The 69,534-nt window shown below is 50.9% G+C and overlaps 3 protein-coding genes across 3 annotated transcripts; 2 read left to right on the forward strand and 1 right to left on the reverse strand.

Annotated features, from left to right (window-relative positions):
* The first annotated feature begins 1,270 nt into the window (after positions 1-1,270).
* LOC128848157 (C-type lectin domain family 2 member D-like) lies at positions 1,271-7,109 on the forward strand. Its single transcript, XM_054047963.1, has 5 exons — positions 1,271-1,361; positions 2,476-2,568; positions 5,273-5,460; positions 6,258-6,367; positions 6,953-7,109. Exons 1-5 carry the CDS (start codon positions 1,271-1,273, stop codon positions 7,107-7,109), a joined length of 639 nt encoding a protein of 212 aa, XP_053903938.1.
* A 12,161-nt stretch (positions 7,110-19,270) lies between these two features.
* Positions 19,271-33,644, reverse strand: LOC128847720 (C-type lectin domain family 2 member D-like). Its single transcript, XM_054047378.1, has 6 exons — positions 33,355-33,644; positions 30,836-31,090; positions 30,055-30,150; positions 26,030-26,217; positions 23,005-23,108; positions 19,271-21,339 (listed from the first exon to the last, which is right to left on the reverse strand). The coding sequence occupies exons 2-6, from the start codon at positions 30,924-30,926 to the stop codon at positions 21,186-21,188; spliced, it is 633 nt and encodes a 210-aa protein (XP_053903353.1). The 5' UTR covers positions 30,927-31,090; positions 33,355-33,644; the 3' UTR covers positions 19,271-21,185.
* Positions 33,645-52,067: 18,423 nt separating this feature from the next.
* Positions 52,068-66,244, forward strand: LOC128847398 (C-type lectin domain family 2 member D-like). The gene is made up of 5 exons (XM_054046789.1): positions 52,068-52,158; positions 56,628-56,750; positions 57,654-57,862; positions 58,608-58,717; positions 60,566-66,244. Exons 1-5 carry the CDS (start codon positions 52,068-52,070, stop codon positions 60,708-60,710), a joined length of 678 nt encoding a protein of 225 aa, XP_053902764.1. The 3' UTR covers positions 60,711-66,244.
* The last annotated feature ends 3,290 nt before the right edge of the window (positions 66,245-69,534 follow it).

A 69,534-nucleotide genomic window follows, 5' to 3' on the forward strand; every position in this document is an offset into this window, starting at 1 on the left:
TGTTGGTATCCTACACAGAGAGAAATAAACAAACCCCACCCAACAATGACGTCAGAGTGTATGGGGGTGGGGCCTGGGGCACTGAGCCTCTTCCCCCCAGCCTCTGAGTGCACATACCCTCCTCTCTCTGCCAACCCACAGCCTCTGGAGTCCTAGGGAGTGTGTTGCTGGGTACCAAAACTATCTTCCAGGCAGACAGCTGTGTGTCTCAGGGAGACTGAGGACTGAGCCCCTCCTCTCAGCCTGTGTGGAAAGCTCTTTGTGAGTTCACGCCAGGCCTTGCAAACACACAGCTACAGCTACCTGGTGCAGGGAGGGTTGGGAGCTATGTGTGCCCCGCCCCATGCTCCTAGCGTCACAAAGCCATCAGTGCCAGGGGAGGAGGAGGAGCGTGGGTACCAAAGCTCTATATGTATGTCTGTGTGCCTACTCCACATCCTGTGGGGGGGGGGAAGAGGTGTCAGTATGGGGGGAGGGCACTGGGCACTAGATCCATTTCCCCTCCATACAGAGAGCGCTATGTGCACTTGCCCCAAGCACAAATCTTGCCACATGGACCCTCATCCTCATTATACTAACACCCCCCCCCCCCCCGATTCCTCCAAACACTTTTCTGGAGAAGAGAAGACTCAGGTCGGGGGGCATTATAACAGTCTTCTAGTACGTAGAAGGTTGTTTTAAAGAGGCGGGTGATAAATTGTTCTCCGTAACCTCTGAGGATAGGACAAGAAGCAATGGACTTAAATTGCAGCAAGGGAGGTTTAGGCTGGACATTAGGAAAAACTTCCTGTCAGGGTGGTTAAGCACTGGAATAAATTGCCTAGGGGGGTTGTGGAGTCTCCAGCATTGGAGGTGTTTAAGAGCAGGTTAGACAAACACCTGTCAGGGATGTTCTAGATAATACTTAGTCCTACCCTGAGTGCAGGGGACTGGACTAGATGACCTATCAAGGTCCCTTCCAGTCCTACATTTCTATGATGGCACACCCAGGTGAGAGGCAGCAATCCTGGGGTGAGAGAGAAGGATGGGGATTTGTTGCACAGAGTTGATGACATGTGAGGGTGTTCATTGCATTGCTTGTATCTCTGTGTTTGTGGCAATGAACAGGGGGCTGCCAAACCACAGACAAGCCGCTGACTCTTCGTATGGTGGTCTTGGATTCCAGGTCAATCAGGAGAGAAGCCACTCCACTGCTGCTGAGTAAAACACTGCCACATCCAGGCAGGGAGAGGGAGTAGATGCTCCCTGGTGTCTCCCTGAGAGAGGAGAGATGGGTCAGGTAGAGAGTCCCACTGAGGACTTCCAGCAGTCAGAGCAGCCCCTTAACCGCAACGGAGACCTCAACAAAGGAAGGAAGCCAGGTAAACAGTCTCATTGGTGGGGAAGCAGCTCGGGGAGAGACACTGGGCCTACCCAGATGGGGCCACATCTCAGTTGTGGCCCCAACTGCCCATCCCTCCTAAGCGTGGGGAGCAGAGACCTGCTCATCTCAGTGGGTTCCTATGATCCAGTTTCCTGATTTGCTGTTTCCTATGTAGAAACGTGGCCACATCAGCATACGGTTGGCACGCGTAAATATTTGCGGGTGCATGTATTATGCCCCCATTTGCTTGAAAAGTTGATCCATGTCTCCCTTGCACTCTCTCTCCCTTTCCTTACTCCACTTTCTCTTTCCTTCAGTTTGTTTTGAGGGCCAGATTTTCAAATGTGTGAGCCACAGCCACAAAATGTGTGCACGGGGACAGTGATATGGGGATAGTGTATTAACTGTGCAGGGAGTTCTGGATCTCTATGGCCTACCATAACACGCATGAAAATGCATTTGCCAGGGCATCTGTTGTATCTTCTGAAGCGTGGGTCAAAGCACTGGGGGTAGGGTATTTGCAAAGGGTGTTATGCAGAGTGGAATGGAAGACCACCAACAATTCTCCCAACTCAGGGCTACCCGGATTTACCCTTCTGGAGAAATGCTCATGCTATTTCTCATTTAAATCTGATCTGATCACCAAAGAATTGTGTTTCTTGAAACACGGAAAGCAGGAAATCTAGAGGGAGGACGTTGTTTCTAGTCCCAATCCAAGTCCAGGAAGGTTAAGCCTTAGCCTGGAGGGCCTGATTGGCAGCTCAGATTCTTGGCTCCAGTGTGGGGAAAGAGGATCTTCCCGCTGTACCTCTAATACCTTCACGGCTTTGCTCTCCTCTAACTAAATCTAGAAGTGGCCTGAGAAAGAACCGTTAGGAAAACAAATGGGTTTGTTCCAGAATCGTTTGCTCTGGGAGTGGGATATCCTGGTGTCTCTTCCGGTGACTTATACAAACCCAGCTGTATTGAAGCTGCAAATAAAAATCCTTTGTTTCTCAGACTGGGAAGGGGCTGTGAACTAAATGTGTAGGCAAGCCCTTAGAAATCCAACATTGCTAATAACTCTGGTCCCTCTGGCAGCCTCAGGACATTCATGGCTTTCTCTCTTTCAGGGAATGGATTTGGCTGCACCTTAAGATGCTCTGTTATCTGCTTAGTCCTAGTCGTCGCTGTTTTAATCATTGTTTTAGCAACAGCTCTGGCAGGTGAGTTCTCAGCCTTCACTCACACCCTGTCTGTGTCTGCGTCTGCCATTCAACCCTGCTGGTGCTGAACAGTGCCGACTCTGGCTTTTTTGCCACCCAAAGCAAAAAACGCCCAGCCGGCTGGAGCAGCAAAGGGGGGGGGGGGAAACAAACCTGCCCCCAGCTGGAGCGGCGGGCGGGGGGGGGGAAGCGAAGGGGGGCAGCCAGGGCTTCCTTAAGCGGGGAGCTTGCCACGTGGCCCCTCCCCCTGCGCCGCCTGCTGGGAGGGCTCCGCGCCGCTCCGTTCGGCAGGCAGGGAAGGATGCGGGCTGCCCTACCAGGCTGGATGCAGGGCGCTCCCCTCCTCCACCCACTACAGGGCGGCGGGAGCAATAAACCAAAAAAGAAAAAACCTGCAGGGGCGGCCAAAGCGGTGAAGCGCAAAACAAAACCAAAAAAAAAAAAAAAAAAGGATTAGATGGGATGCCGCCCTTTGAAATCTGCCGCCCCAAGCACGAGCTTGCTCGGCTGGTGTCTGGAGCCGGCCCTGGTGCTGAAGTCACATGATCTCTACTTCCTCTGTGGCTTCAGCAGTCAGGTAAAAACAGGTTCTGTCTATTTAGGTTCTCCTGTGGCCCTCATCACCGTAGTTATTAGAGTGCCGCACATGCATTAATGGTGTTTTCCTCACTCCCTTCCCCCATGTTACAGGTGGGGAGCTGAGGCCCAGAGAAATGAGCTGCCCAAGGTCTCACAGGGAGTTTCAGTCAGATCCTTAATCACAAAATTATTGCTCCCAGATTTATAGAAAGGCCAGACTTTGGGCGCCTAACTTACTGGTTTCAGTGGGAGTTAGATGCTTCAGTACCTTTAAAAATCTGTCCTGACATTTCTTCTAAACCCGAACCAGGTTTTTTTAAATTAGTTTAGGTCCCACCCCTGAGTCTCTTTGCCAATATTTGTGGGTCTGAACTAATATTTTCTTGTCATTGCTGTTGCTGCATGAAAAGACCCATACAAACAGGCAAAACTATGACATCAACGATGCACAAAAGAGTGGGATTTTCAAAAGTGCCTTAAGGAGCAGAAATCCCATTGACGCTATAAAAAGAGCCTCAGTGTTGTCAGGTGCACACTCAAGAAGTTGAAAAACTAAAGAGAAATATTTGTTGTTCCCCTCTCTGATACAGTCGCTTTGGGAGTTACTTGTAACAATAGTAGGTCCAAAATTTTCAGAGAGAAGGGTGATTATTTTAAGTTTGAGGGTGTCTCACTAACCCCTGACAGTTTGTCACTCAATACAAGCCACCTGTTCAAAGATCAGCTGTTTTAAATTGGGGCAGAACAAAGCGCACAAGAATGTGTTAGAATGTAACACTCTGCAACGTCATGTCAAAGAATTTGAATCAAACTCCTTCCTCTCCCCTCCCCTCTCCAAAATATAAAAAGCTAAAATATCCGTGGTGGTGGTGATGGGCGCCCCCATTGCTGCTTTTACACAGCACTGAAATAGATACGATACATTGCAGTGAGAGGAAAATTGAGTTGAAACTGTTCACAGAGCCAGCGGTTACACCAGGCTACACCATTTTTGAGATTCTGGTGCCACCCTGTGGCCACTTCCTGTCCCTGATTTAGAGTGGCCTCTTTTCAGTTTAGCTCATGATGCTTGGGAGAGCAGGAGAATCTCAGAATTACAAACACCGGAGCTACGAACTGACTAGTCAATCACACATCTCATTGGGAACTGGAAGTACGCAATCAGCCATCAGCAGGGACAAAAAAACAAAACCCAAAAACCAAATACATTGCAGTGCTGTGTTAAAGGAAAACTACTAACAAAATAAAGGGAAAGCAGCATTTTTCTTCTGTATAGTGAAGTTTCAAAGCTATATTAAGTCAATGCTTAGTTGTAAACTTTGGCAAGGATTACCATAACGTTTCAGAGTTACGAACAGCCTCTGTTCCCGAGGTGTTCGCAACTCTGAGGTTCTGCTGTATAGGTCAAACTGAAAAAAGCCACTTTTAAAAGGGAATAAGTGTCTCCAGGTGAGGGTTATACCTATATAGGTACAGTGGTTTAAACTCACACCTTAGCTTCCAAAAAACCTTTCCTGTGTAGACAAGATTTCATTCACCTGCTCCAACAGACCAACTCATCGTAAAATTGACTGTGACTGCATCACTAGTGCAGCAGTGAGATTCTATGGGGAAAACGCCCCCCGCCCAGTTCAGTGGGTCCGTGTTTGTCCCTAGAGGGGAATCTCATCCCGCCTCCATCTCAGTGCATTTCCTGGAAGAATAAAGCAAAGAGCAAAACTAGCAGACCTACTGTCCCAGCTGATCATTCCAAAATTGAACTTCTATCAAGTTTCAATATTCTCCGTCTGCAGGCAGTTTGGTCCTGTCCCCTTGCAGCTACCTTAATGCTGCCTCTGGGTCTAGAGCTGTCTTTGCTGAACACTAGTTGTGGGCTGCCTCTTGTCTGCATCCTTACTGCATTCAGCCCCCAGATTAGTCACTGAAATCAGAGGCACTTAAACCTCTCAGTGGCTTGATTTCTAATGTCCTGTTTCTTCCCTGGTACTCACTAGGCAACTAGCAGAGACTTAAGGAGCCTCTGAAGCCTGGACCTGAGGGAATTAGTCCCCTCCATTCCCATCAGATATTGATGTGGGGTTGGGAAGGAAACAGTCTCAGACTTGTATCTTTTTCTTACTTTCAGTATGTGGCTGTAACCCACCAGTGGCAGATCCTGGACCGCTTGGTGCCCGCTGTTGCTCAGACGGCTGGGTCGGGTACGGAGGGAAATGTTACTATTTCTCAGAGGCCGAAGGGAACTGGACCTACAGCCGGAGCAACTGCTCCTCCCTCGGCGCCTCCCTGGCTGGGATCGACAGTGAGCCGGAAATGGTGAGAGAGACACAGATGCTTTATAGCAGCAATAGATTGGCCCTGACAGGACAGACAGGCTCAGCTTCTCCTGTGTGGAGAGGAGCCCTGCTCTGTCACGGGCTGTGTCTACACTACGAGCTGGGGGTGTGATTCCCCTCCTCACGGACACACTGGTGCTAGTATAAGCCAGGCCTGGTGGCTGTGGCGCTCTGTCCCCCTCTAGTGGCACCTAGCCCAAATTGCGGAGTCTGCTGCAGCCTTAGCCAAGAGCCATGTGGCTTTTAGCTCGGGCAGTAGAGACTCATACACTAAGGTTCAGAGTCCCAGATTCAGTCCCTCCTGCTGACGGCAGCATGAGTGCAAATAGCAGTGTAGCTGGGGCAGCACAGGAAGCGGAAGCATGGCTTAGCCATGCCAAGTACATCCCACTGGTTTCAGGTGGTGCATTGTTGAATCCGTTTAGAAATCACGTATATCAGTATAGTTTAAGTCCGTAAGAGTATCCCCATGTGGGCTGGCACCTAAGTCTTGTTTAGGCCTCAGGGAAAACGGGGCAGAGCGAACTGGAAGATGAGAGAGAGGGGAAACTGTATGGACGGGGACCATCTGAATTCCGTCCCATGTAAACGTGAGGGGAAGATTTCCCCTTCCCTCTGCCCCTGTCTAAAATCTCTCTCTCACACACGTACGCTGGCGCACACAACAAGAGCTTCGACTCCCTTGTTGCGCAGAGTGCGCCGAGGCAGATGAGATTCATCTCCTATGAATCGGGAATCTAATATGTGCTGTTCCTGTTGTATGTGCCTCTATTCAAGGCTTTCATGCTGCGCTATAAAGGCAACCCTGAGCACTGGATCGGCCTCCGGAGGGAGCAGGAGCTGGGCCAGCCCTGGAAATGGGCCAACGGCAGCGAATTCAACCACTGGTGAGTTTCTCTCTCTGTATATTTGAAAAAGAAACCTGGGCAGCAGCGTCCTAATTCGGGGCTCGTCGGGTGCTTTGGATACTCAGGTGCTAGAGACAAATCTTGGCTTGTGAATAATCCAGCCTGTGCTGTCAGGTCTCGGCGTTTGTTACAGGCTCTCTCAGCTCCTTAGAAAGCCTCCTCCTTGGGTGACTTGCACCCGGCTGTTTCCCGCTTGGTGTCAGCGCTGCTCACAGGTGGGTGGGAGGATGAGCAGCAACTGGGGGTGAGGGAGGAAACCAGCTACCCAGAAGAGAGGATTAAACGGGAACGGGATGATTGTCTTCTTTCATTCCCACCCCCCTTCTCCTGCTGCTGTCCTGATGCTCCACGCTGGTTACTTTCTGTGGCCCTCTTGGTATTCCCACCTGCCAGGGAGGAGGCAGTTGTGGATTCTGTTGCAGGGAGAGGAAAGCAGGAGGGTCTGTTCCAGTCTGCACAGACAAGGTCTGTGTGTGCAGTAGCTCCCCTAAGAGACACAGTCAGGAGTGTCTCTGATAATGACAGACACATGTAACCTCTAGCGCCCTGGTTCTTGTGTTGCAGGTTTCCGATAAGAGGAGGCGGCGACTGCGCGTATCTGAATGACGAGAAAGGCGTCAGCAGCTCACGGTGCATTATGACGAGATACTGGATCTGCAGCAAACCAGACGCCTATACAAGGGGAAAGGGCCGTGCAATGGGAGAGAAATTGCAAATTTAAGTGAATCCCATAAATTAGACTTGGAAAAGCCATATTGGGCCACATCTGGTGGTTCACTCTTACTACCAGCAGATGGTGCAGAATGGGTTTTTTATTCTCCTAGGTTTTGTCTAATCTTGGCTGTAAATGACCCCAGTGATTGAGCTCCCATCCCTTCCCTTGGGAGACAGTTCACAGCCTAATAGACTCGTCCCAGCGAGGCAGTATTTCCTGTGATCCAGCCTGAAATTGACCCTTTGCTCAGTTTAATCAAAGCAAGCAGCATTGGCTGAAGATGAGCATGAGGGTGGTTTTTTTTTGGGGGGGTAGCCTCAGTTTTAGGGGGCAGTTCCTCCCCCCTGATCATCCCCTATCCCCCTGCCCCCATTAGTAAAACAGATGTTACAAGTTCAGGGTTTATCGTGACCTCTGTGTATCAACCCCCTTCTCACTACTGTCAAATTTGAAGTGAGATGAGGGAAGGCACTACAAAACTGTAACGTGCCGTGAAACTGCTGGTTGGCATGTTTCTTTTCCCTTCCCCTGCTCCTCCTTTCTACCCCATTCTCCCGTCTCTCTACAGTTCAGCCAGGCTCATCTCTTTGGCCATGTCTACACTACAAATTTATGTCAACTTAATGTATGTCAACGTACAGCCACCGCAATTAGTAAATTGCTGGGGTGTGCGCTTGCTTGGCTCCTTGTGTCAGCAGTCCACATCCTCACCCCAGGTTCGCTTGTATTGTCGGGGGGGCATTGTGGGACGGCTCCTGGAGGCCAGTAACAGTCAGCGTAAGCAATGCAGTGTCTACACTGCCGCTGCGTTGATCTGATTACATCGACTGTGACTTTACGCGACTCGGGGAGGTGTAGAGAGGCACTTATGTTGGCAGGAGCCAAATTTAAGTGAAGACATTTCCCAGCTAGGTAGCTTATGTTGACCTCGCCCTGTAGTGTAGACCAGGCCTTGGAATAACTGGATGGTGACTAACCCAAACCAAGTGCAGGGAACTGGGGAGGGAGGAAAAGACTGTTATGAGTTGAAAATGGTACAGCCTCACTGTCCTCTGATTGGCTAAGATCATTCCCTTTCAGCATCATATTGGTGTAACATACTGGGGGGATGTTTTCTTCATGATCAAGCCCGTCTAATCAATGATGTAAAGCATTGGGGCATTGACACTACCAGCACGGCATAGCCAATTAAGAAAGCTAGTGTGTGTGGGTGGGTGGGGGGAGGGTTTAAAATGTTTTTATTTATTATTATAGTCTTTAAATATGTATCGGTTGCCTTGGCAAGTATCATTGCTTCAGTCTTCCTAGGTTATATTATAACACACGCTAGTGTCATTTCACCGTGGGGCCCTGCTCCATGACTGGGGTCCTTGGTGCTACTGCCTCTGGATGACTAGGTAAGCTTCAGAGGCTCTCCATGGTATTATATCTCAGCTTTTAAAGCTGGTTGTAGAAACCTGATTGCACTTACATGTTTTGTTTGTTTTTTGTTGATCCACCTATGTGGTCATGTTGGGACTAGAGTTCTTTTTATTCTATGCAGTGTTGTAGCCATGTTGGTCCCAGGATCTTAGAGAGACAAGATGGGGGAGGAGATATCTGTTACTGGACCAACTTCTGTTGATGAGACAGTGTATGTTTACACTTAAACGCTACAGCGGCACAGTTGCACCACTGTAGCTCTTCAGTATAGACACTACTTAGGCTCATGGGAGGGATTCGCCTGTCGGTGTGGGTACTCCACCTCCCTGAGAGGCAGTAGCTAGTGTAATGTTGCACTCCATATGCTTTATAAAAATATCTTTGTAAGTGTGAATATGATGTACCGGGAATATGCCTTATCCAAAAGGTCTCCTGTAAGGCATCATTACAAAGCTTATGATCTACTGAGTGTGTTCATCCTATTTGTTTGCATGTATTATTTCTATGTCTGGAGTTAGGAGAATAAGATATAAACTTGTATTACTGATGTAAATGTATTAAGTGGAAGCCATTCAGGGTGCTTCAGAATCAATGAACTGTGAATGGATTTGTTTACCTGCAAGCCTTCCTATGTAATGAAGGTAATGAAGAAGGTGGTCTCACAGGACATGTGACCATGTCACCTACTACTGGAATCCATCTTAAATCTGGTACTTTTCCATTTGGAAGGCGGGGTGAGAACCCAGAGAGAGAGAGAAAGGATTCCTGCCTTGGGCCAAAGCTATAAAAGGGGGTGGAACAGAACAAAGGTGCTCAGTCATGTGAAATCCCCGGCTTTTCACCTAAGATGCCTGCTGAAACTAAACAAGGACTGTACCAGGGGAAAGTGTTGGGCCCAGACTAAGAAGGAGTCTAGTCTGTGAAGGAAGCTTACTGGAACATTTCTGAGGGTGAGATATTACCTAAGATCAGTTTTTTAATGTATTAGGCTTAAACTTATGTATTTTGTTTTATTTTGCTTGGTAATTTACTTTGTTCTTCGTAAATTACTTTGTAATTTTACTACTTGAAAAAACTTAAATCCTACTTTTTATAGTTAATAAAATCACTTTTGTTTATTAACTAACCCAAAATAAGTGATTAATACCTGGGGGAGCAAACAGCTGTGCATATCTATCAGTGTTCTAGAGGACGGACATTTTATGAGTTTACCCTGTATAAGCTTTATACAGAGTAAAACGGATTTATTTGGGGTTTGGATCCCATTGGGAGCTGGGTGTCTGGGTGCTGGAGACAGGAGTACTTGCTGAGCTGTTTTCAGTTAAGTCTGCAGCTTTGGGGGCACCGGGCCCACGCTCCAAAGGGACCCCGGCATGGCCTCTCTTCTCCGGGAAGCTTGGTGTTGCTGTGCCCGGGGCTCTGTCCTGCTGTTGCACGGCAGCAAAGCTCTCCCTCCCCCGCCTCTTACTCACCCCTCCTCCTCTCTCTCTCCCTACTCCCGATCAGCTGTTTATGGGGGGGGGGGAGGGCAGCAGCCACCGCTGCCTGGACTCCGGGCAGGGTGAGTCTGCTTCTCCGGAAGGAAATTATTTTTTTTACAGCCTGCCCCTTTTTCCCAGACCTTCCTCCCCGTCCTCCTCCCGCTGCGGCCCCTGCCCGGCCTGGGGCCCCATCTCCTCCTCAGCTCCCCCTCCCACTTCCCCACTCCTTGCCCCTGGTGCCCTGTCCTTGCTCCAACTCCTAATGGGGGCGAGGGACCTTGCACAGGAGAACCCGTGGCCTTCCTCCCAGCTCCAGCCTGGGCTAGAGTAGCAGCCACGCTGTCCCTCTAAAGTCCTGGGAGCATGGGGCAGCTTAACGCTAGTGAGGGAAATGCCCCTTCCAACAGGAGCTGCTGTCCCCTGAAGTGTGCAGGCATTGGGGGTCACGGGGGCCTTAACACTGCACCCCCACCTTTACTCATCCCCCACTGCTATAATGGGGAGAAAGATAAAGAGCTATTGCATCACCAGCACTCACAAGTTTTCTTTAGCTGAAAGAGATCACAGGACTTTGCAAAAAGAGAGAAATGCCCGGTTTTCCCCTCAAAAGGATAATTACTAAAGGCAAAGCGGTGATATATTTTGTGAGGGAGGCCGTGGAAAATTCACTCCTCTACCCCATCTGTTCCTTGGCGTTGAACATTTAATAACTTTCAGGAGAGAGAGGAGGAAGTGGAGAAGAGGCGGGGGTAGGGCCTTGGGAAAGGGGGTGGAATCGGGGCATACCCCCTCCAGCCCCTTGCTGTGAACTGCATATTTCCATAAAGCCTTATGGGTGGCACCGTCATACTCCCCTACCCGACAGTGCTGAAATCACTGACTAGCTCCCAGTTTGGTCACCATTTGCGCCCTTTCTATCCAGCATGGGCATCCATCACTATGGTCAAATGAGCCCTAGAAATTATATGCCTGGGCTACTCCATCCCTCCCACCCACCCTCCCCTCACCATCCCTCTTCAGGGACCCGTCTCAGAGCACCTTCTACGACAAGAAGTTAACCATCTTCTACACCTAGGCACCATGGAACAAGTTCCTCCACAACACAGGGGGAAGGGTTTCTACTCCCATTATTTCTTATCCCAAAAGAAAAATGGAGGAAGGAGACCCATTCTAGATCTCAGAAAGCTCAGCAAATTCATGACGGTCCAATGGTTCAGGATGGTAACACTGCCAACAATAATACCAGCACTGGAAAGGGGGCACTGGTTCTCAGCCTATTTCCATATCACAATACATCCTGCTCACAGGAGGTTCCTCAGGTTTACCCTGGGAACAGACCACAACCAATACAAAGTCCTACCTTTCGGACTGACTACAGCACCTTGAGTCTTCTCCAAAATTCTTGCAGTCGTAGTGGCACACCTGCGCAAGCAAGGGGTAATAATATTCCCCTACGTGAATGATTGATTGTCTATTAAAAGCTCCCACTCTGTGAGATGCCTTTGATGTTACTCACAAGATGATCAACCTTTTCCAGAGTCGGGGGTTACAGATAAATGCACAAAAGTCAACCTTAAACCCTGTTCAACAGTTGGACTTCATCGGGGCCTATCTCAACTTCATAGAAGCCAAAGCATCATTACCAAGGGACACGTTTGTTACTATGACCAACCTAATCTCTTCAGTTATGAACAGTCCACACATATCATACCTTCAGCTCTTAGGCCACATGGCCGCAACCACATTTGTGGTATAACATGCGTGTCTCCACATGTACTGCCTCCAGGGTTGGCTCGGGACCATCTACAAACCACACAAACATGGCCTAAACGGGCACCTCAGAATACTGACCAAGGTCAAAGTTTCTCTACTTCGGTGGATGCAACCCAAAAACATGTGCTTGGGAATTCCTTTCATGCAGGATCCGCCCTCGATGATGCTCACAAACAACGCCTCCTTAATAGGCTGGGGAGCCCGTCTCACATGGTTCACAGCCAATTGTCACCCGCCAAAACAATGTTGCACGTAAACCGGCTAGAAAAAATGGTTACTCACCTTCTTGTAACTGTTGTTCTTCGAGATGTGTTGTTCATGTCCATTCCAACCAGGTGTGTGCGCACGCACGTGAACGGTGGCCAGAAGATTTTTCCCATAGCAGCATCTGTCGGGTCGGTTCAGGCACCCCCTGGAGTCGTGGCTTCATGGCGCTCAATATGGAGCCCTGCCAACCCACCACCCCCTCAGTTCCTTCTTACTGCCAGTGACGGTAGGCTGGAACTTCTCATAGCCCTTGCTTAGCAAGTGCATTCAACAGTTCTTTGTATAATGTTTATCTTAGTTGTTATTGATTAGAGTTGTTGGGGTCCTCCCCATTTTGACTCCCAGGAGCTGTAGTATGCTGTGGTCTCTGGGGTTTAAAAACTGTGTGGTCTGCGCAAAGTGCATGCCGAAGAGTGATCCACACTCCTCGTGTTTACGGTGCCTAGGGGAGGGTCACCAAAAGGATCGCTATAAGATCTGCTGTGAGTTCTGTGCTAGAATTCTTAAAGAAAGGGAGCAGCGGCTTAAAGTGAACAAGCACTCGAAGAACTCCATGCAATTCACAACGCGTGCTTCCACTTCCTCCCGCTGCTAAGGAATGAGACATCGTGTGCATGTTTTATATAAATTGACAGAGAGGAGCCCAATCTCACTCCCTGAGTACTGAAGCCATGCAACTGTGGAATTGGTGCATCGGCCAAAATATTAACATCTCAGCCTCCTACCGTCTGGGCTGCCAAAACACTACAGCAAACACATTGAGCAGAGAATTCTGCCACGATCACGAATGGGAACTGAATGACGTGGTCCTACAAACATTTCAATAATGGGGCCATCCATCCATCAACATCCTCGCAACATCACAAAACCACAAATGTCCACAATTTTGCTTGAGAACAGGTCTGGGACCCTGATTACTGGGGGATGCCTTCCTCCTCAAATGGCAGGCACCACTTCTATATGCGTTTCCACCAATGCTATCGCAGGTAATACGTAAAATACTACCAACAAAGCAAAAGTGATGCTGATAGTCCCGACATGATTACTCCTGAATTCATTTGTCTCCATAATTTTGTATTTTCCCGCATAAAAAACATTTTGCCTAAGAAGTGCTGCAGTTCTGCCTTATGCCCACCAGAGGCCGCTGTGGAGCCAGAACAGCCCGCTGCGTTCATGCCGGCTGTTCTAGCGCCACAGCGGCCTCTGGTGGGCGAAAGAGGACGTGCAGCACTTCATAGTGAAAATGTATTTTATGCTGGAAAATACAAAATTCTATGCCTTGTGCTGCAGAACTCCCCCAGGCCCAGGAGTAGAAGTTCATCACAGCACCCTGCTTGTGGAGCCAGGTTAGGACAGAGTGGGGCACAGGGGGCTGCTGGAGGGTCACAGACTGGGGTTCAGAATGGCTAGTGGAGGGGACAGCCTGGGGCATCGGCCCAGGAGCTAGTGGGGTGACAGCGTTGAGCCTGGGGATGGGGGAGGGGGACTGCAGAGACCCATGTGGATGAGGGGAGTGGGGACAGGGGTAGACATGCCTGATTGAATGGGAGAGGCTTGGGGTCAGCCAGGGTCTGCATGGGGGAGGTTTCCCAACACCCTAAAAATCCCCCCCACCCCCAAAGAAAAACCTCCCACCCACAGCCAACACCCTCCAGGTTCACTCCAGGCTCCTTCCCTCTCCCTCAGCTCCTCCGTTACTCCTGACTCCCCCAAGCCTTTGCACTGCTTCTGACAGGTGCAGGAAATACAGTTCTGTATTGTCATTTAAATGAATTACAGAAAGTTCTGTATTAATATGCCTAGTAAGGAATCTGTTAAAAAAAATTACCAGAATATATTTTGTTAAGACCTACTTGCTGACAGATATTTAGAAATAAATTACCAAAATAATTTTAACTGGCATGATTACATTGTGTTATTTTGACAAATAAAATATGCAGAATTTTGAAATGTTGTGTGCAGAATTTTTAATTTTTTGGTGCAGAATTCCCCCAGGAGTAGACATGGCCCAGACAGACTTGGTTCTCCTACCTGATGCGGATGGCGATATGCGCACCACGCATTCTCCCACTCTGTATGGACCTGGAGAAACTTCACTTGAACTTGTGGCTCCTCCATGGTTCCATTGTGGAGAATTAGTCTGCTCGGAACAGGTTAAACACATATTAATGGACAGTAGGAGGTCAATCACGTGCAGGACTTACACCATATGGAGAATCTCTTCCATTTTTGAAGGTAAGGACAAACATGATACCACAGTTTCCGCATCTTTACCCTTCCTATTGGACTACATCTTACGGCTAAAGGGCTTGGGACCATCTATGAGCTCGATCAAAGTCCATCTTTTCGCAATTACCATCTATCATCATAAGATTGACAGGGGCATCAATATTTGTGCATCCAATCACCAAACACTTCCTTTCGGGCATTCAGAACATTTACCCCGAAATACGCGCACTCCAGCATGGAACCGGACTTCTGTTTGAACAATTAGTGACGTGTTCCCTGACACACCTATCAATGAAGGTAGCATTCTTAGTGGCTTAGTGCATTGGGTGCATTCACCTCTGTTACCGACAAAAGAACTTGCAACCCCCATCAGGGATCAGAACTCATTCTACCAGATCAATGGCAACTTTAGTAGCCTTTTTAAGCAATGTACCCCTCATAGACATATGTAAAGTTGCCACCTGGGCCTCTGAACATCCTTTCATAAAACACTAAGCAGTGCATGAGACCCTGAACACTGGGCTACTGCAAGGTCTAGCAGTGTTATCCTCAATTCCTCAGACAACTCTGAAGACCCTTCCATCCACAGTGGGGCGCTGTTCTACAGTCACCTGAAGTGGAGCACCCATAGAGACATCACTCAGAGAAGAAGAGGAGGTTACTCACCCTGTGCAGTAACTGAGGTTCTTTGAAATGTGTCCCTGTGAGTGCTCCACTACCCTCCCTCCTCCCGTCTACTTCAGAGTTCAATTTACAGACTCTACAGTAAGGATGTGAAGGGGTCAGGTTGCGCGTGCTGGATGAGGCACCAATGGCGCCGCGAGATGGGAACGGTGCATGGGTGACCCAGACGGGCATTGCTGCTGAAATTCTCTGATCAAGGGGCATCAACACCTGAAGTGGAGCACCCACAGGGGGACACATCTCGAAGAACCTCAGTTACTGCACAGGGTGAATAACCTTCTCTTTTCAGCCTGCCACAGTTTGAATGTTCAGTATTAATGACACCTCTGCTCCCATTTCCCCCTCCCAGAGGGCTCCAGGTGCAAACTCTGCCCCAGGGACTGGCTGCTGCGTGGGAACAAGTGCTACTGGCTGTTTAAGGAGCGTAAAGACTGGAGTCGGAGCCGTGATGACTGCTTGTGGAAGAGCGCTCAAATGCTCGTGATCCAGAACCAGAAGGAAATGGTAACATAAAATACAGGCTCATCAAACTCCAGCTGGAGAGAGACGTGTGTCACTAGTTACAGTCCCAGAGCAGCAGGTTTATCCAGCCTGGCTCTACCCCTCTGCCTCATTTCTCCTTTCCCCCCAGTTAATCAAACCCCACACTGGGGTGTTTTCTCCCCTTCGGGGAGTCTGGCTGATTAACATACAGTTCAGAACAACACAGATCTTCTTCCACCCCAGACTTCCCAGCTAGTCCTGTCTGAGAGCTAAGCAGAGCCTCTGTGTAGGGCTTCTCACACAACTCTCGTACTCCATCAAATCTCTCCCTGCCCTGACTGACCTCAGGCTGCCCTCGTAGCCCCACCAGGCCTGGTTCCTGGCCACCTGCTTGTCTCACCTGAACCTCCCAGTCCAGGGGCACCTGGTCACAGGTGAGGCTGAACCCAGGACTCCCTGAAGGGCCAGCTCACGCTGTGACACCAAGGACTGGTGCTGGCATTACCACGCCTGCAGAGAGAGAGAGCCACATTTCCCACCCCTGCGCTGGGACTCTGCCCGCCCAGGAGCGAGGGTGAATTAGCTCAGGGGCTGATGGGTTCTCCTCCTGTGTTATGGGCAGAGCCACCAAAGCAAAGAGTGGGTATTAAACAGGAGCACTAAGGGAGCTCTAGCCTGTTACGGCACATTCACCCCCCTCCCCTCTGCTTTGCACTTCACGGGATTCTATACAGGATGTTGTACAAGGTGCAAATCAGGTCTGGATTGGACTTAAGAATGACACCCCCAGAGGGGAAATGGACCTGGCTGGACGGTTCTCGCTTAGATCAAACACTGTGAGTGTTACCTGGTGTTTGCTATACGCTTGGGAAAGCTCCCCTTGTAGAACCTGCTCATTTTAAATGTACGTCTATCTGTGTAAGGTACTTACCTGCCTCCGGCACTGCAGTCCCTGAGCGCCTCACAATCATCAGTGAATTTATCCTCACAACACCCCTGTGAGGCAGGCCAGGGCTGTTATCCCCACTGGACAGATGGGGAAATGGAGGCCTGGGGAGACTAAGTGACTTACTCCACATCACACAGGGGGTCTGTGGCAGAGCAGGAATTGAACCCAGGTCTCGCAGGCTAGTGCCCAAAGCCCTGGAACCTGCTTCCTCTGAGAGCGTGGGGAGTTGAAGGACATGACATGTAAGAATGCTGCTGCTGCTCCCACAACTGCTAGGCTACCAGGTGGGGGCCAGCAGTACAGTGGTTGCTGGTAGCGTGGTCACGGGGGACCCCCCATGGGAGGTTCTCCCTATGGCCCTGCATTGCTTTAATCCAGCCCCTGTGGGCTGAGCTGAGCGCCTGGGTTTAACACCTTTTGACTCCCAGGGTCAGACTGCTGGGGGAAAAGGTGGTGGTAGCTCTCAGGCACTGGCCATTTGTGGGGCCAAAATCAGTCGCTGCTCCCAGTAAATGGGGTAGATCCCTCTCCTTTCTCCCATACAAACAGTGTTGACATTTCATTTCTCTGTAATGGGGAGCTGAGTTAACATCCCACTGCGACGCCTGTGGCAGTTTGCTCTCCCAGAGCGATTGTTTCAGGCTCTCTGCAGACTCAGGCAGACTTGCCGCACTGGTTACAGTTGGGTCACATTGGGCAGGTTTTCTTCAAATCCAGACTTTGTTTCTAAAGGAAAGCTGAAATGCTGGCACAGGAGATGGCAGCTTCCAAAGAAAAAGCACTAGGGGGCTGACCCATTGTGATTCAGCCCAGTTTGTTCCTTGCGAGAGACAACCAAACTCACCTCCCATCCTGCAGTGTCTTTGGTCAGCTGGGGCTCTATTGGAAAATTATGGATGATGCTGGAGCCAAGTTTCCCAGTAGAGTGAAGGTTGAGGAGCAGTGGCTGCTGGTGGGGCCTTCTCTGGTTAAAGGGAAGCACAATGACAGGGGCTGTTTCTCATTCCTGCAGCTTTCAGGTCTTGGGCTCTACTGCAGGGAACAGCTGTGGATGCTGAGAGGCAGCCGGATTCAGTCTGAGACGTGTGATGCTGAACTCAAATGGATCTGCCAAAAAGCAGCTGTTGCGATATAACAGGACTAAGGATCCGGATTTGTAATGTGAAGTACCCGGCTTTAATCTCCTATGGGGCTAGACTGCGGCTTTAGGCAGAGCTGGGAGGCAGTGGCAGAGTATAATCCGCATTACCCCAGGAGGCCGGGGGACTCAGATACGCTCCACTCACAGTCCTCATCTGCTTCCTTCGGATTCCTAGGTGGATAAGGGGAGTTGCACTTTCCCTAAACCAGCTGTAACTTTCTACCCAGTCTCCCCTTTTATGTCTCATGATATTTGGTGTTTTTCTTAAAGCCCCAGCTCCTAGAGTCCTGTGCGTAGGCCAGAATCTCAGTCCTCATGGTTTTCTTAGGGAGGGAGGACAAAAAGAAGTCGTTAACCCGTGCAGAGAACGCTAGAAACTATGACCGCCAAAGGCTCACAAACCAGCAGATAAATAAAAAGGACTCGGCCTTTAGTATTTTTAAGTCTCGTGATGTTTAAGTGGGTCTCACGGTTTTGAGGCCTGACTCATTTTTAACTCTTGTGTTTATCAATAGAGCAATTATCTAACTTCTCTCTCTCTTTCTCTGTCTCACACACACACACACACACACACACGTCACTTACTCTTACGCACCTGCCATAGGTGCTGACTCCCTGGGTGCTCCAGGGCTGGAGCATCCCCAGAAAAACACTAGTGGGTGCTCAGCACCCACCAGCCAATCAGCTGTTCAACAGTGGGTGGGAGGAGCTGGGGCGAAGGTCGGAGCGGGGGCAGAAAAAGGTGGAGCGAGGATGAGGCCTTGGGGGACAGGGCCATGGGGCAAATCAAACTTCTCCAGAGCCTGTCTGTGCCCAATATAGTTTTAAGGGGCTCCTACCTCCCCTCTCCTGCCATGGCTCTTAAAACCAACTGAGTAACTGAACCTCCTGCTGCCCAGTGCCCTGTGGTGAGCGGTGCTAACGCCGACCGCAGTATGGCTTGATGGGGCCTGCACCCTCTTTGTGAGACTACGGGTGAGACTTTTCACCTGGAGTGGGCTCAAGTCACTGCTGGGTTGCAGGCCCAGTACAGCCAACCAGAAATCCCCCTATTATCACTGGGGTTGGGTCCAGCCGAGCAAGGTAAATAGAGACGTCTTGTGCACCCCCATCCTTGCAGCGCAGGCTGACACACGTGGGGGAACGTGAGGCAGTGTAGGGTGGTAGTTCACATACTTTATTTGCTACGGCTTTCATGTGACTATGGAGGTTGATGATTTCCTAAAACCCTCTGGATACAACTTTCTGACTCCCTTTTCCCTTCCCCCTCCCATCCACTTGCACACCAAACTCACTTAAAGTAGCAAACACTGAAAACCATTGCAGGAGCCTAGCTCCGTGCAAGCAGCAGGAATGGAACAGAAGGGCAGCGACGCACTTGTTCTCCTCGCCCCAGTAAAATGCCTGGTGCGGGTTGTACCTGGGGGCGCAGGGATGGAATGAGCATGGTACGGGTGCCCATTTGAGCGATTCATAGCAGGCATATGAGGCACCTTTGGGGGACCCTTGTCCATGCCTGCCATGGGTCAGCTCTCTGCAACCACCTACCCCTGGCAGCGCAAGCCCGACCTTCCAGCCCCCTGTAGGCCTCACTCGCTCTGTACAGGTTAGCGACAGGCACCCACCAGCCCCCCGAGGCCTGAGCGTCCCCTTGGAGTGCTCAGCCCCTGTTCCACTGAGCACATGCAGAACTGTGACTCCCTATTCCCACAGGCGCAGTCCACAGCAGCGCGTAAGATTCAGTTCAAACCAACCACTCTATTTAGAACACAGCACTTAGATATAAATCTATATATACAGAAAACAAGAATGAGCTTATCATCAAAGAACAGAAATGCAAGCGAGAGTGAATAAATACTGTGAAGTAATGGTTACATAGAAAACAAAACCATAACACTTTCTCGAGCCGGCGTTCTCCCAAATTTCTAGCATCCTCAGAATGCGGCTCGGACAATACTTAATTAACTGTAGGAAAAACAAATAAATACATTACATGTGCATATTTACATAGGGTTTTTTCCCCAAACTCAATAATAAATACAAGGTACAGTTGTGTCTATTCTTTACTGGATCTCAACACAAAAACAAACAAGTGTTTTGCACGTTCTTGTCTTTTGTGTTGTTCTTTTGCTTTTTTAGTAAAAGGTGCATGGCTGTACAACAATTCTGAACTACATTTTAAAATGCTTTACATAATAGTCCAAATCATAATTAAAGAACATATCTGCCAATATGTCCAAAATTTCTTTCACAGACAACTACAAAAATGAATCCAACCCAGTAATAATAATGATAATAGTAACAACAAAATCTCTGAGCCGTTGCTGTTGTCTTTTGAGCTTGGTTTTTGCATCATTTAACAGCTTGCGCCTCTGAAACTCACCGTGGTAATTTTGTTCAACTTCCCCGGCATGAGTGCTATAGGGACGTTGCACTACATACATTTCAATGTGATGAATTTCTCTCTTACAAACAGCGCACACTGCAACTTGCTCAGGAATGGAATCGGATGCTTCAGAAACAAGAAACTGCTCTTCCCCCAGTGCTGAAATGTTCATTTTTCTCTCTGTCACATTCAGGGTCATTTGCTGGCACTAGATTATTCGAAATACTTTCTGATCCCCATTCGCATTTTTAACTCTTTCACCTCCCCCCTGAACAATCGCAACCTACCCAAACACCACGCAGTCAGATGGCTAATAGCCGCTTACGGAGCTACAGTAACATGAGATGTAAGCACAGTGATTAGCCAATGAATACGCTTGGTGACTTGAAAGAGAGCAACACCTATGTAGTTCAGCTCTACCTGGACCATACTATTTAGAAGGGAGGGTGCATTATGATTTATGGCATTTACAAGGCAACTTTAATACTTAACATCTCAGTGATTGTCGAGGCGCTTTGGAGGCTCTATCGGCTGGTGGCCACGTTTGAGAAATGCTGTTCTGGAGTCTAAACTAACAAGGCCTCCCCTTCCCTCATTTCCCCAGCGTGTGGCTGAGACTCCTTCTCATAAGATCACTCCCTCTCAGCTGCAGAGAAAAGCTTGACATTGTGACCCTCAGTTTAAAGCAGAAGCACATATAGGGTGACCAGACAGCAAATGTGAAAAATCGGGACAGGGGGTGGGGGTAATAGGAGCCTATACAAGAAAAAGACCCAAAAATCAGGACTGTCCCAATAAAATCAGGACATTTGGTCACCCTAAGCACATACAAAGAATCCACGGTTTAAACTACACACACTTGTTGCTTGAGGGCCCCACTGCCTGATTTTGAGATCTTGAGGTTGGCCAGGCTGACGAATGGGGACATGGTTCATTTAAGTGTGAGTTGTATCGGTGTAATTTCTAGGGCCTGGTCTACACTGGAGGGCGGATCGATCTAAGTTACACAACTTCAGCTATGTGAATAGCGTAGCTGAAGTCGACGTACGTAGATCTAGTCACCGCGGTGTCTTCACTGCAGTGGGTCAACAGCTGACGCTCTCCCTTCAACTCCACCTGCGCCTCTCGCTCAGGTGGAGTACCAAGTCGACGGCAGAGCGCTCGGAAGTCGATTTATTGCGTCTAGACTAGATGTGATAAATCGACCCCCGCTGGATCGATTGCTGCCTGTCAATCCTGCAGGTAATGTAGACAAGCCCTCAGAGACTTATTTTGAGCTCCCTTCCAGTGCAGTCCCTTTTCCCATCACATACACCTCCGGTTTGCTACAGATCCACAGTCTTTCCATGTAGCACTGTGAGCTGCTGACTTCATTCCCGCCATTCAGATACGCGCAGTCATCTCCTCCTCTGATCACAAACCTGCAACACAGAAGCCAGGGAGCTGGGGTCAGGCAGAGCCCGGGCATTTCACACCAGTCACAGCCAGGGGGCGCCGTTCTCCACAGTGCAGGCCTGAGTGCGGAGCAGCTACTCACAGCCCCTCAGGAGCAGAGCGGAGCAAATCATTCATTCTTCAGCTCGGGGGCCAAACTGAAATAGAGTTTGGTTCAAACCAGAACTGATTTTTGTTTCCCCCTCCTCACTAAAATGAAAACCATTCATTTCAGGTCAAGAAAACAAAATGAAACACAGAAAAAAAAATTGTGTTGCATCAAACAAAACATTTCATTTAACCCAAACCCAAGTTTTTCATTTCAATTTTGAGTGTTTTTCACCTTCTGGGGTTTTTTAAGAGAAATAGCTACATTTCAAAAACAAAACATCAGTTCAAAACAAAAAGTCAAAAGGTTTAGATTGGAAATGGCCGAAACAAACTACTTTATCATTTTTTTAAATGAATGTTTTCCCACAGCTAAGCTATTTGCTGAATTCGCAAATAGTTACCGTGTCCCCAAAATGCATTTTTCAGCAAAGTTACCATTTGCTGGAAAATAAATATTGGCCTGACTCTATTCAGGATTCCCAAACAGCACAAGTGACAGGCTCCACGCCCATCACGACTCTAGCAGACAGGGACAATAGAACAGGGGTGGGGGTCCTAAGAAGTCTGACTGGTCGCCATGAAGCCTTTAAGATGGGTAGACAATTTAATCCCACTCTCAGCTCACTCCCACCCAGCCTGGGTTAGGACAGGCCCCTGCAGGTCCAGACTCCCCAGAACAACCCAGCCGAGCTGCCCCGGGGCAGAGACTCCAGAGGCGTCTGCACGGCAGGGAGCAGCTGTAACCCACCAGGTGGAAGAGCTAGATGGGGGCTCCCTGGACAGTTTCCATCGTCCCGTCAGGGCAGAGGCCGGTCAGGACAGATGCACCGGGGAGGCTGGAGCGAAATGGCAGCAGCACAGGGACTGCAGCACAAACCCAGCGACGTTGTGAGATGACATCAGCTCTTGCAGTGCCTCATGTTAGCGCTGGAGGCAGCACTTCAGACCGAGGTGAAGGGCGGGATCAAGGCAAACCCCCACATGGGGCTCCCCACGTTCCCATCCCGGCTAGTGACAGGGTCACATACGCCACAGTCGTCTGCGAGGGGGGCCAGCACCACTCTTTGGGCAGGCTGGGGTCTCCCCCTCCCCCAGTCCGTCTCCAGGTAGGTTGGGGGTCCATCCCAGGAACGGGAGCAGGACCCGCACCTGCAATGCAGTGCTGGGCACAGCAAGGGTGCCCTCTCTAGCAGCCATGTTAACCTGAGCTCCCTGCTGCCTGCGTCCCCCCACCCCCGGGACCTTGCAGACGAGGGCTGAGGAAGGATACAGAGTGTCCCAGCTGAAATCCCAGCGCGCTGCGAGGGCACCTCTGGCTATGGCAGGCTCTGTCTCCGGCCCAGCACCGCGCTGCGGGGAGGAGCCGAGAGTTCCGGGACACGCCGGCTCCCATCGCTCTCTGGTACACGCAGGGCGCGAACGGACCAGGGTCATGGCTGGTCGTTTCACTATCACTGAATGGTGGATCCACCTGAACTCAAACAGCTCAGACACCAGAAACCCCAAGCCCAGGGAATTAGTACAGAGGGTGACACACTCACAGGTGGTTGAATTCGGTGCCGTTGGCCCATTTCCAGGGCTGTCCCTGCTCCCTCCGGAGGCCGATCCAGTGCTCATGGACACCCTTATGGCGCAGCAGGAACGCCTTAAAGAAAGCCGAGGGACGGCAGGTATCAGGCCCAGCACTGGTGCTTCCCCCGCCCCAACCCCCCAGGGCTCCGTGCTGCAGAGAATCCCAGTCACACATTGAAGGCGCTCAGTTTATTTTCAGAAGGACGCTGGATTTCCCCCTCCCTCTTGCAAAGCACAAGGTCTCCAGGCAGAATTAACCCTCCCACCGCACACGGCAGCCCCGCCCCTGTGCTCCCAGTCACCTGCACCCCAAGTTCCCCTGGCTGGGGGTAGGGTGACCAGATGTCCCGATTTTATAGGGACAGTCCCAGTTTTTGCGTTTTTTTCTCAGGTAGGCGCCTATTATCCCGCAACTCCTGTCCCGATTTTTGACACTTGCTATCTGGTCACCCTAGCTGGGGACAGCTGCTGGGTCTAAGCTCTCTGCAGAGACGTCTCTTCTCACAGAGCAGCCGCCGCTCACCACAGCAAGGTATGAGGGAGGGAGTGAGTCAAGGGAGGGGAGGGGTCAATCTGAAGTGGGAGGGGTCAATGTTGAGAGGAGCCTGCCTAATCCCCATCCTCCGCCAAGAAGGGGGAAGTGTGAGAAGACCCTCTACATCAGTGGTTCTCAACCAGGGATACGTGTATCCCTCGGGGTACACAGGGTGAAGGGTTAAAATCCATGTGCATTTGATATAACAACCTGGTATATGGATTGTGCCAGCTCTTTTCCAGACCCAAAGTCCAGAGTATGGTCAAGGCACTAGAGGCCTAGCAAATAGTGATCAGCTAAGAGAAAGCTGGGGTAAACAAGATAACATTGCCTTTGCTAAGATAGGCTTGGTCAGTAGAAATTCCAGATGTTGAAGCAATAACTGAATAATTATGTTTCATCCAATGTTTCAAATTGAACAAAGGATCCTTGTGTCACGGAGTCCCCGGGCGATGCTCTGGAACTGCTCCCCACAAAGCCAGTCAGGACTCTGGGGAGCCTCTTCTCCCTTGGAGCAGACTGTCTTCAGGGCAAGAAGCTCACATGGCTTCACCTCCTGGGTCTCTCCTGAGAGCATTCAGGATATGCCCCTCCGTGCGCTCCCACAGCGAGTCCGCCCAGGCGAGGTCCTGGGGAAGCCAGAAGACCTGCACGCGCCCCCACTTCCCAGTCAGATGTGCCTCTCAGCCAGCCAGTAAAACAGAGGTTTATTAGATGACAGGAACACGGTCTAAAACAGAGCTTGTAGGTACAGCAGCGAACGGGACCCCTCGGCCGGGTCCATTCTGGGGTTCAGAGAGCCAGACACCCACGTCTGCCCTCACTCCTCGTCCCCAGCTAGCTCCAACTCTGAAACCCCCTCCAGCCCCTCCTTCTCTGGGCTTTGTCTCTTTCCTGGGCCAGGAGGTCACCTGATCTCTTTGTTCACCTTTAGCTATTTCCTTGCAGGGGGGGAAGGGCCCTGGCTATTTGTTGCCAGGGAGACAGAGTGTCAGTGATTTATGCACACTGGCCTTTCCCCACCACCTAGAGACTTAAGAAATGCATAGGGGAAACTGAGGCACACAGTATTCAGAGGAAACATTAAGAACAGTCCCACTTCGTCACACCCTGTTCCTATTGTGTTAGTCTCTTCTGTAGGCAAATGTTCTTCCCACAGATCCAACCCTGAGTTTATGAAAAGTTGGCACGTCAGTATAAAATATGGCATCCTTCCACCTCCCTTCCCAGGGACCAATGCCCTGCCTTAAGGCATAAAGGAGACAATCTTTATTGTCATATACTTCCACTGTTTCTTTGCTTTAACCCCTAGGAATGTACCTATTGGACAATCAAAGGAGTTGCTCCATTCCTATGGACCCCAAATTAGAATTCAACATATATATTTTATACTAATAACATTTTTTCAAAGTATTAACTAAATGTTAACTTGCTAACTTGAGACCACGGGCGGAGACATTATGTAACCTGTTAACCATTGGCTAATGTGCTATCTTGTCTTGCTGCAAAACCTATCTCGGGGTGTGGGACTGCCTACCCCGTCACTTTCCACCGCCCATGGAAAATCTATATATTTCATTGTAATCAATTGATTGACAGGGTCTCTGAGCCTAATAAGCCAGGTGACACTCCGCCAGCGCTGTGCATAATAAACTCCTATGCTTGACCTCTACACGGTGTGGATTTATGTCCTTCACAGGGGTCTTCCAGGGGGCACATCAACTCATCTAGAGATTTGCCTAGTTTTACACAAGGCTACATGAAAAGCACTAGTGAAGTCAGCACAAACTAACATTTCATACCAACACTGACTAGTTTATACTGCTCTATGTACTGTGCACTGACATGTATTTTCAATATTTCTATTCCAGTTGATTTATTTGATAATTATATGGTAACAATGAAAAAGGCAGCGATTTTTCAGTGATCGTGGTTGTGACACTTTTGTATTTTTATGTCTGATTTTGTAAGCAAGTCGTTTTTAAGTGAGGTGAAATTGGGGGGACACAAGACACATCAGTCTCCTGAAAGGGGTACAGTGCTCTGGAAAGGTTGAGTCACGGCTCTACATTCTCAACCAGTGTGAGAGGAACCCCCTCATTCTCAGCTGGCCGCTCCTTTCCCACCCCCAAAACAGGAGCACTGGCCGTGTTCTCCGTCCCACTCCAGGCAGCCACAGGCCAGGAGATGCCCGAGCCAGCCCAGCCCTAGAGAGGGGCTGTCTCCTATGGAAGGGTGGGGACTGCTGAGCGTGGGTGAGCTCTAGAGTTTGGGGGTGACCGTAGGGGAGCCCTGGGTCTGGCCAGGGCTGGGATTCAGCTGCTGGAAGTTCATTCGCTCCGTCCTCCCACCACGAGAGGGCTCAGAGCTGCTCCTCGCCCTGCCGGGGGCAGAGCCCAGGTCCTACTGCAGCAACGGCTGTGCCAAGGGCAGTGTATCTCAATCACAGAGTCACTCACCTTTTCCTGCTCACTGTCGATCCCAGCCAGGGAGGCGCCGAGGGAAGAGCAGTGGCTCTGGCTGTAGGTCCAGTTCCCTTCAGTCTCGGAGAAATAGTAGCATTTCTTTCGGTACCCGACCCAGCCCTCCGGGCATGCAGGGCCAGCAGGGGGGCCCGGATCATCTGACAGAAGCTTAGGTCTCAGCACTGAAAATGAGACAATAACACGTGGTGTGAGAGGGACCTGCCGTCCGGCCATGAGGAGAACACAGGGAGATGAGCCCCTGGGAATGGTTTTCCAACAACTTACGCACCCATCTTATAGTAGTTCCATCTAGATTGTATTTCCCTAGTTTGTTTGTGAGGTCATGCAAGACAATATCAAAAGCTTTACTAAAGTCAAGATATACCACACCTACCACTTCCACCCCCATCCACATGGCCTGTTACCTGTCAAAGAAAGCTATCAGGTTGGTTTGACATGATTTGTTCTTGACAAATCCATGGTGACTGTTACTTATCACATTATTAACTTCTACGTGTTTGCAAACCGATTACAGAATTATTTGCTCCATTATCTTTCTGGGTACTGACTGATCTGTAATTCCCTAGGTGGTCCTTATTTCCCTTTTTATAGATGGGCACTGTATTTCCCCTTTTCCAGTTTTCTGGAATCTCCCATCTTCCATGAATTTTCAAAGATAATCGCTAATGGTTCACGTATTTCCTCAGTCAGCTCCTTGAGTATTCTAGGATGCATTTCATCAGGCCCTGGTGACTTGAAGACATCTAACTTGTCTAAGTAGTTTTTAAAGCTTGTTCTTTCCCTATTTTAGCCTTTGCACCTACCTCATTTTCACTGGCATTCACTATGTTAGACGTCCAATCGCTACTAACCTTTTTGGTGAAAACTGAAACAAAAAGGTCATTTATCACTTCTGCCATTTAGACATTTTCTGTTTATTGCTCCCCTCACCCCAACTCATTGAATTATGGACCTACACTGTCCTTGGTCTTCCTCTTGCTTCTAATGCGTTTGTAGAATGTTTTTTGTTATCCTTTGTGTCGCTAACTAGTTTAATCTCATTTTGTGCCTTTTCCTTTCTAATTTTGTCCCTACATACTTGTGTTAGTTGTTTATATTCATTCTTTATAATTTGACCTTGTTTCCACTTTTTGTAGGACTCTTTTTGGAGTTTCAGATCATTGAAGATCTGCTGGTTAAGTCAGGGTGGTCGCTTGCCATATTTCCTATCTTTCCTACGCAGTGGGATAGTTTGCTCTTGTGCCCTTAATAATGTGTCTCTGAAAAACTGTCAACTCTCTTGAACCGGTTTTCCCCTTAGGAAAGATCCCATGGGAAGCAAGTCTGGGTTTGCTAAAGTCTGCCTTCTTGAAATCCATTATCTTTATCCTGCTGTTTTCCCTCCTACCAATCCTGAGAATCATGAACTCTATCGTTTCATGATTGTTCACCAAAGCTACCTTCCACTTTCAAATTCTCAAACAGTTCCTCCCTATCTGTCAAAATCAAATCTAGAACAGTCTCTTCCCTACTATCTTCACCTTCTGAATTAAAAAATTGTCTCCAATACATTCCAAGAACTTGGATAATCTGTGCCCTGCTGTGTGATTTTATTTTTGCCGCAGGAAGGAGTCTGACTCAAATCCCTCCAGTCACTTTTTTTTTGTTTCTCATTCTGCACCGCAGTAGCTCTGCAGCTGGTTTTTAAGCCTTCCCCTGTGGCTGGGATTTGGAAGAACATTAGCAGCTGAGGCAGCGGTGATCAAAGAATGAGCAAGTCACGCGCCAGGCATGTATCTCCCTGGAGCTGTAATGGGTGCAGTGTGCCGTACACACTAGTGCTCACGCACGGAACGGAGCAGGGCAGTCAGTGCATGTAATGCTATATAGTCCTGCTCAGTGTGTGATTTGTGTCACTCATTTCAGGGAGCAACTCAGTTGTGTGCGGCACAATTTCACATTTCACACCCTGTACAGGAAATACACAGGCCCCCCGAGGAGAAAGGCTGCCAGGCCTGTGAGATCCTTCCAATACTGCCTAGGAGGGACAGGGCACAGCAAGGAGCCTTTCACTTCTGGGAGCCTCTGATTGGTGCCATAGCCACCATCTGACCCCACTGTGTTCTGGGGGCTCCCTGGGGAACCCCAACATCACAGATCTCACCTTACGCTGGGTGAGCCAATGCTGCCCATTCCAATAGCCAGCCAGTCCAGCAGGGAGCTGGGACTCATGGCCCGCCTGTAGCGGGGCAGTTGGCACCAGTGTAAGGATGGTGAGGCAGATACATCTGTGCAAACCCCTCGCACAGATGCTCTGGAGCAGCGTGTCCTGCTCTGGTAACTTACTGCCATGAACAGCACCAGGGAAAGCCCCTTTCTGCACCACTGCAGTGCATCTGTGTTAGCAGTTGCATCAATTACATTAATGTCATTACATTGCACAGAGGATTCCCAATGCAAACAGACCTGGATTCACCCCCCTCTGCCAGCTACTAAACTAGGGTTACCATATCTCATAAATAAAAAAAGAGGACCCTCCACGGGCCCTGGCCCCGCCCATTTCCCCACTCCTAGCCCCACCCCAACTCAGCCCCTTCCCCACCCCAACTCCGCCCCCTCCTCCCTCCCACTCCCAGCCAGGGGGAAAGGGCTGCCCCAGTGCTACCGGCTTCAGGGTTTGCCAGGCAGCCCCCAGACCCTGCGCCCCCGGCCAGCGCTTCCCCAGCGCAGCTGGAGACCAGGAGGGGAAGCGCCCAGCGGGGGGCGCAGGGTCTGGAGGCTGCCCAGCAAACCGTGAAGCCGGTAGCGCTCGGGCTTTGGGCAGCCCCTATGCCTCCGGACCCTGCGCCCCCGGCCGGGCACTTCCCCTCCCGGGCTCCGGCGGCGCAGGGTCCGGAGGCACGGGGGCTGCCCGAAGCCGGTAGCGCTCGGGCAGCCAAGCTCTTAAACAGAGCCGAAGAGTCGGGGAGGAGCAGAGCCGCCGCGGCTGGAGGCTCTGCTCCTCTTTGGCTCTGTTTAAGAGCCGGGCTGCCCGAGTGCTACTGGCTTCGGGCAGCCCCCGTGCTCCAGACCCTGCGCCCCCAGCCGGGCACTTCCCCTCCCGGGCTCCGGCGGCGCAGGGTCTGGAGGCACGGGGCTGCCTGAAGCCGGTTGCGCTCGGGCAGCCCGGCTCTTAAACAGAGCCGAGGAGTCAGGGGAGGAGCAGAGCCGCCATTTTCCCGGACATGTTCGGCTTTTTGGCAATTCCCCCCGGACGGGGGTTTGACTGCCGAAAAGCCGGACATGTCCGGGAAAAAGAGGACGTATGGTAACCCTATGCTAAACCCTCCTGAGGCGCAGTGATCAGATCCCAGAGCAATAGATAAATCCCACCCCTGACAGTCTCACAGCCCCCCCCCCCCCCGCCCCAGACTATTGGGGATACAGCCGGGCTCACGTTCACCACAAACAGCCGCCCTCTGCGCTAACACACGCTGTCTGTGCAGGTGGGGGAGTCAATAGCGCTACGGGACCCTGCACTGCCGAGGTCACTAACTGGTGGGTTTCACACGGCGTTAATGGCAGTGTCTGTGCTGCATTCTACAGCTCATGTCAGTGACATGCCAGCACTTGCCAGCCCGGCCCTGGGCACGACCCGGGGCTGCAGGAAGGCCAGGCTGGTACCTCAGGGCGACACGCTGCAGGCAGAGGGCCCAGCTCATCGCTGCCCTGCACCTTCTCCTGTCAATCACCCCCACTCTGCACGGGGGTACCAGTGACTGTGCTTGGGGCCCGGCAGTAGTGACTTAGACCCCAAGTGCTCAGAGATTTGCTGGGGGAACGAATTTCAGTCCTGACAAAGAGCGTGCCCAGGTGCACGAGTCTGGGAGGGAGCAAGAGGAGGGTCATGGAGGAACATCCCCCAGGAATCCTCTGTCCCAGGGCAGAAGCCAGACAGGCCGGGAGGAAAGACTGTGTCTGTGGTGGCTCCAAGGGGAATGGGATGTGCAGAGAGGGGGGAGGGAGGGCTGAGAACTCACCTGCTTGGACAATAACCGCGCTGATGAGACCCAAGGACACAACTGTGAGGGCGACTGCGAGGGCGATTACATTTTTCTTGCGGTTACGACGAGGTTCTGAAACACAAAGACCCGTCAGGCCGGGCCGCGAGGACACGTCTCACTGACAGCACCAGGGCTGGAGCTGCCCTAGAACATGCACCGTTCTTTTGATTGCTCCTCCCGTCAGACGCTCTGGGAGAGGAGGCCGGAGGGTCAGGCAGGCTGGGGCTGGCAGAACAGTCCCTCTTTCCCCTCAGTCCAGTGCCCTCCCTAGGCACCCCCAGCCAGGCTGTCACGGGGCCTGGTGAGCTCAGGGGCACAGAGACAAGGACTCACATGTTCGGGGGACAGGAGCTCAAGCTGCCCCCCTCATCCCCACCCCCGCTCTGCCCCCCGCAGAGCGCTGGTTGGGCCCACACTGCCGAGTACGCCTGTCCCTGCACACTGGGGTCTCACACTGGCCATACACAGCAGAAGGGGGGAGAAGGAACCAGGCAGAGCTGGGCCAGGGCTGTCACAGGGGGTCTGACACACCCAGCCCAGGAGGGCCCTGCACAGCCCCACGGCCACTGCCAAGCGCACCAGACAGCAGCTGTGAGCCAGGGATCGGTGCCCTGAGAGCCCCTGGGGGAGATCCAGCCCCTGCCGCCCACAGACGGGGGTTGCTGGGCACTGGCTGCTGCCACTGAAAACATGGCCCCATGTGGGGCAGCCTCAGTGTCTCTCTCCAGCCTGTTCCCAGGCAGCGACGCCCCATTACCTGGCTTCCCGCCACTCTTCTGGTGTCCACCGCTATTAATGCTCCCCCGCAGTGCCTGTTGGCTCTCACTGTCCTGAGCTGCTGACTCCATTGTCTCTCAGCGACACTCAGGCTACAGACGCTGCTGCAGGCGCTGGGCTGGGGTCGGCTCCTCTCTGTGTGACTGGGTCCAATTCAGCAGCAACGAAGCCGAGCCGGGGCGGAGGTCCTGGTCCTGGACCCGGCTCCCTCCCTGCTCCGGACTCTCCAAACGATCTGAAAGTCGAGATGGACCCAGCAGGAGAGGACAGGGTTGGGGGGCGATTTGTGGTTTCTCGTTCCCTGCCCAGCAGCCCAAACCCCTGTCAGAGACGGTGCCATGAAGTTTAAACCCCCTTAAGCCCCATTGGCTCCTCCACGAGCTTCAGAGAAATGATCTGCTATGGAACCCACCTGTCTGGAAGGGGGAGGAGGGGGAAGAGATCGGGTTGCCAGGTGACTGGTTTGCCCGGTCAAAAAGGGACCCTGGTGGCAAAAGTCCAATTGGCCACAGCAGCCAGCCCCACACAGCTCCAGGAGCCGGCGACATGTCCCTCCGGCTCCGAGGCACAGCGGCAGCCAGGGAGGCTCCTCGCGCTACCCCTACCTGTGGGCACATGCACCACCCCGAGCACTGGCTCCACAACTCACATTGACCAGGAACCACGACCAATGGGAGCAGTGGGGGCGGCGCCGGCAGACAGGGGCAGCGCACAGAGCTCCCCTGGCTGCCCCTGCATCTAGGAGCCAGAGGGACAAGTCGCCGCTTCCCGGGGAGCCACCTGAGGTCAGTTGCTCCCACAGCTCAAACCCCAACCCCCCCCGCACTCCAACCCCCATCCCTGAGCCCCCTCCTGCACCCCAAACCCATCACCAGCCCCATCCCTGAGCCCGCACCCCCAGCCAGAGCCCTCACACCCCCATACCCCAATCCCCAGCCCTGAGCCCGCATCCTGCGGCCCCTCCCACACCCCAACCTGTCCCAGACCAAAGCTCCCTTATTCCCAGCCCGCACCCCCACCTAGAGCCTGCACCCCAACCCCAACCCAAGTCCTGAGCCCCCTTCCACACACTGAACCCTCAGCAGCAGCCTTGAGCCCCATCCTTCACCCCAAACCCCTCATTCCCAGCCCCACCCAGAGCCTGCACCCCCAGCCAGACCCCTCACCCCCCCAACCCCACCCCAACCCACTGTCCCACCCCGGTGAAAAGGAGTGAGGAGGAGGGAGTGAGCAGGGGGCGGGGCCTTGGGGAAGGGGCGGGGCAAGCCGGCAGGGATGTTCTGTTTTCTTCCATTAATTGGCAACTCTAGAAAGAGACGAGCCCCCCCCCCAGAATTAGGAGCGAGCAGAGTAAAGGGGGCAGCCGCCCGGCAAGCACTGGAGGGAGGGAACTGCGGTGCCCAGCCCCGGGGCGTTTCCCATCACGGCACACGACGGGGCGAGGGGATCACTGCCCAGCCACCCCAACGCACCGGGGGGGGGGGAGCAGATCTCACTGCCCAGCCATCCCCACGCAGGCAGGGGCAGAGGTTTCACTGCCCAGCCACCAGGGCCGGCTCCAGGGTTTTGGCCACCCCAAGCAGCCAAAAAAAAAAAAAAAAAAAAAGCCGCGATCGCGATTTGCGGCGGCAATTCAGCTGGAGGTCCTTCGCTCCGAGGCGGAGTGAGGGACCGTGCGCTGAATTGCCACCGAATACCCGGATGTGCCGCCCCTCTCCGGAGCGGCCGCCCCAAGCACCTGCTTGACAAGCTGGTGCCTGGAGCCGGCCCTGCCAGCCACCCCAACGCACAGGTGGGGGGGTGGAGGCCTCACTGCCCAGCTACCCCAACCAAAATGATTAGGGGGCTGGAGCACATGACTTATGAGGAGAGGCTGAGGGAACTGGGATTGTTCAGTCTGCAGAAGAGAAGAGTGTGGGGGGGATTTGATAGCAGCCTTCAACTACCTGAAGGGGGGTTCCAAAGAGGATGGAGCTCGGCTGTTCTCAGTGGTGGCAGATGACAGAACAAGGAGCAATGGTCTCACGTTGCAGTGGGGGAGGTCCAGGTTGGATATTAGGAAACACGATGTCACTAGGAGGGTGGTGAAGCACTGGAACGGGTTCCCTAGGGAGGTGGTGGAATCTCCATCCTTAGAGGTTTTTAAGGCCCGGCTTGACAAAGCCCTGGCTGGGATGATTTAGTTGGGGATTGGTCCTAGCTTTGAGCAGGGGGTGGGACTAGAACCTCCTGAGGTCCCTTCCAACCCGGAGATTCTATGATTAGGGCCCAGACACCCCAACACACGTGGGGGCAGGTAGGGGCCTCGCCACCACACGGGGGTCTCCCTGCCCAGCCAACCCCACACGCGGGGGGACCTCGGGCACTGCGGCGCCTCCGCTTCACAAGCGGCTCTTAACCCCGCGCCAGGACGTGTCTAACGGCGGCTTCCCGGGACTCTGCCCCGCGCGGTCCTGCGGTCCCTCCGGCCAGGGCCGGCCTCGAACCGGCGCCTCTTACCCGGTGTCCCGCGGGCTCCGGGCGGGCAGCAGCTGCTGTCAGGCGATGCTTTTATACTGGGCTGGTCCCCGGTGCGCGGCGCGGGCGGGGCTGCACGACGGGCCGGGCGGGGACGCTTTGATGCCCAGCGATCGCCCCCCGGAGGTTGCGGTCCCGAGACGGAGACTCCGCTCGGTCTCCACCGACCCCGTCCGCGGCGCGGTGCAGGCTCCGCTCCGCTGCGCCCGAATCTCTCGGCCGGTCACGGGCTCGCGCTGCGCTGCGCTGCGCTCTGCTCCGCCCCTCTCCGCGCTCTGCGGCGCTGGCCCGTTTCAATGAGGGAGCCCCGCCCGGGGCCGGTGGCTGCTCAGAGCCACGAGGCAAATCCCCACTTGTGTCAAATAGTGCGGGGGGGGGGGGGGGGCAAGCGGCGATGCCAGGCTCGCGCGGGGTCAGGCCGGGCTCGGGAAAGCCCCACGTGCGGGGCGGGGCTCAGGGGGTCCCGTTTTCCCTTCGGGAATGGAAATAGTCTCCCTCTCCCGGGGGGGGGGTTCGGTCCATTGTCACTCAGGGGCGTGGCTTTGTCTCACGCCCAGCTGTCCCGATGTCGGGTTGTGGTGCAGAGCAGAAAGTCAGCTCCAGCCAGGGCCCCTTCCCGGCTCCCCATTCCCTTCCTCTCACTCGCAGCCATTGCGCAGCCTGCCGCACCCCCTGCCTTCCTGGACCCCCATCCCCCGCCCTCCCCCTACATTCCAGCACATCCCCCACCACCCTGCACACAGCCCTCCTAGATCCCTGCACCAGTTCCCCAGCACCCCTTCCCTCCCACACCCGTCACCTTGGCAGCCCTTCCCCATCTAGCCCCCCCATTCCCGCCAGCACCCCTCCTTTCCTAGATCCCTGCACCCCAGTCCCCTGGCAACCCCTCACAGATCCCCTCCTCACCCAATTCCCCTGACCCCCCTACAGCTGATGCTTCTGTGCCCCTCCCATCCCGGTCACATCTCCTTGAGCATGGCCAGATTGTCATGCCCCCCCTGGATGGGATCCTGCTCCTTGCCCAACAGCAGCGCATGGAGTCCTGGCATGAGTCCCTGATTCACACGGCTATCGGGCATGCAAAGTACAGGGCCCCTTCTGCTCTCACTTATCCCAGCGTAACTGGGACCCCAGCTGGCTAGGGGCAGGTGTATCAGCACAAAACGCAACCCTCCCCTTTTGCAACTGGGTGCGGTTTCTGCCATGCAACGTAGCAGTTTGGTAAACTGTTAACTTGCTACCGCCTGTCCATGGCGAAACGGGAGCGAGAGCAGTTTGTGCTGATACACCGGTGGCCCCGTGCACCGGACTAAGCAGCAGGCAGTCAGGCAAGTGATAGGAGCCGGCAAGATGTGCGGTGGAGGTGTCCGGGTCCCACCCTGTCCTGCTGCCCCTCTCTTGCCACTGTGGCTGGATACCAGGGCAGTGCAGGCACGAGCCGTCCCTGCAGCGTGCACAGCTGCAACCCCTGGGGGGGAAGGGGAAGGGAGCGGTAGGCCGGGGGTCTTCTGCCACTGCCCCCCATTTGCCTGCAGATGCAGTGCCCCCACACAGCTGGCCCACAGCTCCCTTGGCAGGAACAGGAACAGCGTTGGGCATGGACCATCCACCATCCAGGTAACCTGGCTGCAACCGGGACTGTCCCAGGCCAGCCCCAAGTCCCCGCCCCCCCAGGACTTCCCCCCTACACCTCCCCCCAACCCCCTGCCCTGAGCCCCTCATGCCACCCAACGCTGACTCCTGCATCATCCACATCCCCACCCCCTGCCCTGAGCCCCCCCCACTCCAACCCCCTGCCCTGAGTGCCCCCCCACACACATCCCCAGCCCCTGAGCTCCTCTCCCCAAGGGGGGTTGCAATACGACAGTACCTGTAAGAAATTTAAGTTACTTTCACCCCTGCTGGAAGCCCAGACCAGCAGCGGACTGAGCGGAGCCGGCGGTGGGCTGAGCGGCTCATCCCGCTGCTGGTCTGGGGTTCCAGCCGCCGGCCCCACTCAGCCCACTGCCAGCCTGGGGTACCAGCAGCCATCCCGGGGCTCTGCTCCTGGCCTCAACCCAGGGCTCTTCAGCCACCCCTTCTGTAGCCCACATTGGAAAACTCAGCAAGGAAAAGCGAGGGCAAGGATCACACTAAACTGATAAGATCTGCATTTTAATTTTATTTTAAATGAAGCTTCTTAAATATTTTAAAAACCCTATTTACTTTAAATACAACAATAGTTTATTTATATAATATAGATTTATAGAGAGAGAGACCTTCTAAAAATATTAAAATGTATTACTGGCACGCGAAACCTTAAATTACAGTGAACTTGGCACACCACTTCTGAAAGGTTGCCGACCCCTGCGTTAGATGTTCAGTTCTTGGGGACAGGGACTGTCCCTCACTGTGTGTCTGTGCAGCGCCCGGCACAATGGGGCCCTGATCTCAGCGGGGGCAGGGACTGTCTCTCGTTGTGTGTCTGTGCAGCACCCGGCACAACGGGGCCCTGATCTCAGCTGGGCAGGGACTGTCTCTCCCTGTGTGTCTGTGCAGCGCCCGGCACAACGGGACCTGATCTCAGCTGGGGCAGGGACTGTCTCTCGCTGTGTGTCTGTGCAGCACCTGGCACAACAAGGCCCTGATCTCAGCGGGGGCAGGGACTGTCTCTTGCTGTGTGTCCGTGCAGCACCCGGCACAACAAGGCCCTGATCTCAGCGGGGGCAGGGACTGTCTCTCTCTGTGTGTCTGTGCAGCGCCCGGCCCAACAGGGCCCTGATCTCAGCTGGGGCAGGGCCTGTCTCTCCCTGTGTGTCTGTGCAACGCGGCACAATGGGGCTCAGCCATCACCAGGCTCCTCCTAAGCCCCTCTCTCCCAGATCAACAAAGGTATTTGGGCTCCTGACTGCTATTGACATGGGACTCTGTCTCTATGACAGAGTCATACAAGGGGAGGGATAGCTCAGTGGTTTGAGCATTGGCCTGCTAATCCCAGGGTTGTAAATTCAATCCTTGAGGGGGCCATTTGGGGATTTAGTTGGGGATTGGTCCTGCTTTGAGGAGGGGGCTGGACTAGCTGACCTCCTGAGGTCCCTTTCAACCTTAATAATCTATGTTTCTACCCCAGCCCCTATGGGTACAGAGCTGCCTGGCCTAACTCCTGGAGTGGGTGACTCACTGATGCCCCTTCCCCCCCATTGGAGAAAGGGGCATGGCCTATTCTCGCACAGCTCACAGGGTGCTGCAGAGCCGAATGGGGTGCTAGACAGGCGGGCAGGGACTGCAGGGCGGCGTAAGTCTCTTGAATGACTGGCATAGCCTTCGCGAGAGGAGAAGTGGGTCCATGTGGTACCGAGCGCAGGGCAGCCGCTGGCTGGACCAGGGGAGGCAGCAGTTGGGTGCGCGCTTTGCACCCCAGTCAACCCTGGGGCTGCAGCTGCGTTTGTGGGGCAGCTGGTGTCAGTCCCTGTAGCCCCTGGGGCCGCACCTGCTGAGGATGGGAAAAGGCAGCTGGACTCTGTCCCTTCAACTTGCTGCACCTCCTTTGCAGGTCTGTGTTTGTGGGGCGGGTTGGCTGGAATCTGTCCCTGTCAGTCCCCTCCAGAACTGCAGCCCCATGGTTGGGGACAGGGGAAGCACCAGGACTCGATCCCTTTAACCCCCTACCCTTAGGGCTGCAGCCCCTTGGGCTGGGAGAAGGCGCCTTGCTCAGGTGCCTGCATTCAGCACCCACAGGGGAGTTGTCAGTGCCGGGAGAGACATTAGACATTAGAATGGGGGCAGGGAGGAGCTGGGCTCGGGGGGGGGGGGCTGGAATGCCCTGGCGGCTCCCCTCAATGAGTCCCCAGTTGGAGCTAGAGGCTGGACTAATCCCCGTGGCACAAGGAAGGGGGGGGGGGGGGTCACTGCAAAGTCTGTGAAATTTTGAGGAGCAGCAGGTCTCCTCCAGATCCCCCAACCACCACTGTCAAAGAGTCAGACCTGACCCAGATCTCCAGGGGTTTATCATTCCCCGGTCTGCCTTGCAGCGGGGCTGGGGAAGCAGCCGCAGCCTGTGGCGGTCAGTCAGGTCCATGGAGAGCGGATGTCCCAGCGGTGATGTCTAGTACCCCTGGGAGCCATGTGTGCCAGCAGCTTGTGAGCACCGAGCGCCCCACGCACCCTGGGGAGGCGGGAAGAAGGAGCGCAGAGAAAAGCACCTGGGTAAGAGCTCAGGAGTTACCTGGTCATGCTCCCTTAGTGCGGTAGACCCTGACAGTCCTTCATAATTGTAAGCAGAGTTGGGATGAGCTCTACCCTGACATCTGGTGGTGAATTGTGGCGAGTTGTGCCAAAGAAGTTCAGGGGCTGATCTTGTTTGCATGGGCACACCCACCTGCCTAGCGTAAGCCCACAGCAGCTCTTTGCTCATGGTTTCTGCTATGAACCCTGTTTGTGGTGTTTTCCCAACATAATGCTGCATTGGTTTCCCCCTTTATTAAAAGGATTTTGCTACACTCAGACTCCGTGCTTGGAGAGGGGAAGTATTGCCTCCTAGAGGTGCCCAGGGGGTGGTATGTAATTGTCCCAGGTCACTGGGTGGGGGCTCGAGCCGGTTTTGCATTGTGTTATTGAAACGGACCCCTAGATACTGAACCCGGTCCTTGTTGCTGCCAACTCAGACCGGCAGAAGGGTCACATAAGTAATGAGGAGACACCCCGACCCGTGAGTCTGTTCCTCCCCCCTCCCTGCTGTGTCTCTGCCCTGTGCCTGCTCCTCCCTCTCTGCTCCAATCCTCCCTGTCCTAGCCCTGCTCTGAGAGTCGGTTTCTCCCCCCTCTGCTCTGCTCCTCCTGCCCTGGTCCTGCTCTGACACCCGCTCTGCAATGAAAAGTTATGTCGACCCAGCTGTGTCACTCAGGGATGTGAAAAATCCACACCTCCCCCCGCCCCCCCCCAGGAATGTGGTTAGTGCAGCCCAGACAGCGCGAGGTCAATGGAAGAATTCTCCTGCCAGCCGAGCTACCACTTCTCCCGAAGGTGTATTAACTACAGCGACGTCCCCATAGTGCGTGTCTGCGCTGAGTCGCTGAGCGGAGGTGTCTGGTCTCCTCCCACCTCCCTTGTTTCTCTCTCTTCCCCCTGTTCTGAGAGTTTGTTTCTCCCCTGGGGCTTGTGCACACTGAAAACACCCCAGTGCTTGGCATGGCTGCGCTGCTGCAGCATGTCCTGCACCCGGAGGCAGTAGCGATGTCGAGGCTCCTCCACCTGGCCTGGGCGGAGTGCCCAGGTAACAGGGACACGGGCCAGGAGCTGCTCTCAGCCTCTCCCCTCCCCCAACCCAGGCAGAAGGAGGGGCCCAGGCTTCCCTGCCTGGCTCCAGTTTTTAGCTTGGCCATGCCAAGTAGGGTCAGGGTGGGGCCAAAGAGGGGGTGGGGCCTTGTTCCCCTCCACACTTTTAGGAAGTCTCTGTCATCCCTGGCACTAATGGGATACTCCCAGGAAACTGTTTAAAGGCCAGGACATAAACCCATGATGGGGAGGGGACACAGAAGAACCCCTGCTAGAAGAGAGATTGGAGGACCCTATTTTGGTGGGGGAGGGGGTAACAGGAGGCTTGGGGACGCACACAGAGCCCCTCATATCAGGGGAGAATGGGAAGCCTGATATAGGGGAAGGGAGACCACACAGAGCTGCTGGCATGGGGGGCAAGGGAATGGGACAAACAGAACCCCTTTAGGGGGGGAGATTGGGGGACCCAGGCATGGGGTGGGAAGGGGAATGGGGCCACACACAGCCCTGCCATGGGGGAAAGAATGGCAAAACCTGGTACAAGGAGAGGAGGAATGGGGGTACATAGAACCACTGCTGGAGGGAAATTGGGGAGCTGGTGGGGGACACACACACACACCCTTGCCATGGGGAGGAGAATGGTGCGAGGGGAGAATGTGGGGGGTGACACAGAACCCCTGTGGAGGGAGACTGGTTGAACCTGTCATGGGGGAAGGGCAGACACACAGGGCCCCTGGCATGCGGGTGTCCCAGCCTTGCTACGCTCTGGCTTTTAAACGTTTTCCTGGGTGTAACCCCCTCAGGCTGCCGGAGCCCAGGGGCAGGGCTCATGCTTTCCACAAGGGCAGGGCCACGCAGCCTCATCGACTCCTGGCCTGGCATTCGGGCTCCAGCACCCCGTTTCTCAGCATGTCTGTAAACAGCGAGTCAAACTGAGATCAGACACCTGGGAGAGGCTTTTCCTTCCTAGGGAGCGAGGCAACTTCTCAGAGCAAAGTCCAGCACCAGAGAGTCCTTAGGACTCAGGAAAGATCAGCTTAAGTCTGAGCCCGTATTGGTGGGTGCAGTGGCGTAGCCAGGTTCTAAGACCAGGAGAGGAGACGTTGCAGTAGGTACCCCACAAGTAAGAGCACTTGCCTCTGCGGCCTTCCCAGGAATTTCCCCCTCCACATCCAGTCATTAAAGGATTCAATTCAGTGAATTTTTGAGCCAACGGACTGTGTATCTCTGTTCAGTATGAGGGTAACCGATCTGCTTGCCAAGCTGCAGTGGAGATGGCGATTGTTCTGTTTAGCGAATGCCCAGGATGTGCTATATGGCCGCACACTAACCGTCTTCCATGACCATGGTGCTGTGAATGCAGACACGTGTGTGCGCACATTCCCTGCCCACCCCCACTTGCTGACTCTCACCCTGTAATCCAGCAGGTCATGATGTAAATGACCTGAGTAAATCGTGTTTGTAAAGCACTGTGTGAGGGTAAAGGCGCTCTCTCTCTCACACGCATGGCTACTCTCTTCCAGGCCACCTGGCAAAAGTTTCATGAACCTGTGAGAACAGGGAAGTTTCTCAAGGGAAAACATGGCAAATAATATTTTGCTCAACTCCAGGGGTTTGTAATAGATACACCAATGCAGTCTTGGCTAAGGAAGTGTGTGCTCCATTGCTCTAACAGAGGAGATGGTGAAGCCCCTCTGCTGCAGACCCTGTTTAATTCTTCCTTCTCTCCTCCCCACAACACTGGGGTAGGTTTCTCTGTACCCTCCCCCCCCCCAACAGGGTAGGGAAGGTTTCTAACACCGCCCCCACACCCACCCTGTACCTTATGCGGGGCTCTGAGCAGGCGGTGCACCCTGCAAACCAGCATGGCCATGGTGTATCCATGCAAAACACGGCGGCAGCAGCAAAGCACGGGGTGTGTGTGGCTGGGCAGGAGCCGCCCCCTCCCCCCCGAACAAGAAATAAAAGTTGGAGCCCAGCAGCAAGGCTGTGATCCGCCCGCAGCGGCAGGTTGGCAGAGATCAGGCTCTGCTCCCCGGGGCCAGGCTGAGCTGCAAAGCAAGGACAGGGGGAGCAGGAGAAGCACCGGCCGCAGGAGCCACCGCCACCACAAGATGCATGCAGCGGAGCCCGAAGTGAGTGCCGCCGAAGACCCGGACGTGCTGGGAAGCGCCGAGTGAGTGCTCAGGGGAGCGGCCGCCCTCCCTGATCCCCCCTAGCTACGCTAGTGGGTGGGCGCCATGGAGAAGCCGTGCTCTCATTCTCTGAGATTCATCTGCAAGTATCTCTCTGGCCTGGCTCCCTGCTCTGTTCCTGCCAACAACCTTAAGCAACAGTCACCTGGCACCTCCTCTCTTTGTTTTCCAGCTCCAACCAGGCTGTGTTTATGTGTGTCCTGCTCTTAGCCCATTGACACTTCTGGATTGTCCATTAACATGTGTAGGCTCTAGTCCGTTCCCATGAATTATTCCAGTCTCCAACCAGGTGACTGTAAGTCAAACATCTTGTTCCTTCCCTTTTACGCTCTGTGTATGGCAGGACAAAGCACATAAGGAAACTGATGCCTGCATAAGGTTCATAAAAATGTTACCAAAATTCCCACAATCACAACAGGGAGGGAATGGGGGAAGACACAGAGCTACTGCCATGGGAGGGGAAGGGAGAAACCCTGGAATGGGTGAGGGGTAAATGGGGGCTAGAAAAAAACATTGGTGGACCCTGTTATGGGAGAAGGGGAAATACCAGGAGTCCCCCGGTGCATGCAATGAGCTTGATCTTTACAAGCTATGAAGTATGCGACCACGCTCGCCCCATGTAGTTTGGTTTCCTACAGTTTTGACTCTGCAGCTGAATTACACCTCCAGTGACGCACTTCCCCTCACCAAGAGGCGAGACCATGCTGCATCATGGGAAATGTAGTCTGGCAACAGAGCCTAGCCCATAAAAAACAATGGGAGCACAAGGCAACTGAACTACAACTCCCATGAGGAAGCGTGGCACCAAGTTTGAATGGATGTATAGTTTATATTTGGACTAAATACATCAGTTTTTTATGTTGTTGGCGAACAAGAGGTTGGAGACGTGCAGAGCTGGGGTGCACAGAGCGGAGGAGCGTATCAGCAGAGCTATGGGGGACAGGTAGGGATGGGGAAGGTGCCTATGAGGTTGGGGGGGGAGATGAACGCACAGAGCAGGGGAAGGGGGTTGGAGGGTGAATGGGCAGAGCTGGGTCTGGGGGAGGGGCCTGTGAATTTTCTTCAGCTGCCTGCCAAATGTTGCTATCGACCCAGCCAGCAAAGAGCTCAGCGAGCGGTTCTCCCAGACTCAGGGCAGGGGATATGGGTCACAGGCCCATCCTGTAATTCAGGGATCAGTTGCTTTTGGGCTCTGCCTTGGGCCTGGGTTCAGACTCTGGGGTGATTTCCCTGCCCCTCTGCCTGTGCTGTTGGGCACCCACTGCTGGATCCATTCTCCTGCCCTGCCCCATCACCACTGCCGGCACTGACTCTCTGGGGGGCATTATTCCCATCTGCTGTCTGCAGGGTGTATCCCATCAGGTGATGTCTCTGCAAAATATTCCTCTTCCAAATCCTCACTGATTTTTTTTTTGGGGGGGGGGTGGGGGGACAGTATCTGCAGGATGAATTTCTCCAATCACTGTGCTATCTGTGCAGGGCTCATCTCTCCCATGTCCTGGTTGATGGGTTGCTTGCTCTGCCCCACAGAGGAGAGAGATGTGGGGTGGTCAAGGTGGGGTTTGATCGTTGTCTCTGGTTGGAGCTTTAGAAGGGGAAAAGCAAAGGGGAATTACAGAGAGCACAAAGCAGTCACTGTGAAACAGTCTTGAGTCACTTTTATCCTCCCAACCACAAAAGCTCCTAGCAGAGACTTGTTAGTTGGCTGGCAGCCCAGTTATTGGGGGTAACAGCGCAGCATGGCTTGGAAGAAGAAGCTTACATTCAAGGTGTGCATTTATGGACATTCATTGGCTCGTGTTTATCAGCAGATCTCAGTGTGAGGCTGTCTTTCTCTACTGAGCGGGTTTTACTCTGCCAAAGCTTGGCAGGCAGCCAAGGGCTCTCTCTCTCAGTGGTTATTGCAGGCAGTGGTATGAGTCACACACACATTGCATTGTACAATCCAGACTGAACTTTGAAGCTACAGAGGGTCCTGTGGCACCTTTCAGACTAACAGAAGTCTTAAACTTCTGTTAGTCTGAAAGGTGCCACAGGACCCTCTGTTGCTTTTTACAGATTCAGACTAACACGGCTACCCCTCGGATATTTGAAGCTACAGTACTTTAGTATTAACACAAGTAACTGCTCTGGTCAGAGCCTTCAAGCCCTTGTTACATTCCAGTGCTCATGTCAACAGTTCAAAAGCACCAGCCTCCTTACACAGTGACCTTGGGGTGCAGTGACTGTGGGGGTGCAGCACTGCCCCCCACTTGCCCTGATTCTGGGGTACAGCCAGTGGAAGTGCACAGTCCCCCACACATGTGCACTGATCCCAGAGCACAGTCACTCTGGGGTGCCTTGCCCCCCCACCTCACTGATCCTGGGGTGCAGTCAGTGTTTCTATATTTCACCCCAGCCTCTGCCCTATTCTGCTGCCCACCCTGGTTCATTGCTTCATTGCCTGGTTTTCTCAATCCTCCCTCCTTCCTCTCCACTCCTAATGGAAATCTCTCCCCACCCCCTTTCCTGAGTCTGCTCTGCATGGATGGAGCCCATTCTCTGGGTGTGGGGATAAGAGGCTTTCAGGGGGAACCCTGCAGTCTGTGATGAACAAGTGTGTGGGGGTGTGTGCACGCTGCTCTCTGTGATGAACAATGTGTTGTGTCGTCCTTCGGTTCCTGTGTCACTGTCACTTTCCAGTGGACATTTTGTGCTATGGTTGTTACAGCCAGAAACCTTCCCGAATACTCTGTCTACATTGTTACCAGCACCACCATCCCCTCCTCCCCCTGTGCCCCCTGGCTCTGAGCTGGGACCCCCAGATCCCACCCAGAAATGGAGGTTACAGGGTTTGAGTTTTCTCTCACTGTCTTCAAAGATCAGCCAGACTCCATTTCATGAATTGTTCATTTCCCACCCCTCCCCCCGCCCATAGGAGGAACTGAATTGAAACAAGAAACAAAAAAGATCAGCTCCACCGGGCAACACACTGGCAACTCATTTGTGGAGGGGTTTGGAGGCCAGGGGACCAGCTCCCCAGCCTGGCATAAGGGGTCCCTGATCTTGGGGGGGTGGGGAGTGGGATGTGTGTGTCCTCACTGTGTCTCTGTGCAGCGCTTGGCACAATGTAGCCCTGATCTCAAGAGCTATGCTCTAGGTGCTACCATAATACTCATACTAATTTATAAGTGACCCAACTGCGTCTCCTTCAAGGCCCTGAAAGGGTTACATTTCAGAGACTGATTTTGAGTCTCTTTCTTGTTTAACCCTTCTCGTGAGAAACAAGCACCTCCTTTTAAATAAAAGGTGACTCCTGTTCTAGCAATGTCTGAGTTAGTGTCTAACAGTCTAGTGTATAGTTTCAGAGTGGTAGCGTGTTAGTCTGCATCAGCAAAAACAACTAGAAGTCCTTGTGGCACCTTAGAGACTAACACATTTATTTGGGCATAAGCTTTCGTGGGCTAAAACCCACTTCATCAGATGCACAGAGTGGAAAATACAGAGGCAGGTATAAACACACAGCACATGAAAAGATGAGTGTATGCAGTTTTTGTGGCACCGTACCACACTCCCACTGCATGCCACTGAGTGAAAATTACAGCACTTTTCTAAGTCATTCACCTCCCTTTTAATACCCCGGGGTTCATTCTGAAAGCATTTTTTTTAATTTGTATAATGAAGCCATCACAGTCTCTTTAGCACATTAATAAGCCTGATATTTCCCAGCTGCTTAGGAGAGAATCCAATCAAACTTTTCTGTCCCCTTATTTATTATTATTATTTTCTATTACATCAGCTCCTAGGAACCCCATGCATGGAGCAGGCCCCCATTGTGCTAGGTGCTGTACAAACCCAGAACACAAAGCCAGTCCCTGCCCCTTGAGCGAGAGCAGCACTGTTAGCCCCATGCGGGATTGATGGTAGGAATCATTCCCTCTGAGGCTTGTGAGACTGAAGGAGGAACGTAGCTGGGTCCATAGGTGTGTGCCATGAACACAGCTGTGCAGAAAAGGAATAAACTATGGTTCAGAGTTTAAAAAATCAACCTGGAATAAAAGATTAGATGAAAAGCAGATGATGTTCTAAAAGGAAATACTCTGCCACATAATGCATAATTAGCCTGTGGAATTCATTGCCCCACAATGTTGTTAAGGCCAAGAATTTGGCAAGATTCACAGAATAATTGGACTTTTATATGGGTGAGGTGAGTATCCAGAGTTAGATCCTGAAGTTTTTTTTAGTAATCACTAAAAAAATTTGAGAAGGGCTATAAACCCTCATGCTTCAGGGCACGATCCAACCCAAGGAGCATCAGGAAGGAACTTGCCTTGGGGGCAGTTTTCAGGGTTTTTTTTCATGCTCTGGGAGCAGCTAGACTGGATTTCTTATTAGGCAGCAGGAGTGTAGGAGGGTGGGGCCAAAAACTGGCTTCACCCAGCTTGAGCCAGCTTGTATTCACTCCCGGTAGGGAGGGAATTCCTCCTGCTGTGAAGCCACAGTTAAGGAAAACATGAATGCAGTTGCAAAAATATGAAATCAGGTCACATCTCCTCCCAACACACATATATGCACACTCTGCAGGCCTGTCTAGAGAAATCTGAGGTACATCATGTTTGCTGGAACCCCACCCCCTTCCATTCCACCCCAGTTACAGACGTTTTGGGTGGCCTGCTGAGCTTGTGCCCTGGTACAATTGTCACCCATCCATCACTCTCAGCCCGACACACACACTCCACGCTCTAGGCTCCTCCTGGACCCCTCTCCCAGGCCCAGATCAACCAAGGTATTCGGGCTCCTGACCTCTATTGACATGGGGAGTCCGTCTTTCCCCCAGCCATGGCTGGGGATGGGAAAAGGCAGCTGGATTCTACCCCTTTAACATCTAGGGCAGTAGCCCCATGGATGGAGATCGGGGGTGGATGGAGCAGCTGGATTCTGTCCCTGTTAACTCTTGGGGCTGGGGGAGGGAAAAGGCAGATGGACAGTGATTAATTTGAGCCCTGGCATAGAATCATAGAATATCAGGGTTGGAAGGGACCTCAGGAGGTTCTAGTCCAACCCCCTGCTCAAAGCAGGACCAATTCCCAACTAAATCATTGCAGCCAGGGCTTTGTCAAGCTGGGCCTTAAGTGCGCTGTAGTCCACGAAAGCTTATGCTCTAATAAATTTGTTAGTCTCTAAGGTGCCACAAGTACTCCTGTTCTTCTTTCTAAGGAAGGAGATTCCACCACCTCCCTAGGGAACCAATTCCAGTGCTTCACCACCCTCCTAGTGAAATAGTGTTTCCTAATATCCAACCTAGACCTCCCCCACTGCAACTTGGGACCATTGCTCCTTGTTCTGTCATCTGCCACCACTGGGAACAGTCTAGATCCATCCTCTTTGGAACCGCCCTTCAGGTAGTTGAAGGCTGCTTTCAAACACCCCTTACTCTTCTCTAGTGTTGGCAGTTCATAGTCCCTGTACTTCTGGGCTTGCTGCATCAGTTATGAATGTAAAAAAGCTGCTTGGGCCCTTGCACCTCTTTCATTACAAATTAAGTCCTGCAACTGGACTCTGTCCCTCCCTTCAACTCCTTGCTCTATCCCCTTTGCTGGTGTGTGTGGGGGGGGGAGGGTTTGCTAGAATCTGTCCCTTTAAGACTCCTCCAGGGGGCTGCAGAGAATGGGTGGGCACCTGGACTCAGTGCCTTTAACCCCCTACCCATAGGGCTGGGAGAAGGCGCCTTGCTCAGGTGCCTGCGTTCAGCACCCACAGGGGAGCTGTCAGTGCCGGGAGAGGCGTTAGCTGAGCCGGTGTTGGTGGGGAATGGGGGCAGGGAGGAGCTGGGCTCAGGGGGTGTGACCGGTGGGGGAACTGGGCGCTGGAGTGCCCTGGCGGCTCCCCTCCATGAGTCCCCAGCTGGTGCTACAGGCAGGACTGAGGCCCGTGGCACAAGGTGGGGGTGGCCCATGCCTGTGAAACTTTGAGGATCTCCCACCATCTGCTGCAAGGAATAGGCCGAAAGTTTCTACGCAGCTAGAAAGCCGCGATCCCGCCCTCGGATGTCCGTGTCTGTATTTGCACTGGTGACTAGAGGCCCCGCCTTGCTGGAGGGAGCATGCAAAAGGCAGCGGCTCAGAAGGGCGCTCAGCTCAGTTGGGGCTGGCTAGGGAAGCGAGCGCTTGTGTGCAGCGGGCTCTGCTAAGAAGCCGCCGGGACTCCACGCCGCCGAGGCCGAACGCCCTGCGGGAAGCCAGCTGATCGCCTGGACCAAAGGGGACGAGGTGCCGCAGAGGGTAGGAAGCGACCCAGGGGATGCGCTTGGGAACGTGGAGCCCTGTAACAGGGCAGGGATGGCGGTGGGGGGGGGACCTTGTAGTTGGGGGGGCTAGAGCCAGCCCCAAATTTGCCTTACCCCCCCACTCTGTAGCACCCGGCAATCAGACAGAACTTGCTGCTTGGCTTGTACTGAGCCTACGTCAGTAACATCGGATTAAAAAGCCTCTACCTTTACTTGGGTTTAAAATCAGGGGCTTACAGGAAGCAAATTGGAGGGAGGATGGGCCAGGTCTGAGCAGGGAGCGGAAACTGATTGGTTGGGTGTGTGTGTGTGTGTGTGTGGGGGGGGGGGGTAAACAGCTGGAGGCCGGGCAGGAGAGGGTTGAGAGGTTCGGGGTGGGTAGGAGCCAGGTTAAGCCCAGTGGTGAGGGGCTGCCAGATGGTGGCAGAGGGCAAAACCCCCCCACAGGGAGGGGCAGAGGGGGTAACAGTTACCCCGATGCACAATGGGATGAACCACCTGCCGTATTTGCAAAAAACAGAGTGTGGAGTAGAGGGGCTGTTTTAGTTCCCCTCTCACAGGATGCTGCGTGTTTAAAGGCACAGGGCAGCTCCTCTCCCTCTGATATAATGGACTGATGTGCTACAGGAGACTGGATTCAATGGAATATTTTACCTACATGCCCAAAAACTGTGCCTCACATTTTGGGTATTTTAAATAATCCCTTATCCGTTTATATGTCTGCGTATAGTCCCCTAGCAGTTTGCAAATTTGTCTTATCTGCAGCTGTGATTCCCTGAAGTGCGCTCCCTTCCTTGTAATTCTATTAAATAGTTTTTCTCCTTTTGTTTACTCTTTAAAAAGTATTGCTCTTAGCACTCACCCTTTTTCAGCATTGTGCCGATAGAGGTCATTGTGCTATTTAATTTATATTTTAATAGCAAATAATCATTAAATATATTTAAGTAAATAGTTGCTAAAATAGTTTTAGCAATGACATCTGTGTTTCAAATTAATTGTGCAATTAAACACGATTAAATAGAATGACATTTAAATATTGGATGTTTTCTACATTTTTAAATATTTTTCAGGTATATAAAAGGGTGTCATACGGAGGAGGGAGAGAACTTGTTCACCTTAGCCTCTAAGGATAGAACCAGAAACAATGGGTTTAAACTGCAGCAAGGGAGGTTTAGGTTGGACATTAGGAAAAAGTTCCTAACTGTCAGGGTGGTTAAACACTGGAATAAATTGCCTAGGGAGGTTGTGGAATCTCCGTCTCTGGAGATATTTAAGAGTAGGTTAGATAAATGTCTATTAGGGATGGTCTAGGCAGTATTTGGTCCTGCCATGCGGGCAGGGGACTGGACTCGATGACCTCTCGAGGTCCCTTCCAGCCCTAGAATCTATGAATCTATGAATCTATGAATTGATTTCAATTACAACACAGTTCAAAGTGTACAGTGCTTACTTTATATTATTTAGGTTAGGTTCACTCCCTCTGGGGTACCTGGTGTTGGCCACTGTCGGCAGACAGGACACTGGGCTAGATGGACCTTTGGTCTGACCCAGTGCGGCCGTTCTTATGTTATGTTCTTATTACAAATACTTTTTTTTTTTTAACAGTGCATTAGGTAATAATAAGTACTGTAGTGCAGTCTTTTTATCATGAAAGTTGAACTCACAAATGTAGAATTATGTACAAAAACCTTTCATTTAAAAAAAAAATCTACAATTTTAGAGCCTACGAGTCCATTCAGTCCTCCTCCTTCAGCCAGCTAATCACTGGAAATCAAGTTTGTTTACATTAGCAGGAGATAATGCTGCCCCTTTCTTGTTTACAATGTCACCTGAAAGTGAGAAGAGGCATTGGCATGGCAGCGTGGTAGTTGGCGTCGCAAGCTATTTACATGCCAGGTGCGCTAAAGATTCATATGCCCCTTCATGCTTCAACCACCATTCCAGAGGACATGCGTCCATGCTGATGACGGGTTCCGCTCGACAACGATTCAAAGCAGTGCAGACCGATGCATGTTCATTATCATCTGAGTCAAATGCCACCAGCAGAAGATTGGTTCTCTTTTGGTGCATTGGTTATACAGTTTCCACATCGGAGTGTTGCTCTTTTAAGACTTCTGAAAGCATGCTCCACACCTCATCCCTCTCAGATTTTGGAAGGTACTTCAGATTCTTAAAATTTGGGTCGAGTGCTGTAGCATCTTTAGAAATCTCACATTGGTACCTTTTGCATTTTGTCAAATCTGCAGTGAAAGTGTTCTTAAAACGAACATGTGCTGGGTCATCATCTGAATCTGCTATAACATGAAATATATGGCAGAATGTGGGTAAAACACAGAACAGGAGACAAATTCTCCCCCAAGGAGTTCAATCACAAATTTAATTAAACACTTTTTTTTAATGAGCATCATCAGAATGGAAACATGTCCTCTGGAATGGTGGCCGAAGCATGAAGGGGCATATGAATCTTTAGTGCATCTAGCATGTAAATATCTTGCAACACCAGCTACAGCAGTGCCATGCAAAGGCCTGTTCTCACTTTCAGGTGACATTGTAAAGAAGCAGGCAGCATTATCTGCTTCAAATTGTAACCAACCTTGTTTGTCTTAGTGATTGGCTGAACAAGAATTAGGTCTGAGTGGACTTGAAGGTTCTAACATTTTACATTGTGTGCTGTGGGGGGGGTGTGTGGTTTTTTTTTTTTTTTTGTACAGTTATGTAACAAATCTACATTTGTAAGTTACATTCTCATGATACAGATACTGCACTATAGTACTGGTATGAGGTGAATTGAAAAATACTATTTTTTTATTTATCATTTTTACAATGCAAATATTTTTATTACAAATATAAAGTGAGCACTGTACATTTTGTATTCTGTTATAATTGAAATAAATATGAAAAGGGCAACAAAAATGGTTAGGGGTATGGAAGGGCTGCTGTATGAGGAGAGACTAATGAGACTGAGACTTTTCAGCTTGGAAAAGAGGTGATTAAGGGGGATTTGACAGAGGTCTATAAAATCATGACTGGTATAGAGAAAGTAAATAAGGAAGTGCTATTTATTCTCTCATAACACCAGAACTAGGGGCCACCAAATGAAATGAATAGGCAGCAGGTTTAAAACAAACAAAAGGAAGTATTTCTTCACACAACACACAGTCAACCTGTGGAACTGTTTGCCAGAGGATGTTGTGAAGGCCAAGACTATAACAGGGTTCAAAAAAGAATTAGATAAATTCATGGAGGATAGGTCCATCAATGGCTATTAGCCAGCATGGGCAGGGATGTTTGCCAGAAGCTGGAAATGAGCAACAGGTAATCAAGTGATCCATCCCCTCTGTTCATTCCCTCTGGGGCACCTGGCATTGGCCACTGTCAGAAGACAGGACACTGGGCTAGGTTGGCCTTTGGTCTGACCCAGTACGGCTGCTCTTATGTTAATATATTTGACAATGTAGAACAACATCCACAAATATTTAATAAATTCCAATTGGTATTGTTTAACAGTGCAGTTAAAGCTGCAATTAATTTTGTTTGAGTTAATTGTGAGTTAACTGCAATTAATCAACAGCACTTATTTTTTGAATAGCACACATTTATTCCCTTGGTGGATGCCCTGTGACAATTTCCTACCCCTGGACCAGAGGATGGGAAAGGTAGCAAATTGTGATGGGCATAACCCCGCCCCATCTGTCAGAATTCGCTATCCATGGAGCAGAGAATAGGACAGGTGAGAGGCTAGCAAATTGTGATACCATGTCAAAGTTTGCTACCTCGGACAACAGAACAGGAAGGGAGAGAGGTAGAAAACTGACAGGTATACCCATCTGTAATGGGGTGGGACTCGTCACCACAGCGCCTCCTGCTGGCCATGCTGGGAATTAGCTTTTGTTCACCAGTGGACCTTTCTCTAGTCACCCATCTAGCCCCTCATCACTTCTACTCCACCTCTGGGACCTGCATTGCTCCCTGGTTCATGGCATCCTCTTCTGGGCATGGCCCTCTGGCTGTGCCCTGCTCCGCTTTCTCCACACTTCTGGGGGAACCTCTAATTTCTAGTCCATCCACTTGCTGCTGTGGCCTACTGCAGCAATCTATCTAGCCCCTCAGGGTCAGTGCCCCATCACGCCATCCATCAGAATTTGCTATCTGTGGACTAGCGAGAAAGGAGGAGAAGTAGCAAATTGTGACAGGATAACAAAAAAGAAGCATACATAGATGTCAGTGTTAGTAGTGTTTTTGACATTACACCTGGCACCCAGCCCCAGCAGAAAAGTAAGCCCAGGTGAGGGGCCAGGAGGTCTGAGAGGAGCCCTAGCCCATGTCCCCACTCACCAGGGTGCACAGCCTAGGTGGAGAGTCTGGGGGTTCCCACAGTAGCCTGGACTGACCTGCTCCAGTCTGGCCTTCTGGGCCCCGGCCCCCATGGTTGCTGCTCCCTGAGGGCCTCATGGCGAGGGGGGCACAGCTCCCCTCAATTTTGTGTCTAGCCCACCTTAGCTCCCCCACCCCAGGGGAGTAGGCTGGCACCCCCATGCAAAAAATCCCACTCTGCAACACCCTTCTCTTTCCCCCTCTCACTGCCAGGGCAGAGACCCCCTTCCACTCCCTGGTCTCTAGGTCTTTCACCCTCATTATCATCGGAAGGGAGGGGAACAGTGACCTTTACTGGCTGACCATAACAGGGATCCGGGGACTAACACAGCTACAACAGCACTGCACATAACCCGTGCACTGCTTTTCCTCTCACCTGTCCTCCAGGAGCTGGGCATGCTTAGCCTGTGGAAGTGCGGTGTCTCCCTCCCCACCCCAGTGCCTGCCTTTTGCATCACCCTGGCTCTCTGGAGGTGCTCTAGGGTGGGTTGGTGGGGTGGGAAGGTATTGACTGCTGGGACACCTGCTGATACTGATTCTGGGGCCTTCCCTGCAGCCAGTGAGAGGAAACTGATCACAGCCCAGCACGGGAACCCCAGTGCTCCATGATGACTGGGGAGACGAAGAAAGGAAAGGATCCCATGGAGCAGAAACTGCAGCTGGAGGAACGTCACAGTGGAGACCCAGAAGAGGATCCAAGTAATCAGAGCGCCGTTGTGTGGATACAGGACAGGGAGAGGGACCGGGACTTTTATAGGCAGATCTGTAATTTTATTGGTGTGGTGCCTCCTCTGAATCCTGCTTCTCGTAGGGGACCTGATCCCTCTGCTAGACTCTCCCAGGCAGTTTCCCAGCTTGGACCTGCAGTAGGGATGTAAAAGTTTAACCAATAAGCTTGATGCTTCTCAGGTCCAGTTAATGATTAAACTCCTCTGCTCCCCCCGCCCCCCTCTTCCAACACGCCTGGGGTCCGGCTGCAGCCCTGCATGTGCTGGGGGTCCTGGCTGTTGGCCCCATGCACAGTAGCTGCAGGTTAGGGTTGTAAGTAGTGGGTAAAAAAATTAACCAGGTGTGGGGCCAGCAGCCTGGACCCTGGGTGTGGGGGGAGTGGGGACCCCAGATGTGTGTGTGTGGGGGGCCCACAGCACCCCCTAGTTTCCCGTTAAATGTTTAACTGACTGAACTTCAATCTGTTAAAGTTTCTTTTTTACCTACTGTTTACATCCCTAACCTGCAGCTACTGTTGTATGCAGCCCCTCAGAAGGTGCTGATCTCTGATACGTTGCCTTCCCCAAGGCAGGGTCAGGAAATCATATGGCCAGACCCTCTGACTGGACTTGGAGCAACCTGGTCTAATGCAGGGAGCTGGGTACAGTGCCTGAGAGATTCTCCGGGGGCTGCAGAGAGAGGGTATGTCTGCGACACAGACACATTTCCCATTCCTGCTCCACTGTATGCCCTTGTGACCTCTGATGTACTCTGGGTAACAGCCCTAGAAGACTGTAGGAAGGAGGAAGAGAGGTGGTGATGAAGTGGAACTGATCCATGATTACCTGACATCCTCTATAAGGTCCTTTGTCCAGACTCATTTTTGTGAAGTCTTCAAATAAAATCCCAATGAGCAGGTGGTTTGGGGAGGGTAAAGGGTGAAGAAAAAATACTGAGATATATTTTGGTATCCCTCTCCTCCTAAGAATTTGTCTTCTCAGATTGTAAACTGTCTGGGCAAGAAACCGTATCTTCCCATGTGTTTGTAAAGCACTGATCACAGCAGATCTTGATCCTGACGGTTGACTCTGCACATGAGTGTAATTTAAGTAATGAAATAGCCCTACGTATCCTGCTACAGAGCAGGGAGCGTATTGCTAAATCCTTCCTCCTGCCACGGCACTGACTTTGTAGCCATTAGTGTGCTGGGGCAAAACCAAGAAAAACTCCCACGGGTTCAACTGTTGGTTTTTAGTTGAGCTGGTGATGGATGGGCCAGTGGGGATCTGTAGGGTGGACAAAGCTCAACCATAGCTATTTCATCATTGTAACTTACCCTTTCTGAAAGCAAAGCAGATAGAAGCTGTGTAGGAGGTCCAGGTAGACTGTAAAGAAATAAGAAGGGATGGAATGGAGAAGACTGAGTCTGTCTGGGCAAAAATCACATTGGGAAAGAGAGCTACTAGCACCTCCCCTGAGATGGTGTGCTACAGACCGCCAGGATCCGATTTAGTGTTTTTAATGAAGTAAATACTAATGGGAATTGTGTGATCATGGGAGACTTCAACTTCCCAGATATAGACTGGAGGATAAGTGCTAGTAATCGGGTTCAGATTTTCCTGGATGCGATAGCTGATGGATTCCTTCACCAAGTAGTTGCTGAACCAACAAGAGGGGATGCCATTTTAGATTTGGTTTTGGTGGGTAGTGAGGGACCTCATAGAAGAAATGGTTGTAGGGGACAACCTTGGTTCGAGTAATCATGAGCTAATTTAGTTCCAAACTAAATGGAAGAATAAACAAAAATAGATCTGTGACAAGGGTTTTTGATTTCAAAAGCGCTAACTTTTTAAAAAATTAAGGAAGTTAGTTAGAGAAGTGGATTCGACTGAAGAACTTGTGGATCTAAAGGTGGAGCAGGCCTGGAATTACTTCAAATCAGAGTTGCCGAAACTATCAGAAGCCTGCATCCCAAGAAAGGAGAAAAAATTCATAGGCAAGAGTTGTAGACCATGCTGGATGAGCAAGCATCTTAGAGAGGTGATTAATAAAAGCAGAAAGCCTACAAGGAGTGGAAGATGGGAGTGATCAGCAAGGAAGGCTACCTTACTGAGGTCAGAACATGTAGGGATAAAGTGAGAGAGGCCAAAAGCCATGTAGAGTTGGACCTTGCAAAGGGAATTAAAACCAATAGTAAAAGGTTCTATAACCATATAAATAAGAAGAAAACAAAGAAAGAAGAAGTGGGACCACTAAACACTGAGGATGGAGTGGAGGTTAAGGATAATCTAGGCATGGCCCAATATCTAAACAAATACTCTGCCTCAGTCTTTAATGAGCCTGATGAGGAGCTTAGGGATAATGGCAGGATGACAAATGGGAATGAGGACATGGAGATAGATATTACCACATCTGAGGTAGAAGCCAAACTCGAACAGCTTAATGGGACTAAATCGGGAGGCCCAGATAATCTTCATCCAAGAATATTAAAGGAACTGGTGCATGAAATTGCAAGCCTATTAGCAAGAATTTTTAATAAATCTGTAAACTCAGGGGTTGTACCATATGATTGGAGAATTGCTAACATAGTTCCTATTTTTAAGAAAGGGGGGGGAAAGTGATCTGGGTAATTACAGACCTGTTAGTTTGACATCTATAGTATGCAAGGTCTTGGGTGGGGGAATTGAAGGAGAAAGTAGTTCAAGACATTGAGATCAATGGTAATTGGGACAAAATACAACATGGTTTTACAAAAAGTAGATCGTGCCAAAGCAACCTGATCTTCTTTGAGAAGGAAACAGATTTTTTTAGACAAAGGAAACGCAGTGGATCTAATTTACCTCGATTTCAGTAAGGCGTTTGATACGGTTCCACGTGGGGAATTATTAGTTAAATTGGAAAAGATGGGGATCAATATGAAAATTGAAAGGTGGATAAGGAACTGGTTAAAGGGGAGACTACAATGGGTCATACTGAAAGGTGAACTGTCAGACTGGAGGGAGGTTACTAGTGGAGTTCCTCAGGGATCGGTTTTGGGGGCAATCTTTTTATTACTGACCTTGGCACAAAAAGTGGGAATGTGCTAATAAAGTTTGCAGATGACACAAAGCTGGGAGGTATTGCCAATACAGAGAAGGACCGGGATATCATACCGGAAGATCTGGATGACCTTGTAAACTGGAGTAATAGTAATAGAATGAAATTTAACAGTGCAAGGTCATGCATTTAGGGATTCATAACAAGAATTTTTGTTATAAGCTGGGTACGCATCAGTTGGAAGTAACAGAGGAGGAGAAGGACCTCTGAGTAGTGGTTGATCACTGGCAGCTCATAGTCATCCTATGTGATATGGCCGTGAAAAAAGCTAATGTGGTCTTGGGATGCATCAGGCGAGGTATTTCCAGTAGAGATAAGGAGGTGTTAGTACCGTTATACAAGGCACTGGTGAGACCTCATCTGGAATACTGTGTGCAGTTCTGGTCTCCCATGTTTAAGAAGGATGAATTCAAACTGGAACAGGTACAGAGAGAGGCTACTAGGATGATCCGAGGAATGGAAAACCTGTCTTCTGAAAGGAGACTCAAAGAGCTTGGCTTGTTTAGCCTAACCAAAAGAAGGCTGAGGGGAGATATGATTGCTCTTTATAAATATATCAGAGGGATAAATATCAGGTAGGGAGAGGAATTATTCAAGCTTAGTACCAATGTGGACACAGGAACAAATGGATATAAACTGGACATTAGGAAGTTTAGACTTGAAATTAGACTAAGGTTTCTAACCATTAGAGGAGTGAAGTTCTAGAACAGCCTTCCAAGCGGAGCAGTGGGGGCAAAAGACATATCTGGCTTCAAGACTAAGCTTGATAAGTTTATGGAGGGGCTGGTATGATGGGATAGCCTAATTTTGGCAATTAATTGATCTTTGATTATTAGCAGGTAAATATGCCCAATGGTCTGTGATGGGATGTTAGATGGGGTGGGATCTGAGTTACTACAGAGAATTCTTTCCTGGGTGCTGGCTGGTGAGTCTTGCCCACATGCTCAGGGTTTAACTGATCGCCATATTTGGGGTCGGGAAGGAATTTTCCTCCAGGGCAGATTGGCAGAGGCCCTGGAGGTTTTTCGCCTTCCTCTGCAGCGTGGGGCACGGGGCACTTGCTGGCAGATTCTCTGCACCTTGAGGTCTTTAAACCACAATTTGAGGACTTCAGTAACTCAGGCCTGGGTTAGGGATTTGTTACAGGAGTGGGTGGGTGAGATTCTGTGGCCTGCGTTGTGCAGGAGGTCAGACTAGCTGATCATAATGGTCCCTTCTGACCTTAAAGTCTATGAGATGACCATGGTGGTCCCTTCTGATCTTGTAAATTTCCTCAGTGTAGACCAGGCTTGATTGTAACTAATGCTGCCCCCCTCCGCCCCCCCGAGCAGTACCCAGGGCCATTAATGGCTTTTCTTTTTCAGGTGATCGAGCCAACTCCACATTCTGCAAATGCCTAGCAAATAAAATCACCACCCCAGTCTGTGCCTTGGTGATCATAATTGCTCTAGGAGTTCTGGTGGTAACAGCTCTGGTAGCTCTCTCAGGTGAGTCCCAGCCCTCCCTGGCCAGGTTTCTGTGTCCTGTTTCCTCCCTTTAGCCATCACAGTCTCTCATTCTCTCCATCTCAGCTTTAAAGAGAAAACTTTCAACTCCCTGTTGTGAAATACCGGCTCTCTCTGGAGCTATATTGGGCTTACTGGACTGAATTCAGACCCCATGCCCAGCTGTGCAGCAGTTGTGCCACCCCTCTGAAGGTTATGATGAGACTGTTGGCCTTGCCTTTCTACCGGCTTCACCCTTTCACTGGGAGATGATGCGGTGAGAGTCTTAATCCGTCCCAAGCCGAGCTTGCTGTCGGGAGAGGCAGTACCAACTACAGTGTGCTTTATTATTTGGTGCAAAAGCCTTTTTTTAGCAAAGGGCTGTGGCTGAGAACCTAAACGAAGAGTCAAGTTTCAAAGGATCTTTATCTTGCTGCCCATCACTGCAGTATCTGGGCGCCTCCACTATTGCTGATGATTTTACGTGGAAGTCCCTCATGGACTTCCTGGATTTTCTGGCACTTCCCCTTTTGGGATCAGAACACCGCTTCGGAGAGGGAATTTTTGTGTATGTGTGTTTTGGGGGGGGTTATGGGCAGAAGGGGCTGTCTTCTTTCCTGAAGAGAACCAGCCTGCCCCACCCCAGGGGTAGCCATCCCAGCTGATGATTCTGAACTCCCATCTTTAACTGGGTTTTGACATCCTCCTGCTTTAAGTCAGAGTTTGGGCCTAGCTCTCTGTGCAGGGCACTGGGTCGGTTATAGCCTCACTGAATTCACCACTGGGGCACAAGTTCTGAGCCTCTGGCAGAAGGGTCAGGAACCTCTGAGGCCTGGATATGAAGGGCTTGTTCCCCCTGGATGCAGGAAGGGACAAGCGCTTAGTACGTTACTTTCTCATTTTCAGTAATAGCAAGTCTATATTCAATCCATCGTGGCTCCGCTGTGGTCCTCTCTCTGGGTCCCCCTGCTGGCCCCTGGTGCCCAGACGGTTGGATCGGATACCAAGGGAAATGCTACTATTTCTCCGAGGCCAAAGAGAACTGGAACAACAGCCGGAGCAACTGCTCTGCGCTTGGTGCCTCCCTGGCTGTGATTGACAGCGAGCAGGAAAAGGTGAGAGAGACCTGCACGGATGCTTGATAATGACCTAGACTGGGCTTGGCAGGACAGACATGGCTGCACCGGGGTAGGGCCCAGCCTCTGTAGTTCCAGAAGGAGCTCTGGTCCCTTTCCTGCTGGGAGGCCAAAGGGAATGAAAGTCCAGCTGCGCTCAGTATGCGATTGTCCTTTCTTCATAGCTCCAGGCAGGAGAAGCACTTCCGTTGGGTTGGGCTGGGTCAGCCGAAGCCTGGCTGGGGGGCTGGTTGTGTGTCAGGCAGGGATTGTGAACCTGGCACTGCTCTGCTGCCATGCTCTGGGTGGGAGGACTTTCTAGCTGAGCAGGATGCCTGCTTTATGCCCGTGTATACCCCCACTGGGCTCTGCAAAGGGTCACGGCTCTGCTCCCGGCCCGGCTCTGTCCTCCTAGCCCCACTCCAGTGATGGGGAGAGGATACAAAGTACGGAGTGGCCTTGCAGAGAGGGACTAGAGCTTATACCCATGTTGAACCATGCAGCTTTCCCTCCCCTACAGGAAATTGTTTGGGGGGGGGGGAGAGGTGTGAATGGAGAGGGTGAATGCTCATCCTTTGAACACCTGAGCCTCCTGGAATGTGAGTGGGCATTCCCCTTTGAAAAAACTGTACCACAAGCCTTTAGATTCCCTGTTGTGCAGAGCCCTCTGGGGTGGGTGAGGTTCAGTACCATGATCTCAGGGTCTCATTCATACTGTCCCTTTGTTTTTGTATTTCTAATAAAGACGTTCCTGCTGCGCTGTAAAGGCAAACTTGACCATTGGCTCGGCCTCTGGAGGAAGCAGGACCAGGACCAGCCCTGGAAATGGGCCAATGGCACCGAATTCAACAACCAGTGAGTCCCTCTATATACTAACGTTGCCCTGGAATTTGACATTCCTGCGTGTATCCCAGAACTTGGCAGCACTGCAGTCGGCCATTTTATATGTGCAGCCACTGCCAGCTGATAACCAAACATCACCTAGCGAGGAATAATCTTAGGCCTTTGAGACCAGCTCAGACAGCTGCATATTTGCAGTTTGTTAATTAAAATGGAAGAATAAAATAAAAACTTATGGAAAAGAGTAAGTAAATAGCGACCGTGGTTTTAGGTGCCCCTAATATATTGTCAAGGCTAAAAATGTTTTATAATAATAAGTAGTTTGTTGAAATTGGGAAAATTGGTGACCCAACCCAGTGGAGGTTATTGTGCTGATGCATTAAAAGAAGCTTCCTTGGACTGCTCTGAGGTATTTTATTCTCCGGGAAAGGATCTGACATCTTAATCCCTGTCAGCGGGATGGAAGGAGGGCCCCTGGAAGTCCGGCTGGTGATTACTTAAAACCATCTCAGACTGTGGGTAACTATATCTGGGGTGTCCTAAACTCTGTGTGTGTGTGTGTGCGCGCGCTTAATAGCTAACAAATAGCAGTTATTAATACAAGTAAGCGTGCTCTTCTTTCATCAGACAAAATTGCTGTGTTCCTATTGGCTTGTTCCTGACACCGCGTGGTGTGAAACAGTTCAGTTACCACTGCTTTGGGTTCTGAAACCACCCCAGTAATACTAACACCCTGAAGACAGTCTTAGGGATAACAAGCATCCTAACCAGCCCTCCATGGAACCAGTTGTGAAGCTGGAGGCTCTGTGAGTGGTCCCTGAGCTCTGTCAGGGTCTCTCTCTGGACTCATCCGACACTTGGGATAGTGTGTGAAGGTGCCGGGTGGAGCATGGAACTCTTACTCCTGGGGTGGTGGCTTTGACATCTGTTGGGCATGGTGGTGGCTGTGATAAAAGGAGCCGAATAGGACAGCAGGCCTTAGCTCGGTAACAAAGCCATCTGTCCTGGCACGCCTTGGGTTGAAACAGATTCTCAGTGCTCTAAGACAGTGGTTCTCAACCAGGGGTACACGTTCCCTTGCGGTACATCAACTCATCTAGATATTTGCCTAGTTTTATAACAGGCTACATGAAAAGCACTAGCAAAGTCAGTCACTAAAATTTCCTACAGACAGCGACTTGTTTATACTGCTTTATAGACTATACACTGACATGCAAGTACAATATTTATATTCTAATTGATTTTATAATTATATGATAAAAATTAGAAAGTTGCAATTTTTCAGTAACAGTGGCTGGGACACTTTTTTTGTATTTTTGTCTGATTTTGTAAGCCAAGTAGTTTTGCAGTGAGGTGAAACTTGGGGTATGCCAGACAAATCAGACTCCTGAAAGGGGTATAGAGTCTGGAAAGGTTGAGAGCTGCTGGTCTAAGAAGCATCCCTGCTGGGGAAGTCCTAGTGAGCGTGTGTGTGGGCTCTGTGTTCAATGCCACTTGGGAACGGTTCCTGGAATCCTTCCTTTGGGGCACTCTGGCTGGAAATTGGGCCTGCAAGAGCCAATCACAGGTCCCAGCTGGGGGCAGAAATGACCAGGAATTGGGATAAAAACATCTACCTGGAATAAAAGCTGGGGCTGCCCCTCTGCCCTGTTAACCCCAAACTGGCTCTGTTTAATTCCCTCTTCCCCATTTGCTCCCTTTCCGCCAGGGAGGAATTGCAATGGGCCTCTTTGCTCCCTGTACAATGGGGGCTTGATGGCTAATTGAGATGTTGCATTAACATGGAGCACATGTCTTCTTCTAGGACACTGCAGGCAATGCCCAGCCCCTGCCTGACTGTAGCTCCTGGCTTCTGTGTTGCAGGTTTGAAATTAGAGGAGGCGGACACTGTGCTTATCTGAGTGATGGATTTGTTGGCTCTTCAAGGTGCTCCTCACTCACAAACTGGATTTGCAGCAAACATGATGCGTATACGATGGGAAAGGGAACTGCACAGCCCGGGATATGAAAGTTTGAGAATCATCGAAATGTGATCTGGAAAAACTTGAAGTCCCAGCACCTGCAGACAAAGCAGGATGAGTATTTATTCCCTACAGTCTGTTCCCCCAGGGTCTGTCCTGGTTCTGATCGTAAATACCTCAACAGTTGGGTTTCCATGTTCTTTATAGCTTGACTGAAAGTGGAACAGAGCTGTCGCTTTCTAGGGAAACTTTCCTGAAATTAACTAACCCTCTTTACTCAGGTCTCCTGCTTATACCCCAAGTGTACACAATCTCTGGTGTTTTTCCCCATGTCCCGCTCTAGGTCAAGCCTCTTCCCCTTAGGCGCATGCTTATAGGTGGCTGTTTTCTGGAGACGCTGGGTTTACCTCATCACTGATTTGTAATGTGAAGGCCGAACTAAAGGGAAAGGAAACTGGAGTTCAAAATAGCAATAATTTGTTTAAATGGAAGTAAGCAGCGGATTAGATACATCTTCATATACATTTTTTTGACCGATCAAACTGGGCATTCATGAGTTTGGGTAACCCCTGACCTTATTTTTTTCTTTTCACTTATTTGGATTTTTACTGTGCTGCAACGCATGAGCACCCGTCCAACTCTGTGTCTGACAATCTTTTATAAATACAGTATTAAGTAGACCATCCGTTACCTCAGATCAAATCCAAGAACCCAGTGACTGCATTAATATAACCAATTAGTTTAACTTCCTCCCACTCTTACCCTTCTCCTCCTCTCAATTCTTCCTCCTATTTATTAAACGCACTCATTGCACTTTTGTTATACAATTAGATGGTTAGCTACTTGCCGTTCCTTGTCTTGCTGCAGGTGCAGTGCCCAGCACAATGGGGCCTTGGTCCTGATTCAGGCCTCAGGTACAATACTGATACTACACCAGTGATGATTTTAGGCCAGTTCTCATTTAATCTTTCCTCTTAAATCAACCCCTCTAGTCTCGCTGGAAGTGCCTTTTGTCCGAGAGTTTTCATGCTCTTGCTCTCCAGGTGTGGGACCAGGTTGTCCTTGATGTTTCTGGATTTGCAGAAGACACATGACGTGGTTCTTTGAGTAGATGCAGACGTGTATTCCAAGTAGATCTGCGTGTGCCCCGGAGGCAAAGACTCTTGCCTATCAGCATCCATAGAGAGGTGGTGCTTGTGCCTGTAGACCCTCCTCAGGCTATATGAGGCAGCGCTGTCCCAACCCCCCCGTCAGTTCCTTCTTACAGCCCATTGGCTGGAGTTAGTCTTGTGCACTTGTTGTATTTATAACCTTGTGAATTTGTATCTTAGCCTGCTCTGTTGTATATAGTTGCTAAAAGTTTTAGTGTAGTATTGGTGTCGGTGGTAGTGCTCCCTGGTGATGTCTTTACCGGGATTCAAGCATTGCTCTTCATGTGGAGTGGCGATTCCCAACCGCGACCACCACACACGGTGCTTGCTCTGCTTTGGTGAAGCCCACTATAAGGTGTGGTGTTCAATCTGCAGATCATTCAAGAAGCGGACTTGGGTGGCACGGGACCTTCTCCTTAAGCAGCCCCTGCCTGAGTAGGCCACAAGGCCTGACCCGGTGCCGAGGTCTTCCTTGGGCAGCAGCTCGCCCTCTGGCTCGGAAGGTGCTACTGCCTCCTGTTCCAGGGCAGGGACCTCTCCGAAGAGACACAGGAGCCTTTCTCCAGCATGGGCACCACAGAAGAGGTCTCATAAGACCAGTCAGGAGTGTTCCAAGTCCAGAACAATTCTTCTGCCTCCCCTAATAAGAGCGTGGACCTGCACGGTGCTGGCTCTGACGTGCGGGATGATGCGGGTGCTTCTGACCCTCCCTTGGTACAGGGTAGAGAGGGCAGATGCCCCAAACTGTCAACTCTGGTTCCGGCCTCCAGGCATGCATTGAATCCAGTACCAACGGGAACGATGCCAGTACAAACAGTATCGGTGATGTCAGCACACCAGGCTGTGGCGGATCTACTCTGCCTTTCAGTCCCATCCTCCTTCCTGGTCCAAGAGTTCGCAAGGCTGCCGCCCCACAAGGGCCTCTCAGTCAGAGTGTGCTCCCAAAGGATTAGCTCCGCACCATGATATCCTCCCTCCAGGGCTCGGCATGGACATGGTACCAGAGACAGTACAAGGTTCTTCAGTACTTGGTGTGACAGGGTCCCCAGGGTGCAACCTGGACTGTGGGAGCACTGAGCCCTCTGTCCCACCAACCTGGGGTCCCTCTCACACTGTGATGCTGTTGTCAAGTTGAATTGGGTGGGGGGAGGGGAGAGAGACCAAGTGATGATGTCACATCCCTCTTTTATGTTTTCTTCCACCTTGTTGGAAAGATCTTTTCCTGTGACATGGGGATCAGGCAGTCCCATTGGTCAAATAGTCTCTATTGCATACAATCTCTGGGATAGTGGATTCTTTCCTTGATGGGTGTTGATGAGCCATTAACTGCTATCTGACTACTCCATTGTTGTACCTGAAAGGCTGGTTGTGGGTGTTCCCGAGCTCACAGCACATTTCAGTAACACATACAGCAATAGTTCATAACTTCACATACAATAAAACAGGATATTAAAGTTCAACAGATCAAGACTTTTAGAATGATACCTCACGAGGCATACTTTGTACAAAACATAGCATAATTATATGACGGTGAATATGGGGGTTCCTGGTGCTACTCTGTGTGTTACATGGGGCCCTTCCTCAGCACCAATGCAGTAGGTGCTGCAGATGGTCCCATGGAGCTTGTCATCGTCCTCAGTGGTGAAGCATGTGGGCGCTCTGGTACCATCATTTGCATCAGGACTGATTTTTGCCTATGGCACCGACCTTTTCGGTACCAGTCGTACCGACTGCTTTTTCGTTCTGGGCTACGGATGGGTCAGATCACCTGTTGGCTCCCTCTGGAGTTGCTCTTCCCATGTTTCTGAGGTCCCAGGACTCCTCTGCTTCAGAGTCAGGCTCCTTATCCCCCCCACTCCACTTCACCTGAGGGAGTCTGGGGGCCACCGGTGGACCACTACAGCTACCTGGGTTGGCACACGCCTCGAGGCCAGGATAGGGGTCCCTGGTCCGGCACCTACTTGCCACTGATGCCTTATCCATACCAGTGGCCACCTTGTGGCCACCAGTGGGAGGCTCCTCCCTCATAGAGGTCTTGCCTCTGGATGAAATTACTGCTGACTAGTCACCTTGAAATACACATCTGCATCTACTTGAAGAAGAAATGGTTACTTACTGTAACTGTGGTTCTTCAGGTTGCGATACAGATATGTACAGGCAGTCCTCTAACTTACGACACCATTGGTTCCTGAAAATTGCATCTTAAGTCAAAAACGTAACTTGAATTTCCCATAGGAACAATGTTGGATCGAGAGTCGTAACGTTGTAACCGGTGTCGTAAAGTTGAAACAGGATGTCCATTTATAAACATTGAGGACTGCCTGTGTTCCCCAACCCCTCTGCATTGGCGTCTCTTCCCCTGAGCATTCAGCGAGAAGGAACAGAGGAGGGTCGGGGTGGCACTGCCTCATATAGCCAGGGAGGGGCTACAGGCACGAGGTGCAAGTGCCACTCCTCTACGGGCACTGCTAGGCAAAAGTCTCCAGCTTGCAAGGTGCGCACACACACACCTACTTGGAATATACGTCTGCATCACATCTCAAAGAACCACAGTTCGAGTAAGTAGTCATTTCTTCTCACCCTTGTTGCTTAACATAGCTAAACTGTGGTGCTCTTGTTGATGGGTATTATCAGTGCCTTAAGGAGGGGAAGTGCCAACCGTCCTCTGATTCTGGGAAGGTTTTCGGTCTGTTCCTCCCCACAACTTGCTCTGTTTGGAATATTGGTACTTTTTGATCCACTGATCTATCCTCTACCATTCCCTGTAGTGGGACCAGTGTATGTTTTGTGATACTTTTACCCATTCATAGCTTTTATTATTATTATTATTATTTATTTTATTTTTCCATTATGATCATCTAGTCGGACCTCCTGGAGAACCTCGGCCACTGACTCCTGCATCAAGGCCTATAACTTCTGTTTGAATTGTAGCATCTCTCTTCTAGAAAGACCAATCTAATCTTGATTTAAAGACCCCAAGAGATGGAGAATTCACCACATTCCTAGGCAAGTTGTTCAAATGGTTAATCAGCTCATTGTTAAAATCTGTATTAATTCACACTTTATTTCTAGTCTGAATTTGTCCAGCTTCGGTTCCCAGCCTTTAGAGCTTGCTCTACCTTCAGTTGCTAGATCAGAGAGCCCCCTGCTATCAGAAATCTCCTCAAGGTGGAGGTACTAATAGGTCATAATCCTATTCCCTTTGACTCCTCTCTTGGATTGAATTGAATAGATTGGGCTGCTGGTCTCTCACGATAAGGCAGGTTTTCCAGACCTTAAATCATTCTCGTGGCTCTTCTTGGAACTCTTTCCAACATTCTTGTGGACAATGGTGACCCTTAAACTTTTCAGCTGTCTTTGTGATGAAGTATTACCTGAGCTTTCTGTGGTAGAGGGGTGTCTAGGGAATACTGCAGGGTGGTCCATCCCCTCCAGAGCTGTATTCTAATTGCTGGCTTGACAACTGCAAATTGTTGTGCTGTCTGCACTTTTTCTTTCAATTCTGTTCTTGACCTTCTCTAGTGTGGCTTCTGGTCTTTACAGTCCATGGAAGTCTCTAGTGACACCACCTTGGCCAGGACTTGTTCTCCATCTTCGTCTCCTTTGACCTCTGGGTGGCTTTTGACATCACTGACCAGTCCCTACTGCTTCATGTTTTATCTTCCTTGGTTCTGGCCTGTCATGGTTCTCCTCCAACCTCTCTGATCACTCGTCGTGTCTCATTTGGTGGGTCTTCCTTTCCCCATTTCTGTGGGTATCCCTCAAGTCTTTGTCCTTGGCTCCCTTCTCTTCTCCTGTATACTTAAGTGCTCCTAGCCACAAACACCAAATTCCGTCTCTTCCCTCCATCTATTTTCTTATCTCAGCTTTTCTACCATCTCTTGATGGCTGTTCACTCATTTTTAAACTCAACAGGGCCAAAACTGAACTCCGTTCTCCCCCTTTCGCCACACCAATCAGGCTCATAACCTGGGTATCATCTGTGACTTCGCCCTCTCACTGGACTTGCCCATGCAGACAACTTCTAAACCTTGCCACTTGTGTCATACTCCTCTCTAAACTCTGACCTTTCCTCTCTGTCCACATGGCCGAAACTCATCCAAGCCCTCATCGTTTCACATACTGGCTACTGCAGCCTTCCCTTCCCTGGCTTTGACTGTAGTAGCCTTCTTCATCTCAAGTCTATTCAGAAGGCTGTTACTATGATGATCATTGTTCATTGCTTTGACCACAACAGTCCCTGCTGAGTTTCTACACTGGGTTCTTCTTTACCTCATCAGCAAACAGAAGTGTAGGCAATAAACCTTGGTGCTATTCATAATAATTTATTTTAATGTAATATTAAGCTAGTCCCTTTATTTCAAATTTGAGGAAAAGTATTGTTAAATACATAGCACTTTGGAGAACAGCTTTTATTTATTTATATATATATATATATATATATATTTTATTAAATGAAATATTCAGGTTAATGAAGGGCATTTTTAGGAAATTTTTCTGCTTTCTCCTCAAAGTGGAAGGCACAAGAAGAATTATGCTGCTTTTATCCATCTTAATTTAAATGAAACCAGCACAGAAACAGTTTCCTTCCCTTGTCAAATCTTTTTTTTTAAAACTTTCCCTTTTTTTAGTAGTTTACATTTAACACTGTACTGTATTTGCAGTGTTTGGGGGGGAGGGGGGTTGGTTTCTGCTCCTGCCTGATTGTGTACTTCGGGTTCCCAATGAGGTATGTGTGGTTGACCAGTCCGTTTGTAACTCTGGGGTTCATAACTCTGAAGCTCTATGTACTATCGCCACTTTAGTAAGATGTTCTACGTATTATATGACCTTGCCTTATTTATGTGATCACTAGTTACTTATTGAAAGAAGCCATTTCAGTATCAAGTACTGTTGTTAATTGCGTAATTAATTATCTCCCCAAGAATTGTTAAGAAGAGTCGAAGCTGGTTTTGAAAACCAGTTTAAGCTAAAGACTTTTTATAAGAATCCTGTGGGGTTTTTTTGTTTTTGTTTTTTTAATAAAGACTTACTTCTTAAATCCAAACACCTTTACTTTTTATGTAGCTGAAGCAGAATTTAAACTCCTATCAAGCCCTAATAAAACTAAAGGCCTATCCCAGAAAATGGACTACTTACAAGAGTTAAAACACTAGACTCCAAACCTGTTTTGAGCGCGCCCTGCACAAGAGCAAAGACCTTAGCACCCTATTGCATATGCAAACAGAGTTGGCCCCAGTAGCCGGTCATGAAGGTCTTAAGCAGGGGTGGCACTGGGGGGGAGGAGGGCAGACTTGCAGGGGCTATAGCCACCCCAAAGCTTGCTTTAGCCACCAAATAGCAGCTACCACTCTGCCTGGAGAACTGGGCTGCTGGAGAGCAGATGCTGCTGGCCTGCCTGGGCAGGGGTGCCCCAGAGCAGCCTCCACTGACACTAGGAAAGGAGAAGAATGTAAATCTCTCCCCATTAAGCAAACATTCTCTGCTCCTGTCTCAACTCATCTCAGCCAGTTCACCTCGTCTCTTTCACGTAAGCAAACAGCATCAGGAAGACAAAACAAAGAAGCCACCCTACAGCCTTCCACCCTACATAGGGTTACCATTCGTCCGGATTTACCCGGACATGTCCTCCTTTTTGTGCTAAAAATAGCGTCGGGGGGAATTTGTAAAGCACTCAAAATGTCCAGGATTTCCCCCCTCCCCCGGCAGAGCAGAGCGAGCGGCTGGGAGGGCTGCAGGAAAGTCCCGGGCTGGACTCCGGAGCAGCTGTAGAGGAGCCGGATCCGCCCTGCATTCTGAGCCGGCAGCTCTCCCCTGCGCTCTCCCCTGCAGCCCGGTCCGGCAGCACTGTGCAGGGCCAGGGACCGGGTTGTGTGTTGTGCTGGGGAGCGCAGCCACGTGTCCGGCTCGCACAGAGCCCAACACCCTGTTCTGAGCGGCAGGGTAAGGGGGCCAGGGGGCAGGAGAAGGGGCAGGGAGGTTCTGGAGGGGGCAGTCAAGAAATGGGGGGGGGGTCGGGAGTTCAGGGGGGGGCTTTAGGGGGGGAGTGGAGAAAGTTTTGGGCAGTCAGGGTACAGGTAGGGGGTAGGGTCCTGGGGGGCAGTTGGGGGGGTCTTAGGAGGGGGCAGTTAGGGGACAAGGAACAGGGAGGCTTAGGTAGGGGGTGGGGTTCTGGAGGGCAGTTAGGAGCAGGGGGTCCCAGGAGGGGGCAGTCAGGGGACAAGGAGCAGGGGGGTGGGGGGCTGGGAGTTCTGGGGGGAGCTGTCAGGGGGCAGGAGTGGGGAGAGGGATCGGAGCAGTCAGGGGACAGGGAGCAGAGGGGTTTAGATGGGTTGGGAGTTCTGGGGGGGGCTGTCTGGGGGTGGGGAGTGGTTGGATGGGGCGTGGGAGTCCCCGGGGTCTGTCTGGGGGTGGGGGTGTGGATAAGGGTTGGGGCAGTCAGGGGACAAGAGGCAGGGAGGCTTAGATAGGGGGTGGAGTCCTGGGGGGCAGTTAGGGGCAGGGGTCCCAGGAGGGGGCAGTCAGGGGACAAGGAACGGGGGGAGGGTTGGGGGTTCTGGGGGGGCGGGAAGTGGGAGGGGCTAGGGCGGGGCTCCTCCCGTCCTCTTTTTTGCTTGCTGAAATATGGTAACCCTAACCCTACAACACTACTTTAGACACCTCCCCCACTAAGCTTCTTGCATGACAGGTGAGTTTGCCAAAGCACTGCCGAGGAACTAAATTTTGTATTTTTTTTTTTTCCCCCTTGGGATTATTTTAATGGGATATTGCACTGCTATTCAACCCTAAAATGGCTGAGATTGTGCTCCTGGAGAGGAGACCTACACTAACCGTGCTAAAGGGAGAGAAATAGCAGATTTAATTTGAATATTAGGCAAAAAATATTAAACTTGTCTCAAGGCAGCTCTTTGAGTGGCTTCTTTTAAGTAACTGAATGTAATTGCTTTCTTTGGCTTTATAAGACTTTATAAATGTGCAAAGGTAAATGAGCTTAAAGTTTGCATATATTATAAATTTAAATTTTACTGTTTATTTATGATAAACCAAACACGCCTAGCCTTCAGTTAACTTCTTTTGCTCATCTACAAACTTAGAGCAGAGATTGTCACTGAAGCACCAATGGGATGTGTCTTTGTTTGGTTTTTGTTTAATAAAACAATGTTATTTCTGATGACTTTTGTTTGTTTTTAATCATGGTGTCCCCTAAGGCAAGACAGAGAACCCCGTGTGATTAACATAGTGTGGAGTCAGCCCTGAATTGTCATTGAGACACCATTAAGATTTGGCTCCTACCACATCTCAAGTCCCTGGACTAAATGTTAGTAATTTTAGGGATAAAGACATTCGGTGTTCAGCAAGCCCCCTTCTAACCCATTCAGGCTTCAGGAAGGCCCTTCATGACGTTAGCTGCACCCTACCCAGATGATCTAGTAACCTAGTGTGACATTGACCTCTGCTAGCCTTCCCAGCCAGCATCTCTGGTTGTCCAGAGCTCATCTTCTATAACACTTTCCTAGCTCTGATCAGTAGGCTGGATTTTATAGACCACTAGCTATGATTATTCTTTTATGCTTCTTCCTTTTCTCTACCTCTAACCCAACTAAACAAATGCTACTGTCCCTCTAATAAAGCACTACCTGTTCTTCAGCAGATTCATTTGCTCACCTTCGTCTGGCTGTGTCTTTAGATTGTAAGCCCTTCTGGACAGGGATCGTTTCCT

This window comes from Malaclemys terrapin, chromosome 13 (assembly GCF_027887155.1).
Source record: "Malaclemys terrapin pileata isolate rMalTer1 chromosome 13, rMalTer1.hap1, whole genome shotgun sequence".
Classification (NCBI taxonomy): Eukaryota; Metazoa; Chordata; order Testudines; family Emydidae; genus Malaclemys; species Malaclemys terrapin.

What these genes read in the sequence shown, in the direction of transcription:
- LOC128848157 (XM_054047963.1), top strand. Translation starts at nt 1,271, where the DNA reads ATGGGTCAGGTAGAGAGTCCCACTGAGGACTTCCAGCAGTCAGAGCAG. An exon ending in TTTAGCAACAGCTCTGGCAG is followed by an intron (nt 2,569 to 5,272) that starts GTGAGTTCTCAG and finishes TCTTACTTTCAG; the next exon opens with TATGTGGCTGTAACCCACCA. An exon ending in TCGACAGTGAGCCGGAAATG is followed by an intron (nt 5,461 to 6,257) that starts GTGAGAGAGACA and finishes CCTCTATTCAAG; the next exon opens with GCTTTCATGCTGCGCTATAA.
- LOC128847720 (XM_054047378.1), bottom strand. Translation starts at nt 30,926, where the DNA reads ATGGAGTCAGCAGCTCAGGACAGTGAGAGCCAACAGGCACTGCGGGGG. An exon ending in GAAGAGTGGCGGGAAGCCAG is followed by an intron (nt 30,151 to 30,835) that starts GTAATGGGGCGT and finishes TTTGTGTTTCAG; the next exon opens with AACCTCGTCGTAACCGCAAG. An exon ending in GGCACCGAATTCAACCACCT is followed by an intron (nt 21,340 to 23,004) that starts GTGAGTGTGTCA and finishes TCTGTGTTGCAG; the next exon opens with GTTTGTGATCAGAGGAGGAG.
- LOC128847398 (XM_054046789.1), top strand. Translation starts at nt 52,068, where the DNA reads ATGACTGGGGAGACGAAGAAAGGAAAGGATCCCATGGAGCAGAAACTG. An exon ending in AGACCCAGAAGAGGATCCAA is followed by an intron (nt 52,159 to 56,627) that starts GTAATCAGAGCG and finishes TTTCTTTTTCAG; the next exon opens with GTGATCGAGCCAACTCCACA. An exon ending in TTGACAGCGAGCAGGAAAAG is followed by an intron (nt 57,863 to 58,607) that starts GTGAGAGAGACC and finishes TTTCTAATAAAG; the next exon opens with ACGTTCCTGCTGCGCTGTAA.